At 45.6% G+C, this 72,089-nt stretch overlaps 1 protein-coding gene across 1 annotated transcript; it reads right to left on the reverse strand.

Moving 5' to 3' along the window:
* Window positions 1-31,929: 31,929 nt before the first annotated feature.
* Window positions 31,930-49,623, reverse strand: CORO2A (coronin 2A; the record flags this gene model as incomplete). Its single annotated transcript, XM_084277886.1, has 11 exons — window positions 31,930-32,061; window positions 33,241-33,512; window positions 33,805-33,895; window positions 35,223-35,335; window positions 37,170-37,266; window positions 37,598-37,702; window positions 39,083-39,199; window positions 39,861-40,040; window positions 40,548-40,697; window positions 44,294-44,410; window positions 49,423-49,623. 11 exons carry the CDS (start codon window positions 49,621-49,623, stop codon window positions 31,930-31,932), a joined length of 1,575 nt encoding a protein of 524 aa, XP_084134012.1.
* Window positions 49,624-72,089: the final 22,466 nt, after the last annotated feature.

Consider the following 72,089-nt stretch of genomic DNA (forward strand, 5'->3'; position numbering starts at 1 on the left):
TCCTCCCTACAGTTATTTTAGCACATCTGTAATCTTCACTTCAGGCAAGGGAAGAGTTCAGTTTGTCTTTTGCTGTCTGGACTGTCTGATGGCCTCTGGCCCATCACTATGTTGCCCCACTGATGGAACAGTGTGAGGAGAAAATGAGTTTTTTCAGGAACAATGACCATCTGTGACCTCTGTGCTTTGCTGATGTTTATTCTTCCCTATAGATCTAGTCTTAACTTGCAAGATTCCAGGGGAAAATGAAGAGCTGCATTCAGGTACAGAGCAGACAGACTTCTCACCTGAGCTGGGGTCAGCTGCAACACAGTGTGAAGTAGGGACAAACATTCTTTGTCAATATAGAGCAAACATGGAAGGAAAAGCCTTTGTCTTTTGGCCACAGGTAGGTCACAAATTGGAAAAATTTGCCTTACAAAGCCACAGAAGCCAAACTAACCCATCTGAAATACCAGATGCAGGATCAGGTTGTGACTGATGTTAGAGGAAGCAAACTGGCACCAACATCAGGAGGATGAAGCATTTCTAAAACTGACACTAGCTTCCATGTGAACTCAACTTCTGAGCTGGCCTAATAATTTTGTTCTGTCTATCTTGCTTGTCTTGGCTGCAGGAGACTGTGTACTTGGTTTGACTTTTTTATCATGCACCTGGGGTTAAAAGGTTGTGTATACCTTTTCTCAGGAATGTGAATAGACATCTGCCTGCAGATACTCTGCAATTTGAGAACACATGTACCCCATGTATTTGACAGAGGCAATGCCAGGCTGAGGTCCAAGAACTGGGGCTGGCTCCACTCCAGTAGAAATGTGTAAGAGTCCACACGGTGAGTTAGGAATAAGCAATGGGATGTTGACACCAGACCTGGGAAGAATTAAGACTCATCCCAACACAAAAAATCTCCTGCACTTAAGCAAAACTAGAGCTCCTGTTGCTGAGGAACATTCTTACACCCTTGCAATTTCAAAACTAATACACCCAGTTCAAAACCAGCAACTGTTTGAAAGAACTACACTGACCTGCAGATACCTGTCAACACTTCTGTTCAAATAAAGCTCAAATTCTTTCTTTTTTCCTAGTCCTTATAAAATTTTATACCTTTTTCCCTATTTTATACCAGAATTACTTCTGCATGAACCACTCAGTTGATAACCACAGAATATACAAATATCCATCACCTCCACAACATACAGAGAAAATTAATATTTTGCAAAGCACAGGGCTGAGCTCATAGAACATTTTTTCTTAGTAATGTACTTCAACATTCAGCCTTTAAACTACCTCTGGAGTATGAAAGCTGGGAAATGGTATACCTGGGAACTGTTCAGGGCCAAATGCTGCAGTCAGTCACTACAATGTAAAAGGTATGTGCAGATGACCTCTCCTAGGCTGATATAGCCCAGATCTCATCAGCATCCTTATTGTAGCAATATTTCATTGTCTCCAGAAGAACTGCTCTGCCACACAATGCTTCCAGCTGGCTTGCATGAGCTTTATGCAGAATGCATGCAGCAGATTTCTTTCCATAGTCTTTTTCCTTTTGGTCATGGGCGATGAAGTCAATAAACCTGCAGTGTCTTTCCTGAGCATTTCATAAAGACATAACACAGCATCACAGTTACAGTAACCAAGAAAAAAATTATGGTGCCTGTGCATATATTATATTGCCTACAACAGCCTCCAAAATGATTCGTTCCCTCCACTTTCTTTCGCTACCTCCACCTCCATCTCTTCATTAAGTCAGTGAGCTTCTTTTGACCCTTCCCACCCCTCTGCTATGAATAAATGGAAAACCACTTCAAAAGCTTGGTACTGACAGATTCTGCTTTCTCAAACACTAATGTGCGTGTAACCTGCTGGTCGATGTTTTGTAGAAATAATGATGAAATATTCATAGGAGCATGATGGCAACAAATAAATGGAGCAAAGAGAGACTACAAAGCAAGACAAGAGGTCATTTATCACATTATTCTAAGCCAAAAAAATGAAATAACAATGCAGTCTTCCGAAGCCTGCTGTGTGAAACATGAGCCTTCAGTTAGGCCTGTTGGCACCAGATTCCTTCCAGCAAATCAACCTGCTGGCCTCTGCTTGCTCCAGAGTGCGATAGCTACCACTGTAAAATCTCCTGGGTATACCAAAATGGATAGACCTTCCCTGTAGACAAGTGTCTGTCTAGATAAGGCTGAATGATATCATATATAACAGGACTGATAGCTCAAAACCAAAGCTAACATGAAAGGAAATACTGACATGGAAGTGACTCAGAAATTGGCATCACAGTTGCAGCACCTTTGGCAGAGGGGCTAGTTTTAGAAAGACCTTTACAGGTTTATTCACCAATACTTTTTTTCAGTCTCAGGAAAGAAAAAGAATTGCCAACAGGGTATTTCTTTTCTGGAAATTGCTAAAACTTCTCAGTTGCTAGAGACAAAGTGGGACTCCAATTTTTAAGTACTGATTTCCACTCACACAAAGTAGATTCAAAGCACTAAGCAATCATGATGGTAACACTTTTACAATGGCTTTGCAGAGGTGTAAATGAGTCTACGCAAAGAGCATGGCACCTGACGGGAAGACCACAGTTAGCTGCGAGGATATGAGAGCAGGTTGCCCTTGTCTTCACTACTGCAAAGTCACAGCGTTTTGATCACGGATTTGATTCATCCCATTTATTGCCTAAAATGATAAAATGTTTTAGTAAAGCAAAGACTGTGAAAATTCCATCTACTACTTAATCAGAGCTGTGCTTATGTGAAACCTTGAACTGCACTTAAAGAAAATGGTCTATTGTTCTCTGCTTCACAAAATCATAGAGCCACTTCCCAGAGCAGGGGGAGGCAGGAGACCCCTTGTTCAGCACCTACACAGAGCAGGAGTTCAACTCTCAGGGCAGGTCCTCCGGGGCTTGTCTGCCATCCCTAGGAGGGAAAAGGCACTTCATACATGTATCCATGCACTGGTGTAACGAGCTTGTCACTGACCCCCTCCACACAGGCACTGAGGCTCTCTCTGCTCCCGGCAGCTGAATCCACCCCAGTTCCACAGCCTTCGTTTTACCTGCAAACCTGATAGAGTGCCCCTTGTGACCTCCCCAGCTCACCACTGGAGATTATAACCAGGAGAAGCCCCAAAGCAGATCTGGTGGCACCCCATGGGGCACCCCATAGGGCACAGGCAGACATGGCTCAGTGCTTTGAGCTCAGCCACACAACCAGATATTTACCCACCTGATGGAACACCTGCCCAGCATCTTAATGTCTAATGTAGATTCAAGGACATTGTGGGAGACAGTTGGAAGTCTTGCCAAAGCAAATATAAATGTTATCCCCTGTTCTCTGCTTGTCCACAAACCTGATCATTTTATCACACAACGTAACCAGCTGGTTCAGGCATAAATTCACCCCTGGTCAATGCTGCTGGCCAGGTAATCCCTGACCCAACATTCATGCACTTGCTAGTTGTTCTCCCTGAAACCTCTCTGAGGAACCCATCAGTGAAGACTGAGACAAAGACAGTTGAACACCTTGGTTTCATCTGGGCCTCTTTACATGTAAACTGCCCACCTTATTCAGCCTGCATTTTCCTCATTTATCCTTTTACAGTTGATGCAGCAGCATGACTTAGAAGATTGAATTTTGATACTCATTTTGCCCAAGATGGGACAGAAATGACTGCTATAAAAATAAAGAATGACAATTGCATTGGTATTATGTGACAATGGCAAGTTTTAAATTATACCGACTCTATCACACACTTATATGACGCAACAAATACTATAGAAGTGTCTGTTCAAACCATTATTTAATGAACAAAGAATCCCTTTTTCCTATAGAGAAATTATTTCTACAGCTTTAAGGTTTATTTAATCAAAATCAGCTTTCCCATTTCCCTTCTTTTCCCTTATTTTCATTCCATCCAGCAGTTTTATCATATCATAGCTTTCTTTCAATTGAGATCCCTGGAGATACTTTACCAGGAGATTGCCATACTTAGACTTGATGTTCCTAGGAAAGCACATCAATGTAACATTTCTGAAAGGCCAAGTTGCTTCCTGTTGTCCCTTAGGAGACAATATCACTTCGTCCTATCGTTGTTTAAATGTACCGAGAGCTTTTTGGCACTGTGCCTGAACAGAGCTGTCAAGATTGTAAATTCAAGTTATAACCCAAGGAGCATTCACAATTTTATCTTATCCTGAGCTGCCTAACATCAAAAGAAATATTGAGAACACAACCAGCTCTCTGCATCCCTGAAACATGCAGCTGCAGAAGCCTCTAATTTAAAGCAGTCAAAGTATAGCAGCTGTTTTAGGGAAGGTTATAAATGAAACAGCTCCTTGCAGTCACTGTTTTGAGCCAAGTCCACATGGTAAGACTTTGTGTCAAGATGAGCCGCTGTAGGAGGCAGAAGTGGAGGTTTACACATAGAGAACGTGATCTGGCAGAGGACAATGTAGCACTCAGTCCCTTGTTGCTGCTGCCATTACAGGGGTATCTTTCATTCTTTTTAAGCATCAGTGGGCTGGAACCAATGTGACCCTATCAATGATGTCTGCAGTCCAAATTCATGGTGATGAAACTGGCACAAACACGTGGCAGACTGAACCCAAATTTCATCAAAACCTCAGCCAGCCCTCCAGAGTCCCAGGCTTGACCTCTTTCATGGAAAGAAACTTGATTCCTTTTTTGAGTAGTCATGTTTTGATGCTGTCACCTTGGACAGACCTTTTGGGATGTATAACTTAGTGTTCATCATTCCTCATAAAAATCCACTCTTTTATTTACAATTTTCATATCCTGAAGCCTTAGGACTACAGTAATGGAAAATCATTCCAAGACCATATAAAACATGAAGTAGGACTGACCCCTGGATAACAATTCCTTCCTGTGGCATAACTGTTTTGAAAGGGGATTTTGGTCGCTGATAGAAAAAGCCCACTCAAAATTTTCTTATAAACACAGAAATCTGTTAAAATGCAATATTTTTAAATTGGATTCTTAGGTTTTCCAATTGAAGTATGGGACTGGGGCCAAGCTTGGAAAAATCCCAGATGGAGGACTCTGCCTGAATTTTTCATGTCAGATAGCTCTGAATGAAACAGATGCGGGACATGAATACATTTCCTGCATCTCATATTTGCAATCCTACTGTGACTCTGTTGATAGGCAATGCTTCCTGATCTTTTTTCCTTCCTTGCCTTAACATGAAATAGTGCTCGTCAGTGAAATATGATTTGGCCATAGGAGTTGGACTTGATGATCCTTAGGGGTCCCTTCCAACTCAGCATATTCTATGATTCTGTGATTCTACCTGACTCTTCTACTGCTTGTGTATTATAATATGCAATATATATAGAGGAAACAAAGTAACTTTAGTGTATATGGACTTTTCAAACTCCATAATGGCAAAAGCACAGGCATATAAGCTAAATTATCCCTCATAAGTTCCATCTGTTCAAAAGCCATATGTGTATGTGCACCAGTTACTATGGTATGGAGGTTATTTCAGGTTTCCTTAAAGGTGTGATTTGAAGAAGAGTGTTGCCCTGAGTAACCTTGTGTAGATCCAGGTCTGGAGGCTGGTGGCCCTGCCTGTGGCAGGGGGGTTGGAACTCTATGATCCTTAGGGTCCTTTCCAACCCAGACCATTCTATGATTCTATGACACCTCCCTCTCACCCCTCCAGTGAGCACGACAGTATTCTCCATACAATGTACTAGAAGAAGTGTCCCAGCACCAGCGTTCCCAGGAGAAGACATAGATTCACTATAATATCTTCCAGGGCTTCAGCCTCTGCATTACAACCTATTGCTCATTGTTTTACAAAGAACCGGGATTTTGTGGCTACCCAGTACAGCATCATGTGTCCTACTGACCCCACAGCCCTACAAAGGGCTAATATGGGGCATGGGAGAGGACCTGCAAGCTGTGCAGAGCTAGGGACCATCTACTTGCTCCATCTGCAGTCCTGTGGTGCTGATTGCTCATCTCCAACAGCTGCAGAGCCTGGCCCGCTGCTGTCCCACAAAAGGGTCTTCAGACGTCAAAGTACATCTCTGCAAGGGATTTTCTTTTAAGGCTCCTGGTAAAGAGCTCACCTCCATTAACTGGAGTATTCAAACCAGTCCCTAATTTTTTGTTATGAGGAAGAGTTCATGAGCTACAATAGACATTGTTTCCAGTGGTATTGATTATTCCCATACTCGACTCCAAGAAAATTGGATGTTTAGTGGGTCTCTAATTAGAAATCAAAGCGTCCTTACAAATACTGGATTTAGGGTCCACAAGCAGCTATGCTTCTGGTTTCTTTCAGCTTCCTAAATTCTTTATTCCAGAAACTTCAGCATTTTCAAGATACAGCTTGAGGCCCTATTATATATTGCTGTCACATTTACAGCTTATATGACTTAATACATGATGGCTAGAAGGTAAGATATAAGCAGTTACGCTATTGATGAGCATGGTCTTGATACATGCTATGCTGCTTCTGTGTCATACTAAAACAAAAAAATAGTGAATGTTATATGACAACAGTTACAAGTAACTCTATGTTAATTTGTAGTGCCCAAATCTTTATTAATTGTGCTGTAAAACTTCATAAACCATTGAGAATATACTCTCAGCTTAAATAAAAAGAAAGTAGGGTTTTTTTAAATAATTATTAAGACTTTTGGCTTGTTTGGAACCAAATGTAAAAATGCACTAATCTTTAGGAACTGACCACACCACTGCTTCTGAGAGAGAGTATGTTTTGGCCTCTCTTTGGTTCAGTGATTTCATTTAGAGATGGAAAAGACAAAATTCAGCTCCAGGATGCTTAGTTCTTAGTGGAAGGTGTGCAGAACCGTAGCCATGTGTCAGATCTCTCTCTTGAGTCAGTTTCTTGTATTTCTGTTGAGTTTCTTGCTGTGTTGACAACAGGACTGTGATCCCAGCAAGGAAGTCTGCATAAAGCCAACACAGAACAATGGCAGCAGTGTATCTAAAAGGTAAAGCATGGCCTGAAGTTTTCTTAGTGGGGCACTCTGTCCCCCTCCCAGCAATTCCAGGAGGAATCCTGAACATACAAACAGGCAAGAAGCACATTTTAGAAAAGGTTGGGTGGCTTCATTGAGTTGGGTTTGGATGGCCAGTTTGTACAATTGAGTGCATAAATTGGATGAATTTGTCCCATTCCTTTCAGCCTGAAGTAAACCTCATGCTTAAAGAGTTTCTGTGTAAATGTATATTCTCTGGAAATAAAAACTCAAGATCCAAAATGGTATTAATTGTTCTTATGTAAAAATAAAGATGTAGTAGAAATACAATGCCACAAAATGGATCAGTTGCTCTAGAATACCCAAATTCTTGGTAGCTCTGAAAATACCAGGACAAAAACGTTGAAAATGGGATTACAGACAAAATGGTTAATTTCATGAAACTATCTTCTGATTGCATGTTGGAAATTTGACTATTCTAAATTACAGTGCTTCACATGGAACCTTTTCCCCTTAAATTCCAGAAATCAGATTAAAAAAAAAAAATGCATGGAGCAATGCAAATTAATGAATATATACCTCTGCTGCCAAACTGGTTGCCATAGAAACAAATGTCATTACATTCAGGAAAAGATTTAAATGGTCAGCAGAACCAACTTTTGCACATGTCAAAGCATGGAGAAGCATTATAAGGTAGCATGTTTCAAACATACCTCACCCTTTGACACAAGTAGCCTCTTCTGATGGGAAGATTATGGTCTGAACTTCATGTCAGTTCGGCTCATGGAGTTTCAGTGGGCAAAGCCAGCTGCTGTAATTGTTTCCAAAGTCCTATCAGCTGGAATTCCTTCAGATTAAGTAATTAATCAGAATCAGACTATAACGATGAGTCCTTCTCCAGTACCAAACTGCTGACTGGTGTCACTAGCTCAGCAGCACAGACCACACAAGGGGTCATGGAGCAACCCTTCTACACACACACCAAGACAGAGTACAAGCCACCCTGCCCAGGACTACTTGTGCCTAAACTCTTGCTCCCGTAAAACAGCAAAACTAGGTTACAACTCTATGATAATGCAGATATTCACAACCAGGTAATTCTTTGCATGCTTCAGTTATTTGGGAGAAAGCTAATCATAGATTTGTAGAATGTGTTGGGTTGTGATGGGAGGGACCTTAATAGGTCATCTAGTCCAATGTCCCACAACGAGGGACATCTTCAACTAGACCAGAGTGCTCAGAGCCCCATCCAACCTGCCCTGAATGTTTCCAGGGATGGGGCATCTACCACCTCTCTGGGAAATCTCTTCCAGTGTTCCACTACCCCCAGTGTAAAAAATTTCTTCCTTGTTACTGTTCTGAATCCACTTTCTTAATTTAAAACCATTACCCCTTGTCCTGTCACTACAGGCTGTAAGGGCCAAGCCCTGAGACAGGTACTGTTGTTAGGGGCAAGCCCCAAGTCACATACCCCAGGCAATACACCCAAGAGACAAAAAGGGGGTGTCATGGGGACGGGCCAGGTGTCAGTCTTCTGGATTTGTTCCTCAAGCACTCGTAGAGGTAGGGCAAATACACAGGGGAACTTCACAAGTAAGGGGACATGTTCTACACCAATTAGCCCAGTCAACAGGTCTGACACTGCTGGATCCACAACTGGTGATGTCTCTCTTTCTCTCTCTCCCTCTCCTTTTTTCTCTCTCTTCCTCCTTTCCTTCAAAGCTGCCTAATAACTCAAGGCCTACCATGGTTCCCCATAAAGCTGCATTGCTCAAATAGCTCTAATCGTGAGGATGTCAGTGTTAACAGTACATTCATTCTCTGTGTTCTTATTAATGTTTGTGTGCAAACCTTGAGCATTTTCTCACCTTAGCCCGTGTTGTCTGTTGGCTTGAATTCAGGACACAGTTGTTTGCATCTCCAACCTCCATATATTTTAGGGGTGTACAAACCAAAGGAGGTTGAAAACCACTGCTTTTCTGGCCCTGACTGTACTTCATAAGGAAGACTTAATTGACTGAAAAACCCTACACCATCAGAATCTTTGCTTTAGCTGGAGGACCTTTCATGTTCATGAAGTTTTAGTGTCTGTGCCTCTTCTGCCAACTGCATGTTGAACACACATGACACTCAGGTCTCTAATGATTGAAGAAAACTTCCTCCACAAGGTACCTGGACCTATCCCAGTTGGACTCCCTTGTAAGAAACCATGGTGGACCTGATCCTGGGAGGGACCTCATCAGGACAATATCTGTTTAAAGCCTTATTCTTCTTTGAAATTTTCCCTTTCTTTGCTCTGACTTCAGAGCAACACACAGAGACTTAAGTCCTCGAATGGATATCCCAACCCCTTCCCCAGTAATAGGAGTGACAGATCCAATCAATGGTCTGACCCATATCCTAGAACTGCAGCTATGTGGATTGGCCCTTGCCCATGCCACAGGTACACGTTTTGAGGGAAGGGGAATTTGAAATTATTAACTGACTGAGACCTGTGTGGTGTGTTGGCAATGTGCTCATTTAATGCACATCTTATAAAGCTCGTGTGCTCAATTGATAGTCACTGTAGGGAAACATGCACTTTCACTGTTCATGCTCTGCTGACACTGGAAATTCAGCGTTGTTAATTCATCTCACAGCTACTCAGCTTACACAGGGCCTGATCAGAAAGCAAACCAAAGTCTTGCCCTTGACTGCTGCAGACTTTCAGTTGGGCTGTTTCACTGCTCTGTTTGTGCTCCTGGACCAAACTGTCATGCAGCACCTTTCAGGCCAGAGTGAATGTTTTTATTGCAGTACTATATTCTCAGGAGGAACAAGCTTTATAATGAAAGCACTGACACTGACCCTTAACTAAAACACAGCTTTAGATGCTGCTACTGCTCTGCCTTAACAAGTCTCCTATCAGCTTCACAGCAATAAAGAAGAAAAAGCCAAGTCTCATGGTGCTGTCAGGGAGCATTTCAGTCATGTTCTGCAGATATTATTTTTATTCAACCTATCTTTGCCAAATTTTAAAGTCTATTTCACATCCTCTCCGAATACATCTGCTGTTGTCATGGCGCCACAACTCCACTTGCTCTTTAGATTTATGTCATCATTAATTTGCCTCTGTACATTCAGTTCATAGGCTGATTTATTGCTTTGAAACAATTTCTGGTCGTGGGCATCTAGGCCAATTCTATTCCAAACGCAAATGACAAAGAATTCTGGCTTTTCCCTCTGTCCTGGGTTCATGCCTATATGTGTATAAACACTGCAGAGCTCAGAGTGGCCAGGCTCTGAAGAGGCCTCACCTTCTCTACATCTGCCACAGACTCTGATACTGTGTGCACCTGAAAAGGAAAGAACCATGCAGATTTAGGCAAATTACCCCCGGTCAGGATCTCAAGGCTCAAGCCTATGATTCAAAAGACTGCCTGCGCTTGTCCATTATGCAGCAGGAATAAAGCATGACAGAGAAGGCAGGCTTTGAAAGCTCTGGATGTTTCAAGCATCTCCTGCCAGCCAGCCCTCATTGCTGATCCATCATTTCACAGATGAAGCACTGCAGAGAGCTGTCAGTATTGCTGTCACTATGATGAATGAGGCCACTAGCTACAACTTTCTCAAACAATATATTGAGCCCATCTATTGTCAGCATTTATAACACCCCTCTCCCAGGGTGCTCCTGGGCCGCTACCGCTTTACCAGTTGCTTGGTTTATTTGAACTTGCTGGAGGGGTTCTTAGAGTAAACACGTTATGAGAATCACAGGGAATGGCTTACAGGTAAGAAAGCAGACAGAAGAGTTTGTAGTGGTCATCCAGATACATGCAAGGTTGCTTAGAGAGCACATGCTCAGCGACTTTAGCCATTGCAAACTGCCTTTTAACTCTTTTACCTAGTAATCACATCTTTCATTACAAAACATGTTAGCCATAAAATTATATGCAGAGTGAGGATTTCTGAACTCGCTTTCCATTGTGGTTCTGTGATTTGATTGCCTTTGCAGTAGGACAGGCCTAAAGCCCTTCTGCTGGCTTATCACCCCCTGCTCTCCTGTGTCCACTTGGGGAACATTTAGTAAACTGGAAGAGAAAACTGATCCCAGTTCAAAAACAAGAGAGCCCCCAAGCTGAAAATAATTGGATACAGCAAATTTTCATGCATGTTTGCCCCATTTCTACTTTCTCCTACACATCAGGTTTTGATTACTACTGAAGACAGAACATGGCTTTAGAAAGACCTTTAGTCCAGTTCACCAAGACCATCTTCACTGTGTCTTCACAGTGAAGAAAACAGTCTGCACTTCCATACTGGCTTGTGAGGTATATATAAAAGTTTATAGAGTTTCATGGCATTACCAAATCACACACCAATGCACTGATAAAGTCATCACCATGGCTGAAATATTGACCAGTTTCAAGCTTATGTGAACAGACCATTTTATATTTTTTTAATAAGACCCTTATAAATTGAACTTCTGTATATGCTGGTCCCTGAATCTTTGTTACAAGATATTTTATTCAGGTAAGCACATATGTATTAGTTGTCTTTATAAATAGCTAGCTTCAGAAACAAAACTGAAATCATTTAATGACATAATTCCAAATACAGAATAATGTTTTGTTGCATAATCCTGGGAGCTCAATGGCAGATCTCCGGTCCCTTGACTCCACTGTAATGATTTCCCGCAGCTGCTTTCAAATGCAGCCGTTAATCAGCAAGCACAAAATGTTAAAAGATGTATTTTTTCTTTGCTGTGGTTAAATGGGAGACAGAAAAAGGGGAAACGGTTCAAGAGAAGGTTTGATTTTCCAGTTCTGAAGATAATACAATGACAAAAAATAGCAGTAGCCAGCCTTCATTACTGCTCACATTTGTTTTTTGAACAGAGATACATAAATCCACTGCTCCTCTCAATCACAGTACTGAGTACCTTGTTAGAAAACTTTTCTGAGCCTAGAGAGGAGACAAGAGGGTGACTGTAACCTAACTCACCCCTGCTCAGGCTCTTTTGAGACTCACCAGGCAGGCTCTTTTGAAAGAAAAAAACGTACAAAACTTCCTGTTGCTGCCTGCTTCAGCACCGAGGGAAACGTGCTCAGATCCACACTGAAAGCAGCCTACCATCAAAGTACCTCGGTACACTTCAGCAGTAGTGAGTGCTAGTGTGTGTGCACGTGCATATGCATGAGAGTATCCATATATGTATCTATATAGGCATATATTTGTATAGATTAGTCCCCCAACCGAGCGTCTATATTTCTCTGGTATTAAGGTGAGAAACCCTCGAGCTGTTTCACAGTAGAACAGTTCCCACTCATTGTACAACCCGCTGGACTGAGGCAGAATGAGAAGGTGGTAAGAGAACGGAGATGAGAAAAGAACAACTGACATAATACCTCACAACAGTCCTGCAGTCATCAGAGGGGCAGAACTACCCCTCAGAAAGGATCTCACGAAGGATAAAATTAACAGAGGACTAACACTCCTTACAAGAGAGTACAAGCCGATGTTGCATAGAGCGGTACCACTGATGCAGTGGCTCTGCCTTCCTTGAGGCAGAAACTGCAAGGAACTGGGCTGCTGGGAACTATCAGAGTAGTGCAGGACTGAGGGCAGTTGAGAAGGTCAGCAAGAGCACAGAGAGTTGAGATGGGCAGGTGGAAGTCACAGGACAAGTTACCAACCCTTGAAGAAGCATTCTGGCAAACAAGTCCTAGTCTGGTGTTAATGGCTCAGCTCCTGAGAGCATGGGAGTGTGTTAAGCAAGGAATAAAGAATCCCCTGAAGCAGGTAAGTGTGATAGCAGCAAAGTGCTGAACTGAAGTGCATGCTCAGTTCACTGGCACAACAGCTATTTAAGCATTTCCTTCCTTCTGTTGTACTGCATCATTACAAATTAGATTCCTGCCCCCCAAACTGCAACAATAAAAGCCTCTGCTTTGCAGTGTTATTCCAAAGAAGATGCAGAGAAATGGGTCATGACACCTTCAGCTGCAGAGCTAATCCATCATAATGCACTGTAGCTCCTACAAATTGTTGCCCCGGGCAGATAATGGCAAGCATTTCAAATCATCCCCAGATGGCTAATATGTGGCAATGGTTTGTAACCTGCATATGCTGGACCACCACAGCTGCTCCACTGTGCGATCATGCAATATTGATGGATGCTCTTTTTTGACCCAGAACATTGAACATGTTTAATAGAGAAGTATTGCCACCAAAATCATTCCCTTTTCCTCCTTTCCTCCATATCTCCAATTCAAAGGTCAGAAGTAAAATCAAGCTCTGTCAAAGCTGTCTGGTTTTCTCATTTTTGTGAGAGATATTTGTGCTTTCATCTGACAGCTCAGTTGAAATATTCTGTCCTACGTCAATGGAAAGGATGGGTCTGCACATTAACAAGCAGTGCACAAGTGAAATGACTCTTAAGACCCTTACCATGAAAGTGTATGGGTTCTCTTTTTGATGGGGTACACATCTGCTGCTTTCTCTGCCCTCAAACTTAAGATCTAGCTTTCATCTGAAATATGAAGATGACACACTTTTATTTTCTTTTTTTTTCTTTTAAAGGTTCATCTTAATCTAATCTTTAGGAAAGCCAGAACTGTAGAAAAAATAGCCAGCCATTATCACCACACTTGGTTGTCTGCGCTGTAACATCTTTCTCTCACAGGCTGAAGACTATCCCATTTTCAAGTTCTGCCAGATAATCCTTCAAAATCATTTAAAACACAACCAACTCACTTCAGTATGCATGTGCACATAAGTGCCTGTGTGTGTGGTGTGTGCACACTCTGTATGCACACTGGTGTATATACCTATGGTCACATATGAGATATGGACAGTTAAAGAACCCAGCCCATGGAGTTTTTAAATCTGCAGCAATCTTCCCTCTGACTGTACCAGACAAGGTTGAACCTTTATCTCATTGTTCATTTCCCCCCTTTTTAGAAGACATGGTGCCTACTAGTACTGTTTGCCCCACCTTCTATGTTCCATTTTAGCCTCCCCTACACATTACACAGGCCTTTGTACAGACTTGTTAGAAGTCTGTATTCTCACTGATGTTTTGCTCATTCAATGATTTTATGACTGAAGGGCCTTTTAAAGGGTTTGATCTGACCTCCTGCACGGCCCAGTCCATAAAGCTCACTCAGGTACTTTCACAATGAGCCCAGTGACTTGTATTTAGCTAAAATGTTATCCAATCTAGCTAGTATTTAGCTAAAATGTTATAATCTGACCATGTCACAAGACAAAGGATTCACCACCACCTTTTTGTGATAGTGTCCTTTGAATAGCAGTATTTTAAAATTGAAAAGGAAGACTTACTTCCATTTTGCTCTTTCCTACCTTCACTTTCTGTCAGCATGTTCTGATTTTTCTGTAACAGCTTTGCATATATGTAGTTTGTAATTAATCTTCTTTCTTATATGCAACTATGTGTAGTTCAGCACAACAGGAATACGTAAGGCTTTCTGCCTATAAGAAAAACTCAAGGAAGAGTCTCCTTATGGAGAAGAGATCCCACTCTATGGTGCCCTGTACTCAGAGAGATCATTCTTATCCTTCCTACCAGGGAACGAGATATCAAGACACTTAGCCATTTTATAAAGCGCAAGAGGAGAGAATGAAAGTAAAAGTTTGAGACAGGTGGGAGCTTGTCCAGCTCTAGGAATGGTGTTGAGTATGGTTGAGCAAGAATGACTGGACAACTCATTGATTTCCTCTAATAAACACACCTGAATTCCCAGCTATTGTAATGCACCATAGCACTTTCATCTTCAGGAAAAAAATACTCATCTGATAATTCCTGATGATACACTGATGAAGTCTAATGTCCTATACCTCCCTCCTCAGGCATATTTTTATTTCCAGCTGTTTAGAAAAATATTTATAACAAAAACATGTGAAATACTATGCATAGGCAGAAATCATCACCTGAAAAATATAAGGAGGAAAACACAAAGCATCTCTACAGGAAGGGAGCTCGGGATTACAGTGGATATATTGAGCGTGATTTTGCGCAGTTCTGTAGGAAAGCAAGGATCATACAGGCATTCAAAAACAGGGCTACATCCGAGACAGCTTGTGAATGCACCCTTGTCCTCTGGGAGTCTGTGTCCAGTGTTGCATCACAAGATTTGAACAGACCAATTTAAAAGGACTCAGAGGATCAGTGTGATGAAACCAGTGAGGAAGAACAGAATGAGCTCAGAGTAGCTTCACCTACAGAGGGACTTCAGTGGTCTTCAACAGGGCAAAGAGCTATTGGGGAATGGAAAAGAATAGTTTGCTTTACAGTTTCGCAAAGTAGGACAAAAAGTAACAGCCTTAGGTTACAGGAAGGAAGAGCCAGGTAAGACATCCGTGTAAATCCTGCTGAGGGTGAAGATGGAAAAGCATTGGCACAAATTGCCTGAGGAGGACACACACCTCCATCACTGGAGATTCTTAATAGGCTAGACAAACACCTGCCAGGAATGGCATGAGCACAGGGATGGACTGATGACCCCTTTTGTCTTCTTCAGCTCTGCTCTATATAGAACTGGAATAAAAAAAGATAATAAAGAAGACACATTGGAGTTGAATGCACTTTCTCTCCCCAGTGAGTTCCAGATCACATTTTCTTGGATTTTGCAAGTCTGAAATACATTTGTTTGCTTGTATAACAAAAATCTTTTATACAGATAACTTCTAAAGCATTTCACATCATGGCAAATTACAGCTGTAAATGCAAATACAAGTAATATGTGGAGAAAGATTATAATATAGCCTCAAGGTATCATCTGGAGTCCTATCTGCTTAGCTTATTGACAAAAGATGAGCTACACTAAACAGTCAGTGAAATGTCTTCCCATCTTACCTGCAAATTAAGCTATTTGGAATACTATTGTCAATCATTAAGATTCAAGTGCAGGAGTTTTAACTTGTGTTTTTTGGGTTTGGGGGTTTTTTTTATGATTTTCAGGGTCTTTTCACAGTCTTGCCACTGTGTCACTATTCCTAGGAAAAATGAAGAAATTAGTGGGAAGATATAAGGATTGATGAAGAGGAAGGTGAAAAAAAGGCAAAAACCCATACAAAATAGATATTTTTACTTAGAAAACACAGAAGGAGTGAGAACAAAACTATTAGATGTGTCCAAGCTTACTTTTTTTTCCCAGCCATGGACTGTAAAAACCAGTATAGCTGAACTGCAAATTGTGGTGTTGACATACAGCATCTGAAAATCTGTCCCACCTCTTTTATTTGGAGTTACCCAAGAAGTGCATTTAGCCTGTTGATGGTAAAAAAGAGGTCTCTGCATGGTGTCATCTCCCAGACAGACACACTTAAACACGTTTCATTGGTTTTGGGTTTTGTCAGCAAGATGAACTGGTGATAGCTATATGAAAAAGCAGAGAAGTCTTATATACAAAATAGCTGCCAGCATCAGGCAACAAATCAGCAGGGCTAGAGACAAAGCCACAAGGCTGTTTTTATTGCTCTGAATATATTATCTTGCTTTTTAGCATCAGCAATGAGAAGCCATTAATTGGAAGTGTATGGTAGTCCTCAGTTCTCCATTCAAACCTTTTCACAGCTGCTAGCTAGCTTCATTGTTCACAGTTCAGCAGATTTGCTTTCTTATACAAACTATTAGGGAAACCATATCTAGGACATACCGTCCACATATTGTCTTAAAAACAGCTAAAACAGCATTTGCTCCTATTCTCAATCCCAGACATTATAGCCAGTCCCAGGCTACAAACACGCTGACAGTACTTCGATGGCTTCGTGTTGTGCTTCACCTGTTACTCAGTGCTCATTTGCATGCTTCTATGCATGATGACAGGAACATGCAAAATACATCAAGATACCAATACCTCACTTAACATATAGGATAAAACCAGTGTAGCTAAAGATGGAAGCATACCATCATTGCTGAGCAGATGTAAGAAAGGAACCCCTTCTGCAGAGATAAATATTAACTACAAGAGCACTGTCTCTCTCAGCATATATTTAAAGAACTGAATACAATACTTAAAAAAATCACAACCAATAAACCATTCTTAAAGAAACTAAGGCATTTATACCACCCAAGTTGTTTGTAAACAAGTTTTAAGTAGCAGAATGTTCACTTAAAGGTATTATTGTGGGAAGAGAAACACTCCTCCTTTCTCATCTCTGGCAATGGTTTATAGCAGAAAGCTGCAAATGAAAGGATTCATTTTTTAATAGGGCATTTATTGTTCTCAAGAAAGGCTTAGGCATTGAATAGAAAATCAAATTTAACCCAGGTATGTTACCAAAGTAACCTCATTAACACAATTTATTTCACACGCCAGAAAACAAATAGGATCTCAGGTGTTCCTGTTCTATGATAAACAGTTCCATTTAATCTACATATTTTTATATAAACCATCAATGGAAGTATTTTTCTAAAAGCAAAGGTAGATGGAATTTGTACTCTGATCTTTTGTTTTGTTAAAATCTCTGAATAGCTCAGTTTTCACACCTCATCTTTTATTATTATTAGATAAGCCCATTTTCGTCTTTACCATAGATGTGTGAATGTTTTCTAAACCAGTTGCTTGGACTTGCCATATGTGAAGCAATAGTCTCCTCTTCTGGACTAAGGTAGCGTTGCACTCATTGCAGAGGAACTGCAGAATTGAATTCCTATTAATGTTTACTGAGAGTTTGGGGTTTTTTCCCTAATTAAACAACCTTACAGTAACAAGAAAAGCCTTAAGGTCTCTACACAAAGAAGTCAAGCACATAAAGAAAGAGAGATAAAGAAATCTATAAAGTATTGGATTGCGGTTTTAGCATTCGATTTCAGCTGAAGGCACTGACAGCAACAACAGCTGTAAATAAGCATCTGTCGCCATTTCAGTGGTGAAACAAGAATTCTCTGGAATGCATTGACTCCCAGATTCTCAGTGTTTAAAAAAAAAAAAAACCTGTTCAAATCACTGAACTGGAAGGAGAATTTTATTTTAAACAAGGGTTTAATTCAAGTTCTTGCGCTTTTGGACCTGAGCATGGATTATATAACTAAAGGCCAGTGAGAGAATAAACGCTCCATGAAGTACTGAAGAAAAATCTGAAGGGCCCAAATGTACACAAAAAAATGGCCCCTCAAAGACACCAGTCCTCATCTCCACCTTGAGTAAAGCATTAGAAAACAAATTTGCAAAGGAACACAAGCACCTGAAACTAACCCCTGTTCTTGCCTGAATTCCAGACTTTTGTTAATGAACCCAGAAGGCTAACATATACAGTATGGAAGAGCTGAAGTACCCAAGGGACATGCAGCTGAACAGCAGCTACAGTCAATCTTCAAACGGACGATACTCCAGAACAACACCTGCAGAGGGTTTCACATTGCAAGCCTCACTTTGCAGACTCCCACAATTCCCACCTTGGCTGGCAAGGAGAGTACAGGAAATCTGATGGCCTTCATGGAGGTCTCCTTGTACCCCAAGAACAGCAGAGGATGGGATGGCATGAGGGGTACCACCACAGCTGTCATGCAGCCTTGCCTCAGTCAGCTTTCCTCTGAGGAGTCACAAAGGGAATGGCTCTCTGATGGGGCCCTCCAAGTGGAGATGCCAAGCAGTTGGACCCCAGGAAAGAGGCCAGACAGATGCCCCTGTGTACCGAGAAGACTGTGCAGACCTTTTCCCTGGCAGCCATGCCCCCACAGCAGCCACACCCCCTTCACCCCACAGGCTGTTTGCCCCACCTCCTGCCCAGAGCGCCCATACTGTGTCCCAGGAAGGTGAACTGGTGAGCCAGATCATGCCCCATTGACTCCTTCACCTCTGCCTGGGGGCTGAGGTGTCAGCGGCACAGCAGGCACTCTTTCCACACTCTACAGCCAGCCTTGAAGTCCTGGGTATCTCTGAGAGGGACCTTCCACAGGCAGGAATGCCAATGCTGCCCTTTACCCCGGACTGGTGGCACCTGCCAGCTGTCACACCACAGCAACACTCCTCCACTTTCCACCCGTGCCCATGCAGACAGTAAGGAGCAGCAGCTACAGACCTCACTGAAGCAAGGGAACTCTGTTTGGACCACAGCAAGTGTTACACTTGGTAAAACATCCCTGAAATGAGATTGTTTAAAACAGCCTGTCAGGTAAGCATCCTCCGTTTCAAACAAAAGTGCCCCATTGAAAGGAAAGATCCACACGGACCTGGGGAGAGTGAAAGCTATAAAACCAAGTCCAACTCTAGAGCCTACAATACAGCAAGCCAGAGCCTTTGGTAAGTACCAGAAAGTTTTGTTCAAGACCCTGTGAACTCTGAATGTTCTGAGCATATTAGAAAACCTGCCCAGAGCCCAGACAGAATCTGGTATGTTTTAGCTAGGCAGGAAGAAAGTCAGATACACTTGTCTTCCATTTTTTCTGTGCTTGATTGGTTTAATAAAAGGCTGAAAAAAACCCACAGTAAACCTTACCAAGGAGCTGGGCTGTGGAACTTTTCTGCTCTGAGATCTAAATGATAGTGCTCCAAGAGACACATACTGTCAAAATTAGTAACCCAAAAAGCTCATGTCCACATATACAAAGGAGCCTGGGGCTACAAAAGCCCTGTGAGAGGAATATCAACATGGTCACCTCAAGCTACGTTAAGAAAAAGGGCTCAGTAATTGAGACAGTGAGCTGCTCCATTCCAGTCTTGAATGAAAATAGATAGCCAAACATGTCTACCACAGTTGGCTTCCAATGGGGAGAGAAGCAGATGTTTGAGCAAGGTGTTTCTTTTTATGAAAGAATCTCAGACACCTGTTCTGTCACTACGAGATGAACCAGACTGAAGACAATGATTTTGCTCCTTTTCAGTGACCACAGGAATTCAAACTTGACATTTCTGCATCCTGTATTACTGGCATTTCCACTGACTGCATGTCATTTTCCAAGTGGTTTTCTAATTATTTTTTTAAGCCTGTCATCCCTTTTTAAGTCCATTTCCAGAGACTTGAAAGCTCCCCAAAGACTCGTGACATTCCTCTTCCCACAAGGGCCAGGTCAAAAGTGCAGTCAATCCCTGGATATGAGCTGCCATGATCCACTTCCATGGCCCTAAAAACAACTAAATCCCTTCTCATCATGATGAAAGGCAGGTATTCTCATCTGACCCTCACTTTTTCAGGGTGCTACACCCCTTTGAAAGAGAGCCCTGTATTTGCCCTGAGAAAAACTGCACATTTCACCACCACCAAAAGCAGTTGTGGGCTTATGGACAGCCAAAATTTATAGCTGCAAAGAATGGTGTGACACACCTGTCCTGGTTTTGGTCAGGATGGAGTTAACTTCATTTGTAGCAGCGGATGGAATGCTGTGTTTGAGAGTTAAAATGAAAGCAGTGCTGATAACACCCTGATGGTTTTAGTTGCTGTCAGAGGGTCAAGGACTTTCTCTGCTCTTCATGAGAAAGGAGGGGTGAAGCCAGGACAGGTGACCCAACTGCCCAAAGAGAGTATTCCATGCCAGTTACGTCCTGCCCAGGATATCGGGGGCTGACGGGAGGAAGAACAGGGGCGGCTCCGGGACGTGCGGTTCTTGGGGGACAGTCGGGTTCCGGGACGGCTCTGGGTGGCACAGCCTGAGTTGTGGGTTCAGTGAGCAACTGCATCGTGTATCAACAGCTTCATATATTTTTGCTCTAACGTCCTGTTAGCATTGTTATATTTTATCTATCTCTTATCTTAGTAAACTATCCTTATCCCAACTCACAGGCCTTTTAGTTTCTTGGGTTTGGGGTTATTTGCCCCTTCCTTTTCCCTTCCCTTACCTCTTCCCCTCCCCCCCCCCTCCCCCCCTCCTTCCCTGTTCCCCTGCTCTTTTCCTTTAAGGAGCAGGCAGCTGCGTGGATCTTGGCCCTCAGCCGGGGTGAAACCACGACAGTCTTTTTGGTGCCCAATGTGGGGCCTGAAAGGTTGGGATAACGGTAGATCTGACCCTGACCTGATTGTAATTAAGAGAAAGTTGTGATAAGCACTTTGGTTTAAGCAGTCTCTGGTCACGATGCTCTGGTATTTAGTGATATCAATGACCATGAACTTGTGCTGGTACTTGTATGAGATTTTGCTGCCCTGCCTATTCTTTGGACAGGGAGGGGTTAAGAACGGCAGCTGGTATGGTAGAAGTACAGAAAGAAATATCTACTCTGTTTTCTCTTCCTTTGGGCGAAATACAACAGCTCTGGTAACAGTTTTTGAAGATTTCCAATATCCCTGGGATATTCAAACTAGCATTGTGCTGTTGGTAGGTTTGGTGCACATGGTTCTGCTTTTGTTAAATATTAAGCAAAGGTTCATGAATACCACTCCAGAGTTTTCTGCAAGGCCAGATAATCACAAGTGGCAGGGGATGTGGCAGAGTATGGGCAACTACCTAGGCACTTTCTCACGCCCAATGGTTTGGAGTTTCACTCCTGAACAATTACAGGACCCTGATAAAGTGACTGCATGTCTGAAAAGAAATTGCTGTAAGATTCACAGAGATGCATAGCTTACTGCACTGTGCTGGGCCCTGGCCACTATTTACCAAACACTGCTTGATAGCAGGCAGCACTGTCAGTACTGGCAGCACTGTCAGAGGGAAAGGAAGGAAGACAGACCAGCAGAGACTGTAGCTGCTGCAACCCCTATGACTGGCACTGCAGCTACTGTAACCACTGTGACTAGCACTGAGGCCACTGTAACTTCTGTGACTGGCACTGTGGCTACTGCAACCCCTGTGACAGGAAATGTGGCTATTGCAACCTGTCCAACCGATGCTGCAGCTACTGCTGCCCCTACAGCAGACACTGCCGACAAAACAAAAAATCAACCCACATCAGTGTCTGTTGCTCCCGTACAAAAGAGGAAACACACAAAGAAAGTTGTTCCTGTAGTGAAGGAGGATGAGGATGAAAGTGAATCGGGGCCATCTGATGAATGTCAGGATAAGGCAGGGCCATCTCAACCATCTCAGGATACGGCAGAACCAGAAGTTGTTGTCACACAATCCCTGACCCTGAGTGAGCTGCGTGAGGTTCGAAAAGATTTCAGCCGCCGCCCAGGTGAGCACATCATCACTTGGTTGCCCAATGGGATGCTGGGATCACGGGGCCAGTAGTCTGGAATTAGATGTCAGGGAGGCCAAGCAGTTGGGATCCCTAGCTGGAGAAGGAGGCATTGATAAGGCAATTGGGGAAAAGTCGGAAATCCTCAGCCTCTGGAGGCGACTACTGTCAAGTGTGAAGGAAAGGTATCCCGTAAAGGAATACATTACATGTCAATCACCCAAGTGTAACAACATTGAGGCAGTTATCCAGCACCTGAGAGAATTAGCTGTACGGGAGATAATTTATTATGATCTGGACAACCCACAGTTTCCCTCTGATCCTGATGAGGTCCTATGCACTCCAGATATGTGGCGTAAGGTTGTACGAAGTGCACCAGCAGGGCACACCAATTCATTGGCAACAATGGACTGGGATGATGCAGATCCACCAACTGTGTATGAGGTGTCCTGCCAACTCCGGAGATATCAGGACAATGTTTCTCTCTCTGTCATCACAGCGGTAGAGAAACTGGTCCAACGACTTGACAACAGTGTGTCCAACTCCCAACCCGTATGGAGCAATGTTGCAGCTATTGGGAGAAAGCGTCCATCGTCCCAGAAGGACGCTTTTACAGTAGGTACGCACACTGTGGTTTTACCTGCGTGACCATGGTGAGGACATGGTGAGGACATGAGTAAGTGGGGTATGCAGCCCACCTCAGCCCTTCAAGCACGAGTAAATGAGCTGCGAGGCAAAAGAATCGCACAACGCGGTTCTGCCAGGAAGAACGCTGCACCAGTGAACAGCCAACACAGTCAGGAACAATAGAGGTGCCCTGCCTCCAGCCAGGTAGAGGAGAGGGATAACCTTGTTTATTGGACCGTGTGGATCCGATGGCCTGGCACGTCAGACCCACAAGAGTACAAGGCTCTGGTGGATACTGGTGCCCAGTGTACGATAATGCCATCGAATCATGTTGGGACAGAACCTGTCAGCATTTCCAGAGTGACAGGGGGATCCCAACAATTGACTGTGTTAGAGGCTGAAGTGAGCTTAACTGGGAAGTACTGGGAGAAACACCCAATTGTGACTGGACCAGAAGCTCTGTGCATTTTAGGTATAGATTACCTCTGTAGAGGGTATTTTAAAGACCCAAAAGGGTACCGATGGGCTTTTGGAATAGCTGCTTTGGAGACAGAAGAAACTGAACAATTGTGTGCCTTGCCTGGACTCTCAGAGGATCCTTCTGTTGTGGGGTTGTTGAAGGTCGAAGAACAGCAAGTGCCAATTGCTACGATGATGGTGCACAGAAGACAATATCGTACTAACCGAGATTCCCTGATCCCCATCCATAAGCTGATTCATCAACTGGAGAGTCAAGGAGTGATCAGCCGAACCCGCTCACCCTTTAACAGTCCCATATGGCCAGTGCGGAAGTCCAATGGAGAGTGGAGGCTGACAGTAGATTATCGTGGCCTAAATGAAGTGACTCCAGGTATGAGTGCTGCTGTACCGGACATGCTGGAACTGCAGTGTGAACTGGAATCAAAGGCAGCCAAGTGATATGCCACAATCCGGGGGAAGCTCACCACCGAGGTCACTCACAGGGTGCGTGTTACCCTAAGCCCCGCCTCGGGGAAGGTCAGAGTGTGACCAAGCCTTAGGAACACCAGTGCTTTCAGAGTTCCTCCCCTGAATCTATTTTCAAGTCATTTCAGCAGTAACAGAATTCATGGTCCAGCCCCTGGCAAGAAAAAGCTTCTTTCAACAAGCAGGTTAGATCAGAATTCTCCAGCTTTATGCACACATGCTACACCTGCTGCTGAAATGTACCTAAACATTGTGCTTCACAAAATGCACAGAAATTCACGCAGAAATTCAGCTTTCCAGGCTGCATTAAGTCAAAGTAGCTGATGGGCTCTGTAAAGGCTATCAGTCAGAAGTAAGGTTTGATTCAAAACACATTACCTTCACTTTTAGGTGATTTTACCCTACAGACTAGCTATCACATGTACACACCTGTGTTTCCTGTTCCTAACTCATTTGATCATGTGTCCATTTGTGTGCCAACTCCTGCTGAGATAGAGAATCGGTGCAAAGATCTGACTTAGGCAAGTAAAACGCATTGACCTGGAGCTGAGCTAAGGCATTGCTGGTATTTTCCCACAGACCTTGCAAGATCTGACCAAATATATTCATGTGGGTAAGATGGTGAAAGTGTAGTAGGTCAAATTAAACACAAAGCAGAAGAACTCAGTACCCAGGACAGTTACCCACTATAATCCAGGCGAGTGCAGGGGATGGGGAAGAGGTGTTAACAGGCAAAACTTAAAGCAGATGATGGCCCAAGCTCTGTCCTGTTAAAGGAAATAAAAGTTATGCTGACTCGAGCCACCTCTAATGCCTCTCACTCATGCCTTCCACATCTGATAGCTGAGTGCTAGGGATGATGCAAAACATGGGTAACTCTTGGTGCTGTTAAGCCCTTTCCTCATGGATCCTCAGGGGTGTTTGTGGTTGGGTCAGAAGTTATTGGATGTGCAAATTTCTGCTCAAGGAACAACACGCAAAAACAAGAGGAGAAAAAGTCAGAAGAAACCACCCTGGCATGCACACACTCATTTTAAGAACTCAAACAGGTACCTGTGCATCATTCTGTTCCAAATAAGGTTTGAAAAGAACAGAAAGCAGTGTTATAAGCCATGTTGCAATGCTGAAAAAATGAAAAACTTGCTGAAATTGAGAAACTTCTCTACTTCTATAGAAGGAGTCTACTCAGGAGAGCTTTCTTTTCTGACAGAGGCAGCCATTCAAACAGTGCTTCTTCCAAGCCCAGAATCGGTGCATCCCTTTGAGTAAGAAATCTGGAAAGAGAGGCAGAAGACCTGTGTGGATGAGCAAGGAGCTAATGAGTAAACTGAAAGGGAAGCAGAAGGTCTATGAATTGTGGAAAAAGGGTCTGAGCACCTGGGAAGAATATAGGAATGTTGTCAAGGCCTGTAGGGATGCCACTAGGAAGACTAAAGCCCACCTGGAATTGAAACTGGCAAAGGACATAAAGGATAATAAAAAGGGGGGTTTAGATATGTGAATAGTAAGAGGATGACCAGGGATAATGTGGGTCCCCTGCTGAACGAGGAGGGTGTCCTGGTAACAGGGGATGCTGAGAAGGTGGAGACACTGAATGCCGCCTTTGCTTCGGTCTTCACTTCAAAGGCTCCTCGGGACCCACAGACACTGGATGAAAGTGAGAGAGTTTGGGAAATGAAGAGCTTCCCTCTGGTTGAGGTGGGGGTGCTCCAGGAGCGTCTCAAAGGGATTAACACACATAAATCCATGGGCCCGGATGGGATGCATACACGTGTGCTGAGGGAGCTGGTGGAAGTGATTGCTGAGCCGCTCTCTATCATCTTCAACAGGTCTTGGAGAACAGGAGAAGTGCCTGGAGACTGGAGGATAGCCAGTGTCACTCCAGTCTTTAAAAAGGGCAAGAAAGAGGATCCCAACAACTATAGGCCAGTCAGCCTCACTTCTGTCCCTGGAAAGGTGATGGAACAGCTTGTTCTGGATGCCACCTCCAAGCAATTGGATGAGAAGAAGGTCATGAGGAGTAGTCATCATGGATTCACCAAGGGGAGATCGTGCTTGACCAATCTCATAGCCTTCTATGATCTCATCACCGGCTGGGTGGATGGAGGGAGAGCAGTGGATGTCATCTACCTTGACTTCAGCAAGGCTTTCCATACTGTCTCCCATGACATCCTGATAGCAAAGCTGAGAGAGCATGGGAAGGATGAGTGGACAGAGTGGTGGGTTGAGAATTGGCAGTTGGACCGAGCTCAGAGAGTGGTGATCAGTGGAGCAGAATCTGACTGGAGACCTGTGACTAGTGGTGTTCCCCAGGGCTCGGTGTTGGGTCCAGTCCTGTTTAATATCTTCATTGACGACCTTGATGAGGGAATAGCATCCACCCTCAGCAAGTACACCGATGATACACAGCTGGGAGGAGTGGCTGACACGCAGGAACACTGTGCTGCCATCCAGAGAGACCTGGACAGGCTGGAGAGTTGGGCAGGGAGAAACCAGATGAGGTTCAACAAAAGCAAGTGTAGAGTCTTGCACCTGGGAAGGAATGACTGCTTGTATCAGTACAGGCTGGGGGATGACCTGCTGGAGAAGAGCTCTGTGGAGAAGGACCTGGGGGTCCTGGTGGATGACAGGTTGGCCATGAGCCAGCAGTGTGCCCTGGTGGCTAAGAGAGCCAATGGGATCCTGGGGTGCATCAGGAGGAGTGTGGCCAGCAGGCTGAAGGAGGTGATCCTCCCCCTCTACTCTGCCCTGGTCAGGCCCCACCTGGACTATTGTGTCCAGTTCTGGGCTCCCTGGTAGAAAAGAGACAGGGATCTCCTGGAGAGAGTCCAGAGAAGGGCTACGAAGATGATTAAGGGCCTGGAGCATCTCCCCTGTGAGCAAAGGCTGAGTGAGCTGGGACTGTTCAGCCTGGAGAAAAGAAGACTAAGGGGGGACCTTATTAATGTTTATAAATATCTGAAGCATGGGATGCAGGGGGAAATGTCCAGCCCCTTTTCAGTGGTCTGTGGAGACAGGACAAGGGGCAATGGCTGCGAGTTGGAGCACAGGAGGTTCCACATCAACGTGCGGAAGAACTTTTTCCCCATGAGGGTGACAGAGCCCTGGGACAGGCTGCCCAGGGAGGTGGTGGAGTCTCCTTCTCTGGAGATATTCAAGACCCATCTGGACGCCTATCTGAGTGATATGTCCTAGGGAGCTGCTTTGGCAGGGGGGTTGGACCCGATGATCTCTCAAGTTCCCTTCCAACCCCTGTGATTCTGTGATTCTGTGATTCTATGATTGTCATCAGTTTGGAGGAGCAGGTTTTAAAGCATGGTAGCTCTAGCCATGTGGCCTTGGTCACAGCCTTGTCAGGGACAACAAAATGGGTTTCTTGGGTGCACATGAGCCACTCAGGACCCCTAGAGGTGACAAATGATAGTTAGAGGAGACTACTGTCCCCTACAGGGGTCAGAAGTCCCATATATGTGCAACAGATTTATCATGTAGGGAAGTTTGCTGCTTACCTGTGCCTCTCATTCAGGATGCTATGCAGAAGCTTCAAAGGGTCATCTGGCTCTCTACAGTTCTGCCTTTTCATGTACACACCAAAGGTACTGCCAGGGGTGACCTGAGTAGGATCAAGTGTGACTAGCAGGTTCCAGGGGCACTGCTTAAGGTCATGGGCACAAGCCAGTTGTGGACAGACCAGAATGACCTGAGGCTCCGAGATCCTGCTCCAAATGGTGCTGCAACTTGCCCAAGGTGCAGCTGATGGCACTGGGGTTTGCTCTAGTGCCCCGTGTAGCTTGCAGCCACCCCACTGCCATGGATGGAGCCATGGCCAAGTGGCCAACAAGAGTGACCTGCTGCTTCTCCCTGCAAACAAAGGCATGTCAGCCCCACGCTGCCTTCTGCTCATCGCTCCCTTGAGCACTCCAACGGTACAGACCTCCGGGGTGGGACTATGACAACTATTATGTAGGGTTCAGTGGATTTTGTTTTGTTGGCAGCTGTCCTGGATAGAGGGTGAAGACGTGATGTGTTGTGGTCCTAAATCCATCAGGCAAGTAACACTACAGGGCTGTGTTTCACTCTCTCTTTGTGATTCACTGGCCATGACCCCAGGACAGCAAAGGTGCTGGAGGCTATTCTTCTGTCTCCCGCTCTGGCCTGCTGCTGCTGCCTTTCCCTAAGCTTTTCTCAGAGCAGTGAGCCTCTATCAGTGACCAAGGAGGGACACAGTGCCCTGGGACTCATCCTAAGGCAGTGCCTGGCCAGCTGCCCTCCCCAAAACAAAGTTCCATATGAGACAGGGAAGTCAGGATGTCACTGTGCATGGGTGGTACACAAAACTCCCAGTACTGCCTTTCTCCTGCAGTTTCCTCCTTTTTTTTTTTTATTTTTGCTTTTCTGACACTGGCCTAAAATACTTTTTATCAAACAAAATTTACATCCTGAGTGCAGTTGTGAATATTTCCATGCCAAGAACTGCAACTGATCAACAAAGCCTGGAAGTAGGCTCAGAGGAGATGGGCACAGGTGATGTAGTTTTGATGCTCAGGGAAGAATACAAGGAGCAACCTCACCTGTTGTAAAGAAAACTAAACTTTTCTCAATGGAAAAGGGACCAGAAGGTGCTTTTGCTTCAGATTAATTGCCATATCAGTTGAATGATCAAACCATTGTGTAGGTGTCCTGCGTTAATCACAAAATGTGAATGTTTTCCTGAGCCAGCCAGAACGGTGGGGGGTTCAGCCTAACATAAGCATAAAAACTGACCAGCCCACAAAAAGAACTCTGAAGACAGCTACAGGATTGAGCTGGCTTCAACTCAGGTGTTTCTTCCTGGTGACTGGAGATTCCCAGCGTCAGGACAGTGAGCACTCAGAGATCAGTAACAGGGATTTTGTTTGCACTGTAATCCAACTGAATGTTGCAAAAGCTACATTGTGCTTGTATTGTGATTGCTGCTTCACTCTGCTAAACCAAAATTTCTGTCTAAGCTCAAATGCCCTCAAACAAGCATATCTGGCAACAACACATTAAGCCCTTCTCATGTGGAATGTTCAAGGGTTTGAGCAGACTGTGCTGGAGAAGAGAAGCTGGTGACCGCAAGGCAGCGTGGTCAGGAAACACCTCAGCTCTAGGAGTGGTTTACTCAAGACACCACACACACGGCAGTGTAACGCTGAGCAGTTTGAAATGGCCACCCCTTTGCAGCACCAAGGACAGGCAGGGAAGATGTGAGGAGATAGGCCCGTGTGCCCAACCTGCCTACTAACCTGAGGCCACAACTTGAGGCAAGCAAAACAGACTGCTGGTGATGCTGATTTCTGACCTCGATCCAGCTTAATTTTTAGTCACTTTGACAGTTCAATAAGAAACCAACAACCTTGCATGTATCAAAAAGTAAAACTCTAAATATATTTATTATTCAGTTACATTTGCTTTTCATTGCACAAATTTGGTTTTTATCCCCATGTTTTACAGTTCTTTACAAAGCTGTTAGGAGTTTTAGAAACTGTTAAAATTATCACTTAAGTCTATTTAGGCACAGTTCATTAACGCATAACTCCATTTCCTCCACTTTTTTTTCTCTGTGTGAAAGATTTATGGTTGCATTTAAGCTCCAAATTGAAATACATTTCACAGTCTACACTTTTACGGGCATACTGTCTAAAAAAGAAGTTTTGATTAAATAGTCTTGCCTTATCAAATGTTTCCTGCAAAGCCTAAATGAAACTAACTTCTTTTCCAGAAATGCTGAAATCAACACAACCTTAAGATAAGAACTATGGGGGCTGATCATTTTCTATGCTAACCAGTCATGGGATAACAAAGAAACAGTCCTTAGGATTTAAAAATCCCTCGGAAGAATTACATTAACTTGGAAATAATTTAAATAATTTATTCTGTATGAAAAATAAGCAAAAAAAATTCCAGCAAACAAAACACATATGGTGACAAGGAAATTGTCGTATCCCCTGGACTGCTGAGGCTGTGTCAAGTGCTCTCCCTTCTGATAATGACAGCTTAATAACCAGAGTGTCATATCCCTGGGGCTACCCTCTTTGAAAATGGCTTTGAAGTCTGAAGCTGTCAGGCCTGTTTGACATGGCTGAAAAACGGTGAGCTTCTCGATTTTTTGCGTAGCTCTTCTCTTTGGTGAGAAAGCCTGACCACTCCTGGTGTGAGATTCGTGTGTTTGGATTAAAGCTGTACCCGGGGCGAGCTGCTTTTGCATCTAACTGTGTACTGGAGACTGTTCCCAGGGCACGGGAAAGTCTGTTCTGAAGTGTCTGAAATGAGCTGAATTTTGTTTCAACAACTTTGTTATGCTAATTTTTCATGAAAAGAGTAGTGTTGAATAAGTGACAGATTTTAAAGGACTCTTCCTGAAGAACAAGTATCCCTCTCTGTAATGCTGCAGAGACAACAATATGTGTGACTTTAGCACCGATATCTGTTGTTGCTATTTAGAAATGAATGAATTATTTTTGAAAGCTGAGTAAAGTCTTTGCAGCAGAGAAAAAGGGATACAGAAATCTTTGTGTGATTCTCTTAAGAGTTTTTGGTGCCTGTGAGGTCCCTGCTGGCTGTTGCTTCCAGGGGTAACCAGAGGAGCATCTCACACGAGCACAGGCAGCACACAGCCTTTAGGCCCCCTTGCTAAGGAGTTTGTGGGAATTTCTGAGATTTTTTTTTTTTAACCATTATTTTTTCTTTTTATACTTTGGGAAATTATTAGGGCTTCAGGGAACTAGCAAGGCATGGTGTTCACTTCCACATGTGTCACAACAGAGGTGCACGGTTACAGGTTAAACAGTGGTCACTTGCGCTGCTTGGAATTAAGACATCTCCATGAGCTCTGTATTTGGGGCAAGGAAAAACATTTACCCTCTGGTGCTGTGTCTGTGCTCAGACCCTGGGAACAACTGGCAGAGTGGTCTCTCACCCCACACACAGAGGGAACAAATGAGAGGAGAGCCTCAGGCACCAATGTGGCAGGCAGGTCTGTGCACTCCCTCCATGCTGCTGCTGACCCAGCTCTGCACACCCTGGGCACACTGCTGTGTGAAGGGGGTCACAGGTGCCAGTCCTGAAACCAAGGATGGGACCTGCATCCTGCAGCTGCTCGTCCCCTAAACAAAGGGCCAGTGAAGGCAGCATGTTAGAGCTGGTGCTGAAGGGCACAGGTGAGCATGGCTGCAGGGCTTGGGGAGCTGCTGCAGCCCTGGAGGACACGATGGTGAGCACATCTAGGAAGAGGGAGCCTGCAGCTGTAGGTGACCACAGACATGGGCGAGGCGCGGGCACCTGGGAGCTAAAGCAGCTGCTGTGGGCACAGGGACAAGCACTATTCCAGCAAACAGGGAGGGCTGTTCGTGACCAGCACGGTACTGTGATCCTCCTGTCACTGACAGCACACTTCTAGCACCATTGCTCAAAGGGCTGAAGTGGGTTGGGGGTCCAACTCTCCTTTTAATCCCTCCTGGCAAACTCCTGATGCCAGCTCATTGGCAATTCATTTGGCTGAAGAACCATGGCCCCGGGTGACTGCAGCTGGTCTTTGGCAAGAAGAGGGAAAGGCAGCCACTGACTCAAAGGACCCAGAAGCATCTGCCACACCTGCAGCTTCTCTGGTGAGAACCAGCCCACACTATCACCCCTTTAAAGCAGGACCTCCAAACACCAGTTCTCCTCTAACTATCACGGAAGTGCTGGCCCTTGGTAGCCCCAGTGCAGCCTCCCACTCGGAGCAGGACTATCCCCAGCACCAGGTCAGGGCAGCCGTGGCTCTGCCCAGCCACCTGGCTGCAGGGCCGAGCTGTGAAGTGAGAGGGGTGCATGAAGATCACTTCGGAGCTAGAGGTGCCTCTGAAGCTCAGCTGCAGAGTGGTCTCCCAGCACAGGAGGACAGCAGCCACAGGAGCCGCGTTGCTGGGTCCGGGGGTGGGAAAAGAAGCTGGCAGCTGCCTTCAGCCTCCCACCCACGTCATGTGGAGCAACAGCAAAACAGGCTGTTTCTAGATCTTAACAGGTGGCTTCTCCAGGACTAGAAGAGCAAGATTTTCCAAAGTGTGTCGCTATCATTAATGCACGAGCTTCTGACATGAATGAGCAGGCAAGCAAGGGGAGCCTGAAGAAGTGCAGCAAGTCCATCAATAACTGTCTGGTGTTGATTAGGGAAATGTGACCACCACAAGCCAGAGAAGTCCATGCTGCCTGAAGCATCAATTTTTGTCTCCCAGCTAAAAACCTAGGAGAAGTCATCTGCAGGAACTGGAGTCTGCTCCAGCTACCAGGGGTGCAAAGAGCTGCAGGCCAGCACCCTCAGTAACTGCCTGCGCCCGTGCAGAGGTTTCTGAGCTCCAGCTCCAGCTGTTTAATTTGGACATCCCTCTGGTTTACCAGCTCACGTAGTCTACGGATTTCTTCCTGTTGCCGGTAAAACATCTGCAAGAGCTGTAAGAAAAGTCACATTTTACTTCCTTTACACTAAGAAAACACAAACTAATCTGTCAAATACCACCAGCCATGAGAGAAACAGTATCTAAGAAGGAGATCTTCAACCAACAGATTGAACATCAGCAGTGCTCCTGCTGTCCACTTGCCCAGGTTACGAGTGCAGGTATTTTTCAGCACCACTTAATAATGCTATGTCTGCTTAATTCAGTGGAAAAAATTGCTTCTGTAACTTTGGGGCACCAGCTCAGAGACATGCAGAATATCCATTTGCACACCACAGGAAAATTCAGCTGTGGAAATTCCTGCCCCATCAAGCTACAGACACTAAAGTCTTTCAGAGCCAAAAAAGGGACCTAAGCACAGCTGTGGGAAGGAAATCCTTCCAGGAATTCCTTTTAGGATTCCTTTTAGGAATCCTTTCAGGGTTCCTAAAAGCAAACAACCTGCATGTACTTGAAAATGTCACTGAGCTGGCAATGATGGGGGACTTGCAAATCACCACAGAGATCTACCACTGCACAAGCTGTGGTTACTATGCAGTAGGGGGTTGGCTATGGCTAAAGACAGCTCATGGAGCTGCCAGAACCTCTTCTGGAGCTATTCCCACTGGCAGGCTGTGACCAGCAGCCAGACTCAATGGCACTGCACTGCCAAGTTGCCCCCAGCTGTGAGCTGTGAGCTGTCAAGGCAGAGGCAGAGCCATCCTCCTTTCCACATACAGTTGGATGCACTATGGGCCAAGGGACTGATGTCTTTGGCAAGAAGTGACACCTTCCTCAGGTGTCCCTACTACCCCACCAGGCTCCGAGTGCAGCTCTCATAGAAGGGTTACACTGAACAAAAACCCCTTGTCTTCTCCAGAACCTGGGGGTCACAAGGACCATCTTGTCCCCAGCCAGCCACCAGGCAGGCCTGTGCCACAAGAATGCAGAAACAGTCTGCTCCCTCCTTTCCAGACCTCCTCAGCTGGGGTTCTGCTGGGATGCATTTCTCCCTCCCTTATGCTAACCAGGGCATGCATAGCTTCTGATCCCACAAAGATCAAAGAGCTCACCCTGACCAAGGTCTGCAAAATAAACCCTCCTTGGATTCTGTCCCACTCTCAGCAGCATCCTTCTACCAGCTGACTCTGGGCTTCCCCACCCAACCCCAACTCTTCCCCCCTGCCATTCACACCTCATTTTCAGTTTTCGGTGGTGGACACTCAAATATGTCAAAGCCATTGGAGAGGCGCATTTGCTCATTTTTCAGCAATTTCTCCTCCACTTTCAGCTGTTTCCTGCTGTCTTCAATCTCACGTGGCTTCTGCACATCCTCCAGTGGGATCCTTCCTCCCCGACCCTGCTGCTGGCTTAGGTCGGTAGATTTCGTGAGTGGCTGTGGCTCAAGAAACTGTGGTATGGAATTCATAGCTCCAGAACCTGGTCTCAATGATACCAAGACAGGCCCTAAAGAGGGAGGCAAGTGATGGATTAGCACTCACAAACCACACTTAGAGATCAGCTGTAAGCAATTCAAACAACCCGCAGGGATAAATACAGAAGCACTTGACTGGAGTGGCTTCCAGAGTTCACAGCAGTGAATTTTCAGTGAACTCAAATTATTTTATCTTAGAGCCACATTCATTATGTCTCTCCTTCTCCTCCCTTCCTCTTTGTCCAGCACTTAGGCCAGAGACTCAGGTAGCTTACCCAAGCCCTGGGGAGCTGCAGGGCTGGGGAGCTCTCCATGTGTGCTGACCTTTATTAACTCCGTTCAGCCACTCCTGTGCTGTCAGTGCTGGCTGGGATCCTGTGGTCAAGGGGTAGATGTCTTCCTGGTATGACTCCGACTGCAAGCAAACAAAAGTCCAGAGTCACCATGACAGTCAGGTTTTGGCTTGGAGTGACCATACTGGATTGTGGTGGTGAAAGAAGTTTGTTCCACCACAGCATAGGAAGTGTCAAGAACACTTACTGCTATGTCCCAAGCTGTCCCCAACCTTCACTACCCTAATGAGCCTATACTTGTTGGTTAGAACAAGATCCAGTACCCACCCTCCCTTTGTAGGTTCCTGCACCATCTGTAGCAGGAAATTATCTTCTACACACTGCAGAAATTGTCTAGATTGCATGCAACTGGCCCTGTTGCTTGCCCAGCAAATATCTGGGTAATTGAAGTCCCCCATAAGGACCAGGGCCTGGGATCTCGAGGCTACTTCTAGCTGCTTGTAGAATGCACTATCAACTCGCTCCTCCTCATCAGGGGGCCTGTAGTACACACCCACAACGGTGTCACTCACACTTGCCTCCCCTTGATTCTCACCCACAAGCTCTCAACTGATGGATCATCCTCTCCCAGGTGGAGTTCAATACATTCCAGCTGCTCTTTCTCATAAAGAGCAACTCCTCCACCTCACCTCCCTAGCCTGTCTTTCCTGAAAAGCACACAGCCACCCATGACAGCGTGCCAGTCATCCAGGCCGTCCCACCACGTCTCTGTGATTGCAGTGAGATCGTGGCCTTGTGACTGCACAAAGATCTCAAACTCTTCCTGTTTATTTCCCATGCTGTGTGCATTAGTACACAGGGAGGCACCAGATGCAGGTATCCCTAACAGGACACAGGAAGATTTCAGGCAGGGGATGGGCAATGGTGCCTCCTCTCAGGAGTCTTCACAAGGTCCTACAGGAAGGGTCTCTCAGTGCAGTCACCCACTCCACAGCCCTTCACCTCAGCAACTGCTGCAGAACGTATCTGCACCTACTGGGTACAGAACTGGGAAACCAGTGTTCACTTTTTTTCCCAGGGAGATGCTTCTTCCTTCCACAAGGAGATTTTCATGTCATCCAACACCACCCCTAACCCCTCCCTCTGTCATTATGCCAAAAAGATGACACTAACTGCTGGTTTACAGCCAGGTAGTTGACTTGACCAAGCAGATCAGTGAGCGTGTCTCAGAAAGTTGGCCATTCCACAGAGACCTAACTCTTGAGTTACTCAGGCAGGGTTTGTTGGCAGGGCTGGCCCACAAGCTGACCAGCTTTTTCTACACACCAGATGAGAGAAAATCTCTTCTTCTACCCACTGTCCTGCCCCTCAGAGTCACAGAGAGGGGACACTGCCCTCTTTTTCACTGATATTTGACACTGACATGTACACAACCTGAGATTAACCTACCCGTCGAGGCACAATCATGGAGATGGGTTCAATCAGGCTTTTAGTTGGGATCAGTTTGTAGAAACGGAAAATCTCACAAGCTGACACTTCAAGTCCTCTCTTTGGCATCATTCCTGGTGGGATAGCATGAAAGAGATATGAAAGATATAAATATCCCAAGGAACATTAATTGCATATGCCTTGGAAAAGGGTCACCAAAGTTGCAGCATCAGCTCCACAGCAGAATGGTCTGAAATCTGCACCCAAAACTGCCTCAATGGCACAAATTACAAGACTGAATAATTATTTTTTTCTGTCACGCCAGAGATACACACAGGGTCTGTGGTTCTTGTGCTAAGCCTCCTGCTCCTTACTCGTTCTCATGTGCTGCCAATACATTTACCAGGACTGAGCAGAATTTGCAGGTGATGCTGCAGGATTTGACTCTCAGAACCAGCAGGAAGGGATTTCAGGACACCTAAACAAGACCAGGGTCAGGTAGAAAGCCCTGCCAGCCCAATATCCTCCCCCCAACACTATCTATCCCAAAGCAGAATGGAGTATGAGAAGAGTGTCAACATCTACTCTGTCAGACAGCACCATTTGGAAGAGTACAAGTGTCTTTAAAAGGCCTGCATGAACCAAATCCACCCCACTAAGCTTATCTTTCTGGTGATCAAAAATACAATTACAGTTACTGCATGATAGCTTCATTCCCAATATTGCCAAAACAAAATACAATGTAGAGAAGTGGAGTTCAGATTTGCATTTAGATGAATCTATAATGTAAGGAGAAACAGTCCTTCACAGAGAATCTACTAATTTGGTATTAGTTGAAAACACAGCTTTCGTGGGACACCATGAAGTAAGGTCTCCAAGGAGAGGCAATGTCCTTTGTTTAGGGAATTTACATGGTTATAGGCTTTGGACTGTACAGACCCACAGGAGAGAAATACACTGTGGTTACCAAGTATTTAGAGACCTTGTGTGGCTTAGCCAATCTCTCAACAGTGGTGCTGTCGATTCAATGATGCTGGCATTAAAATCAGGATGCTGTACATTGGAGGGATTACAAAAGCTGAATAGTGGAGAGATCTTAGCACAAGAACCACAGACACCGTGTGTAACTCTGGCCTAACAGGAAAAAAAAATTCAGATATCCCAGTTAAATTTTAAGTGATTTATTCCTTTTGAAGGAAGGAGACTTGCAGGCATAAAATCTAGTGGTGCTAAATATCTGTTCCAATGTCCTGGAAGAATGGGAGTGTTCACAGCTAGTGTGGAGGGGTGGCAAATGGGACTAAAAACATGTCAGTCTATAGGTGAATATGGCTTACAGGATCAACCGGAAAAGGTTAAAGAAACAGGGTCTAAGGGCTGAGAGTCAGATTCTGTGGTCTGAATGGGTCAAACAGTGGGTAGTATGCAGATAGGTTAATAAGCAAGGGTCTCCAGTGGAGGAGAGATGACCTAATCCCAGCAGGTCTGTCTCTAAACACTAGTACAGCAGAAGGTAGGCAAGCAATAAGAGTGAAGGCATTAAGATGTGGAGCACCCACTACCAGAGAACGCCCAGAGTGGAAACAATGTCAACAGAGTTCAATGCCAAAGATCTTGCAGCATGCTGACAAAAGACAAGGAGCATCCTCCACCTTTAAATCCAGACTATCCTCCCTTCCACCTTGACCAGGTGTGTGAAAACAGATGCAGCAATGTCTGGTAAAGCTGCCTGGCCCATGGTCTGCGGGTCAAAAGGAACACCTGCAAGCTGTGACCCTGTAATACCACCCGTGATGTACAGGTCAGCTGGACCAAGCTGAAAGTGGTGCACCTGTAAATCTGTGCGGAGACTGGAATTTCACCCACTGTCTTTTCTAAATGATATTTTGGATAGTCCTGGACACTGACGGCCTCTAAAACAAAGAAGCCACCACCCTCTTGTAATGTTAAGCATATGATGCCACTCACCAATTCCCTTCTGTGGTAAATGAGAACGATACTCCATCAGGTAGTTCAGGTATGGTTTCTCAGGGCTTATCTCATAGTACCGTATATTTCCATCACCCTAAAGGCAAAGAAAATTAACATAAGCCACACTTTGCAGTTCACCATGAGGGTCTGAGAAGAATGCCCAGCCCCAGAAACCACAGAAGGCCAAGAATGAACCTAATATTTACCCCAAGGGTAGGGCACTGCAGTGTACCTCCCCACAGTAAACATGGTATGTATGCAGTGGAAAATGAGTCCTGATGCTGCAGTGCCCTCAGGCACCTTCCCATCATCCCATATCCTGAGGTTAACATACTTCAGAAGCATCTCTGACTTCAACCTGATGCTAACACATGCCAGGAGAACAATCAGACAGGCCAGCATTTGCTGATGTGGAAAGCACTTACCTTTCCCACAACATAAAGCATGTGTGTGTCTGAGTCATAGAAGGGAAACAGGAGTCCTGAGGAGCCATCCAGATCCTCCTCCAGTAAAGGCACAGAAAGGTCATTCTGGGCAGGGCACAAGAAAAAGAGACAGCCATCATCACCTGTCAGTCACCTCAATTTCAGGGGCACCTGACCTGAACTCCCCCTGACAGCAGCCCTAAGCAGAAGGCGATGCACAGTCATGTCCCTGGCTCCTCACAGTCTCCACAGTGTGTGGTGGGAAGGTGCCCACTGCAAGGGAAAAGCTCCTGCCAGCCTTCTGCAGGTAAGGCAGGTAGGAGGACGCAGTACATCACTCCGTACACAAGGCTGGCAGGTCTCACACAAAGCTCTCCCAGCACAACTGATGGGAGCAGTGTCTGGAGGACCAACAGGGCAATGTGGCATGCAATGGCTGCCACTGTGGCTGTGGCACATTTAGCACAGCGTTAATAGGGTTGTCCTGAAGAACAGCCTAGCTGCAGTCTCCATAAAGGCAGAGCTTCTGTGTAGATGCAGTGATGACGTGGGTGGATGCTGGCCTCAGAAAGATGCCGGCTGGGCAGGTCCTGTGCCAGTGCCTACCCTGCACACACCTGGCCTCACAGGCCTTCCCACTGTGTTCTCCAACTTCGTGTGGTCAGCTTCCCCAGCAACTCTAAAGGCAGTGACGTCCTGATGTGAGACCCATGGTATGTCAGAGCACTGCTCAGCCTTGTGGAAAGCCTTTGGACAGCAGCATAGTGCTTTGCCTCTCTCATGTGCAAAGAAGCCATGTCCAAACAGCTAAATGGCAAATCATAGACCTGGCCTACCAGCTTTGTCTGGTACAAAAGGTGACAGCACAACAAAGAGCCCGAGTGTGCTGCACAGTGGTTGACACGGAGGGACAAAGTGAGATGCTGACAAAGAAAAGCATCACACTACATACGAGAGGGCTAGAGGAGAGCTGGGGTTTCTTAAGGCTAGCAGCCATCATGATCAGCTGTCATGTCTTGGAAGTGACCAATAAATGCTACCTCTACTGTCAGGAACCCTCAGAAATCAAAACCAGCTCACATCATTTTCTCCACTGAGGGCTTCACATGAGTACACTGCATCTGAAACTGATTTCTCTTTCCAGTACCAGTAACAAATTGCCAGTAAGATGAGTAAGAGTGGCTTTTAAGTCAGAGCTACACTGAGCACCCAAAAGTCCTCAGAATTATTTCTTCATGTAACAGGCACAGCATTTTCTTTGTTCTGGTGGATTTCTATGCTGAAAACTTTCAGAGCTTCTTCAGAAACTCATACTCTGTTAACTGTCATAGCAGTAAGATCTACCACCCATTGAGAATTTGAAAGACGACTGCTGAATTGCTATTATAAACCAGTTCTTGGGTATTTGGCAGGTGGAAAAGTTAAAGTGACAGCAAAAGAGAGAAAACTGAAGCTGGTGAGGTTAGGACTGCTGGTTCAACTCACTTGATCCCATAATGCAATCTGCCTATTATTCCACCGAGATGTTCCAGTAGAGAATAGCTTTTTCACATTTCCAAGGAACAAGACTTTATTGACTCTGTGAGACTTGTAGCTGGCTTCCTATAGGAAGAGAAAGGACACTGCATGAGTAAGAGACACCACCTGTTGCATTGCTGCATTTCATGTTACCGGAGACCCCTGATTCAGTCACATCTGAAAGATTTGCTTGGCGTGGCTGACTTAACAGTAAGCAGAATTTTATGGGGATCTAAGAAAGTTTGCCTAAACTCTTCAGGACCATTCCCAAAAGGAATTGGATCTCTCGAACTATTGATTTGCAAGAGGGGAATCCCTAATAGTTGTAGGCAGGTCTTTCTGTGAACACAAATCTGTGCAAATGCTTCCAAAATGCAGCCTGCTTCACCTTACAAAAAGTACAGGCAGTAACAGTGGCAAATGTACACTTGCCTCCACCTGTCCACCTGATTTATACAAGCCCTCCCAACATGTCCCATGGAGGACTGCAGGGGCACAGTCCCTCAGCTATGAAAACAGCACACTTCAAGAAGAGTTTCAGGGACCAAGTAGCACAGCAACAAGATGGAGAAACCCTGTTTTCAATAATGACAAGTGTTGCACGAAAAGTAGAAGGCAATAGCACCATCTGGTGCTCTGGGCAATGTGGTGCACAGACGTGTCTAGTGGCAGTGAATCTACCAAGAAGAGAAAACATTCCGAAGGGTGAGATCAGCTGGACCACAAACCTCTGAACCCAACCTACTTGCAGGACTGTTCCGGCACGAGGGTCTATCAGACGTATCTTTCTGTCCCTGCAGGCTGTGGCAAGGAGACTGCCATCTGTGTTGAATGACATGGAGAGGACCACATCTTTGTGAGCATCAAGGACCTTCACCGGGTTCGAGATGACAGCGTCACTGGTGTCAAGGTTCCAGATCATTATCTGGGGCAAAAGAACAAACAAATCAGACACTTTCTGCCTGGCCAGTTAGGAACTTAGTGTACCCTGTTAATTTATTTCTCTCTTCTCTACATGTTCTCCAGCATTTAAAATAATTCCTGGTACACAGAGCATAAGTGTCTGCTCAGAGTGTCTAATATTCTAATTTCCCTTGCAACCACATTTTTTACATAAAAATAGCCAGCATGAGTGCAGACATTTAAGGCAGCACAACAATGAAGCAACACAAGAGTGCATGGCATTCTATATTGTACTCCATCCAGTAAAGAAGGGCCGAGTAGACTGAAGCTCATCAGAAGGGTGGAAAATTAGCAAGTCCATTGGAATTTGTAGCAATGTCCTTTGCCTTTGTGATTACCATGTAATTTCCCCTCAAAGAAGGCTGTTGATCTCTTTAGTATATCTTATAGCTTGAAATTAAAGCAAATTTTAAAACACCCTACCAAACACTGTGTCCCATGAGGAAAGCTCCACAGAGAACATACCCACCTTGTAGTCATAGCCAGAGCTGAAGAGGATGTTATTAGCAGTGGGATGCCATTCAATGAGGCCCACTCTTCGAGCATGCCCAAGAAGTTCCTTCTTAGGAATGGTAATGTTTCTTGTTAGCAAGTGCTTGGGGATGTCCCAGATTTTAACCTGAAAGGCACAGGATGAGTCTTTGTGAGATTGCTAAGAACTTGCCACTAACTATTATTCCCTTGGTAGTAAATATGAATGCTCAATTCTCCTGGCTTTATTGAATGCCAGTCCTTAAATGAGCATCTGTACTCTTATGTGGGCCTGAAGACTCCTCTTTACCCTCTATCTTTAGCCAGAAGTTCTACCAATTTGTTTTAACTTGGCAATCCAAACAAAACACCTAGCACAACTGTCAGCACAACTATGAAGTTATTCCCACAGATGCTGCAGACCTTGCGTCCAGGGCAGAAACAAGCAAATCTGAAATAAACTTCAGCAAAGGGTCCCAGAAGATATTATAGCAGTGATGTGACTGGTCCAAGCAGTCACCCACTCAACACTACCTGCTAAAAGAACAGAGTACTCCCCTGGTCAGGTGACATCTGTACTACTGTTTGTCCCATAAAGAACTGCGCCAGTGCTGAACACTTTGCAAATGACACAGCCCCTTGTCAAAGTACACAGAAGCCCAGCCAGGTGGCCACTCAGCAGATGCTCTGAGTAGCTCTCTGCTCAGATATATGCTTTAATATATATATATTTATTATATATATGTTTATATTTATATATATAAAGCGCCTATCACCGCATGAATAAACATTCTTTGGAATCACTCTGATGGCAGAGGTAAGAACAGGAGTCTGTCACTCAGCCACTCTCTAGTGACCAGCACTGGCACACTGAAATCATTCAACACTGGGAGTGTGCTACCTGCAGCCTTGTGTTCTAGAAGTATGCTGCATGAACACAAAAATCCTGTGTCCTCCTGAGGTAGAATAAGACAGTAGAGGAAACCATCCAAAGGGGCTGAACCTAGGCAGGTAAAATGAGTCTTTCTCACACTAGCCCTAGAAGCACAAGTATTTAGGATAGTAACAGGTGATTAAATCTTCAGCTCAAGGAAAATTACTGTGCTTGTCATAATTTTTCTAGGACTTAGCCTGAAGCAAAAGGGAAGTACATACTCTTTGAAGTACAAACTTCATGGCTATTAACCACACCTGCCCAAGTCTCCCACTGGCTGATGAGGATCATGCCTTTCTAAGCCAAAGAAGAAGCACTAACTCTGAGACCTGCTGAAAAATATAACAACCACTTTCTCAATGGTGTTTTTCCCACTGAGGAACTAGGCCCGTCAGAAATCTAAGGACTGTGGGGTCCAGTGGACTCCAGATGAATTTCTACAGTGGTAAGGGAAAGCACCATGCTCTACAGCTTCATCAGCTATCACTAAGGGAATGGGGCTGAGAAAGTAGGAAAGAAAGGAATTTGTTCAGCACAGGAGTAAGAAGTAAAAGGTGAGCTCTTCTGACTGCCCTTCAACTAGGCAAACAGACTCTTTGGCCGTGCACAAGGAAAGCACCAAAAGTTATGGGCACAAATGGCAATATGGGCACTCCCAGGACCAGAGGAGCCCTGTTTTCCTCAGAAGAGTGCTCAACCCCTCAAAGAAAGGCCCAGTGAGGCCATGGGACCTGTAGCTTCAGATCTTTTCAACTCATCTGGACAAGGCTTTAACTGGTCTGCCTTGAGCAGGGCTTCAACTAAGTGGCCTCTACAGGTCTAGCTATCAAGTACCAGGAACAACAGTCACAGTAAGAAACACAGTCTGCTGTCCTCACTATTTAGGAGGCAGTGAAGAGGTGCCCTTACACTGTGTCACTGTGCAGGGAACCTGAAGATCCCATTTCCTGATGCCACGATGATGATGGGAGGGTAGGACCAAAAAGGAGTTTCAAACAGTCACAAACAGCAAGACTTATTGGAACAGATTTTGGTGCTGCAACCAGCAACAAACTCAGTGTTTCCATCCTTTAGCCTGGAAAACGATCCAGTGCCAAGTTTCAGTAGGAAACTAGAAAAGAAAGCTGACAGAGAACAGCCCATCTGCATAGGCCTGGGGGTCCTGGTGGACAACAGAATAACTACAGCCCAGCAGTATGCCCTGGCAGGGACGAAAGCTAGCAACATCCTGGTCTGGAACAACACGAAAATAGACACTAGATCAAGGGAAGCAATTTTCCCCTTTACTCAGCAATCATTAAACAACAGCTGGAATACTGTATCCATTTTTGCACCTCCCAGTGCAAGAAAGATACTGATACGCTTAAATGAGTCCAGAGGAGGCTATCAGGATGCTCAGGAGGCTGCAGCACTTGCCCTGTGAGGAGGAGCTGACCCTGAGGGATGACCCTGATCAGCTTGGAAAAGAAACAAGTTTCACAGCAAACTGACAGACACCTTCAGCACTCACAGGATTACTGAGAAAATAAAGCCAGGCTCTGTCTTGAAGTGCAGAGTGGGACCACGGGATAAAACAATCACTAACTACACCTGCATATAAGGAAAAAAACATTCCCAGCACAAATGTTTTTGTGATTCTGTAACTACAGCAGGAAGCTTCAAATATTGTGCTCAGAGGGTGGTGGTGCCTTCCTTTCTGCATCCTTTCTGAGGCAGCATGAAAACCTGGCACATGGGCTGGAAAACAAAGTAAAACCCTCAAAAGACTTCAAAAAAGGACATGACTATCCAAAGAAGCAAAGGCAAGTCACTAAAGAGGAAGGACAACTCAAAGAGCCTAGATTTCCAATTCAGGACTGATTCTGGTACAGTTGAAATGGCAGAGGATGTGCACCAAGCCAGGGCTGGAGGAAATGACAGGAGAAACCTCCCTGATGCTGTATGGCAGAGGGGGAAAATACCCAGTGGGAAAAAAACTACAGGCAATCCCTGGAAGAAAGCACAGTGGTTAGTCAGGTGTCCTCATTATCACAGAAGCCAACATCACACCTTTGACAGGACATGGAAAGCAACTTTTCAGTGGGTAGCTATGGGCTAAACTGTCCCTTCCAAATGTGAATTGAATCTTTCAATTTCTATTAACTAGTCTGCATTTCCCCTAAAGTCAAATATGTGACTGCATCTTAATGATACTAACTTCAGCCAAACCTCTTACTGCCTAAAATTTACTGCCTAAAACTTAAGCCTAATGTGATGTATTCAGCATCTTTTTATAGGTTTGCATTAGCATGAACCTTTGCATCTCTGGAGTCTTTCTTGATTTCAGTAGGAAAATGCTCATTTCATTTATGCCTTTTGCAGACACAAATTCCTTGGTTACCCCACAACTGATCCAGCGTGACTTTACAGAGTAAATGACTGTAGGAATAAGATCAAATTTGCTCTGCAGGGAATTAATCTGTAATAGCTGTTCCAGATTAGGTATTGAAGCTTTTATTCTAAAGTAAAGGAAGAGTTTCATAGCAATTAAATTTGAATAGTCATGTCATTTTAAACCCTTGTTCTGTTTTTCTTATGCAAATACACACAAAAAATGCAAGCCCCCACAAAACAGGTCTTCCTCTTCACAATGATTTTGGTGTATCACCGGGAAGGTATCACAGATATCTAATCTCAAAAGGAAGACAGGAACCTTACTCTTACCTAACTTTTCACATCTCATCCATGGGCCTTTTGATTTCTGTTTTATTTCTTTCCCAAAAAAGCACGTTAGTCAGGTAATAACACAGAGTACAAGCATGCAAACTTACTGTGGCATCTTCTGAACACGAAGCTATTACAAAGTCATTGAAGGGGTTCCACTTGATGTCGAGAACATTCCCTTTGTGCCCGCAGATTTTGGGATAATGTGGGTCAAGCTTGCCTGTCTGGAAAGAAACAAATGTCATCACACCTGGGGTGAGCCACAGAATCACAGGACTTTTTCAAGGAAGACCCAAGCCAGCTCCCGTAAGAAACCTCTTTCTGCTTTCTATGCTCCGAACACCCTGGGTGTTATCTATCTGTTGAAAACAGATTTTTGCTGTCCCTGCAAGTCAAGTTCTGGTGACACCAGTGAAGAGAGGAAAGAAGTGCTCAGGCCTTCCTAAGTACACACTGCTATGAAGAAATCTGTGTGCATGCAGCAGTCGAGACTGCTGAATTTGGAAGACAGTGTTGGGTTCAGACACCAGAATAGCACTTAGAGGGGAAACATTTATGAATGAGCTGAATCTTCCACATTTTTTTTAAAGATCTGTGGGAAAAAAAGAAGTCAGAATATCTTTCAGAACATATTTCATATATGCAGGAGGGAAAAATGTTTTAGCTGTTTTTTTTAGCCTTACCAGCTAGATTTTTTTTTTCTTTTAGCAAAGAAATTTGTGGCACAAATTACAGCTGCAGTTTTTCTTCCAGTAAACTATCCTCTTCTCTCCGAGAGTGTCCAAATACAGCCATTCACCAGATTCAATCTGATTCCAAACTCGCACAAACGCTGCCGCGTCTGGGCAGGGTCTCCCCCGGCAGGTACCCCCAGCGAGCACACCCAGAACACCCGCGGGCCTGGCGCCACACGGGAGCTGTGTTGAGTCAGGATGACCCATGCTGCAGGCAGTCTCCACTACCAACTCAAGTGGGCGTACTTATTACGTGCTAGGAAGGGTGCCGTGGAGTCTGTTAACGTCGGAGCAGGTCTTGCTTCTCCCTGCCACAGTGGCAAGCTGGCAACACTTACCTGCCTGCTTTTATCTCACCTGGAAGAACTGTAAGGAAGAACAAATGCAAATGCATGCTCTCCTGGGAAGCAGACACTGCTGTCAGTGCACTCCCACACCTCCAGAGGTGGGTCTTAAGGCAGCACAGCAGCAGGGAATCGGTGCTAGCTAGCCCTAACCGGGATGGATGTGGCTAGGGTGTCATTTTCCCAGCCTTGAAAATCTGTACGGTTCTGAATGCAGAGCAGGACATGATGTGTAACTATTCTGGCTTTACTGGAAAGTTTGTCACATAGACTGGGACTAACCTGCTTTAAACTGAACACCCATAGTGCTTTGAAATGTAAAAGACTGTGCTTTTTTAGACTATAGTCTAAAACAATTCCCTTTTATAACAATGACAATACAAAGTGACTTGGGAAGGCAGAAGAGAGATAAAAGGCCTTTAATACACAGCGTTTTCCCACCCACAGTGTCCTTTTGCAGGCTTCAGGGCTTGGTTTCAAGCTGGCAACTCACTGAGCTGGGCAGTCTGCTCTACGGGGACAACTTAATCCCTATGGGAACTCCATTCCCTTCCAGAGGTGGCTACCTATCTGCTCCCCACTCCATTTGGGAGACTCCAGGGCTGCCCTGGACCAATCTTCCTGCCCTGTCATGCAAGGCTCTCCTACCCCCACATCCTCAGCAGGCTCAACTGGCCTGGAAAAGGAGACCTTGCTCTCCTGACCACCAGTCCCACCTGCACCAAAGCAACACCTCAGTCCTGGGATAGCAGGACCCGCAATACATGAAGCCCAGGCTGCCAACAAACATATATGGCACATAGGGCTGCTGGTCTCCAATGGACATCTGCATGTGGAAGTACAGCTTTTCATGTGGGAGGCAAATTTCATTCCACAGATCAAAAAAACTATCTCAGTAACTCATACAGAGACACCCGACTTTCACAAAAGAGCAGAGCTTGAAAATTAGTAATTTTTCAAACACTCATTTTCTCAACTCCCAGCATTTTTGTAAAGTTGCCAAACTCAGAGTTCTTTAATGAAAACAGCTTCCAGCAGGACAGCTATTAAAACTCCACCAGCGGATTAGTACAGGGTTGATAACGGCGACATGAGCCAGACCCACATCTCAGGTGTTCTCCAAAAGGCACTAACACACCTTGTCAACACACTGCAGCTCAGGTCTCACATAGGGTCAGTTGGGTAAGGCCTGAGGAGTCATCAGAGCTTTAATTTCATAGTTGTTGTCCTCAGAGAGAAGGGAGCAGGGTTAGTGTCTAGGAGGTCCACACAACCATAGATGTCCTCCCTTTCACACCCGGTGCTGGCCCATTCACAGACTGGAGACTGCAAAGACTTGGACACAAATGTAACCCTGTCTCTTGAACCTTAGTTGTCCTTTTGCTACCCCTTCACTTTTGAAGAGAGGGATGCAGTGACTCTTCTCGTTAGAGAGAGAAAAATACAGGCCTTTGTCTTTCAAAGGAAGGCCACAAAAGTTGCCCTCCATGCCAAGGTACTTCCTGGGCATTTCTCCAGCAAATCTGCGTAAGATGCCAAGTTACAGCCACCAAGCCCATGTCTCTTCCAAGTTGCAAGATTTACAAGGTCTGTTCTGGGCATCAGGCAGCTGCTGTGGGCACAGCCACTTCCCTTCCTGGGGGCATGCGCTGCCGTTTCAACCAGCTGGCTTCCATGGCACATCTTTATGAGGACCTAACTGATACATTGTGCAACAGAAGAACATCCTCCAAGTGGTAGCAAATATTCAACCAATTCCTCTCCAGGTTGAATGCAAAGGCCCGCTGAAAAGAGGGTATCTATGGCAAGGAGCTCTTTCCCTGTACAACCCCTGCTGCACCAAACCCTACCTCACTCCTAGGCTCTCAGGGACAAAAAATGGTGCAGAAGGCAAGGAGTGCTGTTTACTCAAGAAGAGATGAGTGATCTTGGTGTCCATGACTCAGCAGGAGAGGAGCACAACAAAGCAAGGAGGCATGGTTAAACGGAGTGAGGTTGAGCCTCCATTCGAGTACATCCTGAGGTAGGCATCCTCTCTGACTGCACACACATAACGAACACAAAAGAGGGAGGGATAAGAGCTGCTCCCCAAGGAGGTTGTTCATCTTCCCCATGAAGTGTAGCCTTCCCTGTCCTGGCTACCATCTCCCACTTTGGCTAAACATGATGTCTTGGCTCTTGGGCTTTTCCTCCACATCGTGGATTGTTTGGGATGTGGCTGCCTGTGAATCCAGTCAAAAGTAACCACAGATCAGCTGTCCATCATGAGAGAGCAATATTGTCTTAAGCACATGTTGCCAGCACAGACTGCCTTTTTTGCCCAGGCAGCTGGGGGCACAAGCCAAGAGACCTCTGTACTGTCTACTATGAGTAGACACAGGTGGAGGTGGCAGTCACAAATAACCACCACCAGAAGCTCAAGTCACAAGCTGCTGCTTTTCACCAGGTGGCACCGGTTTGGAGGCACCTCATAAGAAAATGTAACTGGTATTGCAGGCCCCAGACTCAAGGAATTCCTTTCTGTGGGTGGCAGAGGCTGCCATGACTCAGGAACAGGTATTCGGAGAACAGCTATACAAAGCGCAGCACATACAGATCCTTTCCCTGATCCATAACCAAAGGTCAACCCTCAAGGGACTTCTTGAACTAGGGGACCTCCATCTGAACAAATACAGTTCCTAAACCAACTCCTATCCATAACTCCATCTTATTTTGAACCTTTTAATTCTTCCAGGCTCATCAGCATCTGGAGCAGTGAGCTCCACATCTGAACTGCAGAGGCATACACATCTGCTGCTAATGGTCTGCAGGATACCATCTACCATGCAAATCAAGAATTGTTCCTTATGCTTCTTCCCAACCCTCTTCATAGTTTTATGTATCTTTCTCTTTTGTCTTTTTTTCCTGGACTGATTGGGGCCCAACCCACAAAGTCTTTCCTCACGTGAAAGCAATTTCACATTTTCACTGAAGTACCCGAATACAAGCAGTATTTCAGACCTGGACAGATTATCTGAGCAAGTGTTAAGAATGGAAGAGTGTCTACTAAAGACTAGCCAAGTCAGGAGGAAGTGAGAAGACAGAAGAATTAGTAGTAAGTAGTGCAAGCACCCTCAGCTCATTTTGCCCACACTTTGAGAGCTGGGTCCCGCCCCACATCCCACAGTCACCAGCTGCCTGCTTATAGATGCAGTTCAGTGATAAAGACAAGTTCTTCAGCCTCAACAGAACATGGTCAAAAGGGCAAAAGTGACTCAGTCAAGAAAAACAGGGTAGTGGTTAAGTTTAGGACTGTCTCTGAACAGCACCAGCAGTGGAGGAGTAAACAGAGTCTCGGAAGGCCAGGAACTGTGCTAGGTTCTTCAAGCATAGCCAGTTCACTTTCATCCTTAGAAAATATAGACTGAAAAATTGGCATTGCAATAACACCATCAATTAACTTTTAATTAAAGGCTGAAAATTTGTCTTTCATCTGCTCTGCCCTGATTCCAGAGAGCTCATAATCTCATATTGAAGCTAATCCACATTATGCATGCCTAATTTTTTCTGAAGCAATAAACATCAGACAGACAGCTTCTCCCTCTCATCAGATCCCGAAGTCATCAAAACCCACAAACATGGGATTTGATTCTGAAAGGGAAGCTTTTCCAGCATCAGTGCTTGAAGGTTAAGAGCTTCATTGCCTGATAACCATGTCTCCATTCCTTCACAAAGGAAACATTCCATATTCTCCTTTGGCCACAGCTGAAGCAGTGACGCTAAAACACTTTCCACTTTTTACCCTCTGTATCTACTAACTGCTTCCTTATTTGCAATTTCTCCTAAGAGACAAATACCTGGGCAGCACAGATCCCATTGATTATACAAGAAAGGCAAATGAGATATGAAATGAAGGAAGGTTTAAAAAAACTGCAAGCAGCAATGTAAGACACACACATCCCAGGAATCACCTGTCAGGGCATCTGTGGCCCTTTCTATCATTTTGAAATTCAGGCAACAGCACTAACTGAATATCCTGTGTGGCCCAGCTCCCTAGAAAGCCCATCTCTTCTCCATCCACTTGTCTCTTAAGCTACATCTATATCACTCCACTCAGCATTATTAGGTGTCATTGAATCACGCTCAATGAATTAGGCAGCTCACCTGGGCAGAACTTACCTGGTGGATGGGAATGACGAGGAAGGCCCCCCCACCCGCACATTCGGTGACCACTGCAATGAAGTGGGGGTTCACAGCGCAGAAGTGGTTGTCGTGCACGTTACGGGTGATGGGCACGCAGTCGTAGCACTTCTCCTTGCTGGCTGCTTTGCCATACACATGGCGGAACTTGGAGCTGCGGTACTGGGGGTGCCACGACATCTGCAAGAGGAGAAACACAACACCCCATTACATAAGGACTGGCAGTCCTGGCAAGGCTTGCAGGCCCTCTCCCCAGGACCAGCTCACCCTCCCCATATAGGCTTCTCACAGCAACCCTCAAGCCAGCAGCTGGCAGTGCTGTTTTCCTCTGCAGGTCTTCACCCCTTTGCCTCTGCACCCATTGCACATCTCTGAGGGAGAGAGGAGAAAGCTCTTTCCACGACCAGCCAGCTGGCCTGTGCATGCACCAGCAGCCCCTATCACTGGGGCAGGTCCACATGGCAGCAAATTGAAGAGGAGATGAATCCTGGTAGCACAGAGCTCAGGAAGCATCAGCATCCTGAGTGAGGAAAGCCTGAAATATGGTGAGTGAATGAGCCAGTCTGGATGCATGCTTCGTTTAGCCCTCAGGTGATTTCGAATAATAAAAAAAAAACCAAACCTCAATTCTGCTCACATGAAGGAAAAAAAAAAAAAAAAGAGATTTGACACATGGTAGGAACAGTTAGTCACCTGTTGGGGTTTTTTTTCCCCACTGACAATGATGTTCTTCATGTCTGCTTTATAACTGCACAACAGTCTTCTGACAGACAGCATTTTAAACAGCATTTAAATGAGATACATAAAGCATGCTAAACACAAGAATCTCTTCCCACAGAGAGCAGTGAAGGTTAATGGAACTGATGTCAAATAGGAAACTACCAGTGCTGGGCAGAAAAGGCAATTCATGCTGTTTAACACCTGGTCTAGCTCTAGACAGTAAAAGGCACATGGCAGGGACAGGGAAAAGATCCCTGTTGCAGTTTTGCATGGCTGGGTTCTAATGGAGAAGAGAGGGCTGCAGGGATGGCTTCTGCAGGAAGCAGACAGAAGCTCTCTGCAGGGCCCAGAGAGTAAACATCGGAGTCGTTGCTGACCAAGGCTGAGCCCATCAGCAATGGTCACAGCAACTCTGGGAATCACATTTAAGAAGACAAAAAATGGAAGCAGCTGCATTTTACCATGAGAGCCGTGAGTGAGAAGATGTAAGAAACTGCAGGCACCAAGGTCAGTGAAGAAAGGGGAGAAGAATGAGGCGCTTCAGGTGCTGGAGAGAGAGATTCCCCTGCAGCCCATGGAGAAGACCATGGTGGAGCGGGTGTCCCCCTGCAGCCCATGGATAAGGACAAGGAGCAGACACCATCTACAGCCTTTGGAGAGACTGATCCATGCCAGAGCAGGTTGGCTGGGGGACTTGTGGTTCTGTGGGAGACCAGGCTGGAGCAGTCCTGTTCCATTGGCTGCCTCCTCCCAATCTACTGGCACAGCTCAGAGCCAACCCCACCTTGGACAAATACATATGCCTGTAAAAAATCAGTCCTGGCAGCTCACCAGTTGCTTTCACAGTCATTTTTGCTCACTTTTACCTTGGCATGTTTTACCTATGTTAGCCCTGCATGTGGCCATATTCTTAGCTGATTAAATTTCTTGTGCAGAAAACATTAGGTGCAAAGGATGTCTGATGCAGTGAGGGCTACCTATCCCAAACAAAACCAAAGAAATGCAAATTACTTGAAAATGAAAGCAGCAGTCCTGGGGAGCTAATCTTGGAAGAAGGCATGTTCAGAAACAGAAAGAAACCTCAGGTCACATGCAACTGGCTAGCTCCTCAAGCAGACCCAGAGGTGCAGCGTTCTGAAACAAATTCACACTCATTACAGCTTTAGTGGTTAGGTTTACTCACACAGGGGAACAAAAAAATTGGTGTATTGCAGTGGATGGTGGATGCCACAGTTCCTTCTTACAGCAGGAAGATTACCTTTCAAAAAAGGAAATTAATTGCCTGGCTCCAAGGAACTTCTAGCTAAACTGCTCTTGAAGTAGGAGAGTATGTGGTCTGGAGGTTCAAAGCTTCTCTGCAGAAAGGATTCTCCATGCACAAGCAAGAACTGAATTATTGTGGTATCATTCCTATGGACAGCAAGAGCACTCAGCAAGATACTGACATTCCATGCAAACTACCTGTAACATGTTAATGGCAAATAAAGACTAAAGGAAATAAAAGGAATTAAATGCCAGTGTTTGGACAGTGTTTAGGAAAGAGAGCACTCTCCTATTTCAATTTGTAGAATTAAGGTTCAGCTGCCACAGGAATGGACTTCAAAACACTCTAAAGAAAGCAGAAAGCAGGGAACATAATAAACTTGGTAAAATCAATCCCAGTGGAACAGTATCCCTCTTTACACAATTGCAGTCACAGCAAAAGGTCACCATTAAAGGAAACAGCTCTTGGATAAAATATGGTAAGAAACAGTCTGAATAGGTGCAGAATCAACAGAGTATGTCTGGTACAGTGGAAGACACTGATCCCAAATAAACCAGATGTATGGACATTATGAAAAAAGTTGTTTGGAAGGAGTGTGTAGGAGTGCTCTGCCCTAAGAGTTGCTGGAGTGATGATACATCTCCATCCCTGGAAATCCATTTATGACTTGATTAGAAAAAGCCATATCCTCCTTGATCTAATATTCCTAACGGTCCTGCTCCTAACAGGAGGCTGAACTAGAGAAAACTAAGGGCATAGTGCCACCAAATCAACCTTACAATTTACAATTTTAAAAGTTCACATCTTCACTAAGTAAAATAAATGCCTGTGTGTACATCCTGTCTGCTACAAGCCATGCAGAGGACAAGACATGCTTCCTCAGCAAGGGACAATCTTCCAGCAGGGACAATCTTCCAGCAGGCTGCTGATGAGACCAGCACAGCCAGGGCTCAGGCAGATCTCAGCTGTTGCTGCAAACTATGGTGCCTAGAAGATCCTTGCAGAGGAAAGAATTGCTGTTACTAGAAGCTCTCCATCAGAACTCTCAACACACCAAATGCTGTGCTACGTGCATTTATGCAGGCCAAATACTGAATGCATAGGTGGGTGTATAGGTACCAAAAGAACTACAGAGACTCTTATCCCTGAAGTGGGTGCACAGCTTGCCCAGATGTACCCTTTTTGCTGCTGTCCGGACAGTGTAGGAACCAGTCACAGGCCCCTGGTAGCCTTTTCCACTATCGGTCCTGCCCCAGCCTCTTTTGCTCAGCCTCTGTGCTTGATTGGCAGGGCAGAAGGGGCCTCATGCACAAGTCTCTTCCTTGTTTTTTTTTTTCTTAAAGCAGCAGGTTTTCCAGTCACTTTTCCTCTTCCTTCTACCTTCCTGGAAGGAAGGGGTTGGCTTATTCAATCCTCATCTGGGACTTCAACCATCTGACCACTCCTTGTTCTGCCAGATGCAATGCTTATTTGTTCCTGGGAGAGACAGTGTGACTGCATGCTATAACTCCAGGGCTGAAGGTGGCACAGGGGGATGAGAAGCATCTCTGCTCCTTCTGCTTACCAAGAGGAGCAGAAAGCACCACAACGAAGGCAGAGATGGGTGAAAAACACTCATGGCCAGACAGGGGGGAGAAGCATGGGTTTTTACAGCATCTCCCATCCAGGGTTCACAGAACCTGTACTGGTGCAGTTGGCAAAAAGCTGGACTTACAGAGGTGTCAGAGAAGGCAGCTCTGCAAATACCATGTGGGAGACGCTGTCTCCTCAGTTTACAAGCAGAGAAGATGAAAGTTTATGGCAGCAGCCCAGATGGAGAAGCTGTGAAGAGCTGGGTTGGGCAAAACACTTCTCTACAGGGCTGTACCTGAGCACCTCCCCAGTGCCTGTTTTGGAACAACACCACAATATTATCTGCTGCAGTACCAGGAAGAGATAACTGGTCTTTCAACTTTTATTCTCCATCCCTGCAAGATTATAATTTACTCAAAACAGGTTCCTGGCAGTGAACAGAGATGGCCACTTGGGCCACCAGCAGGAGATGGTCATCTGACAGGAGACGTGGAGGGCAACAAGGTAGGTTCCTACAGGTACCACAGCAATAAAAACACAACTAGGGAAAATGTGGACCTGCTGCAGAAGGGGACAGGAGTCCTTGTGACAAAGGACAGAGGACTGGAGGGCAGGCCCCAGTGTATGGAGAGCCTCTCCTTGTACAGCCATGTCTGAACAGGGCAAGCCAGCATGGGCAGAGCCCAAGGCCCTGAAAATCCTGGTTGTGCAGCACTAGATAAGGCCTGGAGCCACAGTTCAGGGATTCCCTAGCTCACCCCACCTGCTTGTGAGACAGTGAGGATCCAGGATACACATGGCCAGGGCTTGCAGGCCATCCCTGCACACTAGGCAGTGCCCCTGGGCAGCATATCTCCATCGTGAGAGGCAGCTGGAGCTGAGGTCTGGATTCTCTCATCTTATCAAGGAGGTAGGAGACCCTGATCACTTGCTGCTCAGAACTTTGGTGCCACTATCACAGCACAGAGGCTGATGCTGAATTGACAAAAGGATTAGAAGATCTGATGAAGGAACAAAGGGTCCTCTGCCAGCATGGAACAGAGGCCTTTGCATCCTGGAGAAAGGAGGAAGGCAGCATAACCTCCTGCATTTCCTCCTCATTCCTGACCTAATTCCCTGTATCAACAGGCTTTCTATAGAGAGGGAGAACTGGGATGAAGATTGTGCTAGTGTCTGTATGTTTCTAATGACAGGGCTGATGCAAAAAATGTGTTTAGCACTGTCGTCCCCACATCCATCCCTCAAAAGCCACGTCCTGGGACCTTGTAGTTGTCACTCCCACCTCTTCCAATGAAGAACATTAAGGAGATTTTTCTCTGAAGCTGCTAAGAGGCCCTCGAGTAGGATACAGAGAATCCTGCAAGCACTGGTCAGATCTCTGCTTACCAGGTTGTGTCAAGGAATCAGCATGTGCTTGTTCAGGCTGGACAAGGTTTCCTAGTCAGCTGCTGACCATTGAGATGTGCAACCCTAGTACTGGGACCACTATCATCTCAGGAAAGAATAAATGCGTCCATTTGCTTTATGGTTCCTCACTGCTGGCATAAACAGAGGAAGCAGCCTCTCTAAGCAGGATAATGCAACTGCAGGAGACACAGCAAGGACATACACATAATTTTAAATCCATTTTCTGAAGCCTCTCACAACAGGCATTTCTGGGTGCTTGGCTGTGAGCTGAAAGAAGGCAGCCATAACATGGACTAACCTGTGATACAGACCTGATTGTGTGGATAGCCCCAACTACAAAACAGAGGAACCTTCATGCAACCTGGTCTCAAAATAAAATCATCCTCATCTCTTATCCAAGGTCAAGAGTACAGCAGAAGGAGGCAGAGAAAGTTAGGTCATGGCTGCAATATCTCCCGCCTGCTGAGAACAGGGGCCTTGCCAGAATCCAAGCTCTCTGTGAAAACTTTGTCTGGTCCAGCCCCTTGCAAGCAGTATGAATGGAGACAACCAGCCCAGTGTAATGGAGGGTAAGGAAAGAAACCTCTGGAGATGGCTTCAGTGTGCAGCACAGGGTGAAGGCCTCACTGAAAAATGGGCCTGCGACTAGCCCTATTGTGCATGCACAGGTTAAATCACAAGTGCACAGTCCGCAGTGGCTCATGCAAGGAAGACCAGAAGGGAATCAACTTAAAATTGATCTGTAAGTTTGCTGGTTGCAAGAATTTTTGCTCCTTTTTTTTTTTTTTTTTAAGACACAGTCATGTTGTACTTGTCCCAGCAGTTAAGTGTGGTTTTTGTAAGATAAAACAGCAAAGCAGTGGCAACTCTCAGCTCAGTGCTTAGAACAGGTGGGAAAAGGTGCCCAGAAAACCACTGGGGTACTTTGATACCCTCAAGCACTGCCTACTCCCTGCTTTTGTACTTACCAGAAATGAATGTGGAATTGCTTTTGTGACCTCTAAAGAACAGACAGTTAAAGATGGAGAATCAAGGTCCACCACGACACAGCAGCACTGAAGGAACTTTGCTCTGCTTTAGCTCTGACTCTTTTATGAGGCTGTTTATGGTAAGTGAGCTTTTCATGACTTACCCGTGAAACCTGACTGCTAAGGTCCTAGCTCCTTACCGAAGGTGTGAGCTCTTAAAAGGGCTGTGAAGTCTAGCAATGTCAGCAGCATGCAAAAGCAGCCTTTGGAAACCTGTGGTATATTTACTACTTTCCAGGAAATGTCAGGCAAAACAAGTAGGAATATGCACATCCAATTGACTGGAGATCACCATAGGCCAGAATGTTCCTTCCTATCCCATTGCATTCCACTAACCCTAGGATTACAGGTTTGCCTGTACTGTGCATGGATTTTCTGAATCCTGGGTTAATTTCTTTTACTCCTGAACATAAAAAACACATGGAAAAAGTGAAGTATGTTTGAGGAAACCCAGGCATATGGTAGCCTAATCCAGACCTAATGAGACCACTTCCTCCTCTGATGCACAGTATTTTATGAAAGAGTTACAGCAGCCAGGTCAGCCTTAATAGTCGGGAAACTCAAGACGTCAGCAGCACTTCACCTTGCCTTTTACCATCTTTGGCATCAACACTGCCGGGAGCTGGAGGGCATATAGACCAGGAAGTTATTCTCCTTATACACTGAGGAAGGCCTGAAAGCAGATTGATAGGCACCTTATCTCCTGGATATACCAGCTCTTGGGTGCGGCACAACACAGTGGTATGGGCTGACCTCTCCAGCAGACTCACACTTCTAATCTGTTTGTGTTCTGGCACACTCAGTCTAGACTAGATGATCTCCAGATGTACCTTCCAACCCCTGCCATTCTGTCATCCTGTGAGCTATGAGCTTCTTTCTCTCGGTCAAAGAGCTGAAATTTTACCCAGGGGGTGGGGCACGTGAGTTTAAAAAAAAAAAAAACAAAAAACAGCAAAAAACTAATGAACCAAAAAAGTAAAAAAAGGGTGCTTGAGCAGAATTGCGTTAGAAGAAGTATCTGATGTGGGTTAAACTGAGAACAAATGGATGGTGATCATATCACAGCTGGAAGCAAAGGGAACTGGAGTAACTTTGGCAGCACTGAGATCCCCTCAGATCACCCATGGAACAGCTGCCAGGTGTTGTGATGGTGCCACTCCTCGAAGAGAGGAGTAGCTGCCAACCAGATCTTGCCTCGTTCCCTTGTGAATAAGCATGCAATGGCTGGACACACATCGTAGGCTGTACCGTGCCCAGTTGGAGCAAGGAGGAATTTGGACTACATCAAGGTCAGATGGGAGATGGGTTTGTAACCTGACCAAGAAGTTTGGGGGCAGGAAATCCCACTTAGTATGCCCAGATCCTACACTGCATCCTCCAGTGTGTGCTCTTTCCTAGTCCTCAGGGACCAGCCAACACCAAAGGACACAACATCTGTCACCCAGCATTTCCATCATGCTACACACACAAAATGTAACACAGGATCCCCACTGTGGGGGAGAATAGTGACACCAGACGTCATGGGAGGCAGGACCTCCATACACCCCACTGCTAGCTGCCAGGAAGGGCACTTATTTTCTAATTTCCAGGTGCACTGTGCTGGTTTAGCCCACCAAAGTCGCTCCATCACTTCCCTTTTCAGCTGGACAGAGGAGAAAATATACATTGAGAGGCTTAGGAGTCAAGATAAGGACAGGGAGAGGTCATTCCACAATCAGTGTCGTGCCAAAACAGACTCAACACAGAAGAAAGAAAAGAAAATTCTCTCATTTATTACACTACACCACACACCCAGTGACACCAGAGTCAGATAAAGTGTGACCAGATCTTAAAGTCCCTTCCCCCACCCCTCCCTTCTTAGCAGACTTCCGTTTTAGTCATGATTTCGCTCCCTTCTTCCCCCACACTGTGGCACAGGGAGGGGCAGGGAATGGGGCAATAGGAGTTTCAGTCCTCACGAGTTGTCTTCCTTCTTAACATTGAGGGGCATTCATTCCTCACACTCTCCCCCTGCTGCACAGTGGGCTTCCACCCACGGGAGACAGTGGGTCTGGACTTCTCCAAAGTGAGTCCCTTCCCATGGGGCTTCAGCTCTACACCAGCTGCCCCAGCATCAGTCACTTCTATGTGGCGCAGTCACAAAACACAGAATGTCTCTCAGTCTCTCAGGCTCAGACTGCTCCAGCCTGGTCCTCCATGGAGTCACAAGCCCCCTGCCCCCAACAAACCTGCTCTGGCATGGATCTCTCTCTCTCTCCCTTGCTCATCTCTGTCTCTGTCTCTCTCCACTGCAGGTGCTGGCAGGGGCTTGCTGTAATGTGTGTCAAAGCACCTTCTGTATGTGTCCACCTGCTCCAGCGTGGGGCCTCTCCACAGGCTGCAGGTGGGGTCTCGGCCTTTCCCATGGGCTGCAGGGGACACCCGCTCCACCATGGGTCTCTCCACGGGCTGCAGGGGCATCTTTCTCTCCAGCACCTGGGTTGCCTCCTCTTCCCTCTCTTCACTGACCTTGGTCCCTGCACAGTTTCTTACATCTTTGATTTCGGCCTTGAGCTGGCTGGTGTTTACTCTGTGGGGCCTGCAGAGAGTTCTGGCTGCTTCTTGCAGAAGCCACCCCTGAGCCCCCCTGCTCCGCCAGAACCCAACCATGTAGAACTACAACATGGACAGAGCAGTCTACCAGGCCATCTGCCAAATGGACAGCATGACTCTGGAGCCAAGAGTTTCTACTGCCACACATCCTGATTCAACAACTGGCTTAGCATCAGTGACGATTTTCCAATGATTTGGAAGTGGAAAGGCTGCGCATTTACCATGATGTTCTCTCTGTATTTCCTTTCCCTCCAGACATGTTCCCTGCTCTGAAAATACAAGCAAGGAATGAGGTAGACTGGCTCTGTGCTGAAATACGTAACCATAGCATAAGCTGTCTGTATTGCCAGGACTATGACGACACACAAGAGTGCAGAGAGGATGACGATGGTGCATCACTCTGCATGACTGGATTGGCATTTCATTTCAGCTTGCGTTTCCCACCATCAGCAACATGAACACCAGACACACGACTTCAGCTCTGGGCACTCCTCGTAGGAAAGCTAGCAGACAACTGGGGAATTCAGTGGAGAGTGGTAGACTAGAGATCAAAATTGTGTGACCTGCTTAGAAATCCTAAAAGCATCAGGGTGGAGATGATGGAGGGAAGCCATGACAGTAGGCTTCAATCATGGAAAAAGTTGCTACAAAGAGGATACAAATAGTTATTTTCCAAAGTCTAGGGGAGACAGAGAATCAAAAAACGTGTTTTAACCACATCAGAGAAGTCTCCAAGTAGGCAGCAGTAAAACTGTCTTAACAGTCACAGGATTGGGAGAGGAAAAAGCATGAATCTCCATCAGCCGTGTTTCCCAGGCAGACTTGATAAAAGCCTAGCAATGACAACAGAGCTGTGACCAACCCTGATTTGGACAGGAGACAGACTCATAGAGCTGGAACTGAGAAATCACATAATACAGTGATTCTATGAGCAGTAAGGCTGCTATGTCTGGACCGTGTCAGGGCTGCACCCGCTCACAGTGGCGGCACTAACCCCCTCAGCAGGACACCCAGCATCTCCGCTTTAAGCATTTTTCAATTGCAATGCAACTGTCAGAACTGCAATCCTTAACATCCAGAGAAAAACAACTGAATCAGATATAGCTACCACAGGACATCTGTTTTGTTATAGTACCAAAAGCCATGCTGCAAGCCAAGCTCTTTAGAAATAACCATTTTAACAGGTCAGAGTAGCTCCTTTTTAGTGTATCACTGTTCTGGGGCACTATCAAGAGTGGTATAATGATGGACGAAAGCCAAAAGTTTAATTTGAGTTTGTTTGTTTGACACTGAAACCATCTCTGCTGCCCTTGTGACAACAATCAGGCCCTATTTCCCTGAGCTTAACCTCAATAACTGTGTTGGACTGAAAAAAGGATGCATCGAGGGAAGAAGCCATCCCATTCAGATGCAGAGCTGAAGATGATGGTGAGCAAAAGGTGTGGGACCTTCAGACGGCATCATGGAAAAGGAACTGAGGCACAAAAGCATTCAAAGTGGCACTAAACAGCATCTGCAAAACTCACAGGAGTTGAACAAGTCCAGTGGGCACAAGAAACTTCTTCAGAGAAGAAGAGCTCCTTCAGAAGATGTCTGAGGTCTCTAATTACAGAAAGTTTTTCAAGCTAACCAGGCTGCAAACATCCTCCCTGTTCGCAGAGAGATGGCTCTCCACCCCCAAAGCTGCCTGACAGCCATCCCAGCACCCACCTCCTGTGGGGACAGGCTCCAGACAAGAACTACACCCCTCTCTACATCTTCAGCACAGCACATACAGGGGCCTGGCGGGGCCCAGCATGCATCCCCCCCCAACGTGCATCCATCAAGATACAGTCCTTCACCTTTCCTGTCCCCGTGTCAACACATACTAACATCTCACTGACTCAAGGCTGTAGAGGGAGGAAGCGTGCTACTGATTCCAGTGGTACAAATGGGCATCCCACTCCACCAGCTATAATAACACTTTTATTCAAAGTGTTTTTTACTAGTTTCATCCAAACTAAGGCTGTGCAAGCACAAGATCACTGCATGCCATAACATTAGGAGAAAGGTCTCTCACAAGAGTGTATTGCAATCCTGGTATAGAAGCAGGGCACATAAAGGCTGCATAGGTTGCTGAACCGGGACTCAATTCAGACAGTGAAGACTTTCTAGGCTGAATAACAGTTTGCTAACAGAAAGCTCTGCAGCTCTGCCTGCCTTCAGGTAAGCAAGGGGAGAAAAGACTGTCTGTCTCTGCCCTGATCTCAGGACTACTGCAGTGATCAAAGGACAGCCAGAGCTCTAATCTGACACAGCATGTCATGAAGGGACAGTCTCCCCGTCAAACACACACACTGAGATGCTCACACTCATCCAACAATTGTTTTCTGTTTTCTTGGGCTGCTAACCTGCAAGCAAGTTGCAAATACATGCCAGTGAGCTAATAATGATTATATTTGCTTCATGCTCCCCCAGTTTTGTACAAGAAGCCTCTCTTCTCCTTGAAACTTGTGCTCTGCATGACCTACGTTGGAGTATTGTGTGAAAGCTGCCCTGGCATCAAGAGACATGGGCTGAAATCCAGACATACCCCTGGAGACCTTGCCCCACTGCACCCCCAGGGAAAGCATGTAACATAAAAATCTTAAATAAAAAAAAAACCCTTTCAAGTACTGTTTTCTATTGTTCATAAGCAGGTTTCCAAATTCAGCCTGTACTGCACCTGCAACTCTGAAAAACACGTCAGATGTTCAGGTGATCCATCCTGGCAAGTTGAATTCACTTCCTCTCCTGTCCTTATTGGGAGGGAATCAAGAGAACTTGTAGTTCTGAAGGATTTTTATTGAGTTCCCAGTCTCATGCAAGTTAGTGATAATTTGAAAAGCAGAGGGACCAACAGGGAAAAAATTTACTCTTCATTGCTTCTCTTGCATGCAGGGTCAAAAAGAGGTAAAAAGAGGAGAAAGAAAGGAATGTAAATGTCAATAAGGGGTATTTTTAAAGTTGCAATGAAAATTTCAATCTGAAATGCCATGAAAACTTTCAATTTCTCTTTTGGAATACTAAGCTTGTATTGCATAGGTAATGCCTTTTTCCCTTCAACCTCATTATTTTTAGGTGATGTTTCTACAGCCAAAAAACCCATAGGGCAGCCTTGCTAGTCTCTTGAGAGCACTGTTTGCAAGTATCCAAGGAGAGTGTCATGAGAGATTCAAACTTCCAACTCCATGCAAATAAGCAGACTGAAACTGGCACACGGATATGCAACTAGAAGGCTCCAGAGACACACATCCTCGTCTCAGTCCTGATCAGCTACCCATGAAATAAAATCTTTGCATGCACTCAGATTCAAGTAAGAAAATAAAACAAAACCAAGAATCACTATCCTTTTCAGGATCTGCCTAGGTCCATGATTTTCTCTGTCCCCTTCTCCCCTACTGTCTTCAACTCAGTTTCAATCTTACACTTACCCGCTCCTGCCAAATCCTCTCTCCTCTCCTCCCCTCCCCATCTCTTTCTTCCACACCGCTGATTCTCTCCAAATTCAGCCCTTCTCATCCAAAAATAAATAATGTAACTTGCTGTCAGAAGACAAGAGTCACTCTGGGAGACTTGAAAAGCCCTTTCAGCTCTCCTCCCTCTGCCAATGGCATTTAGATAATGCTTAGAGCCACATGATGAGAGCAAGATGTACATGAAGCTTCACCACTGCCCTACATTGAACACCAGTCTGTGCATGAGAAATCAGAGAGACATTTCCATTCCCAGTACCCCAGGACTTGCAGAAAGGAAGCAGTTGAACACATGATTTTAAATAAGGCAATTAATATATCATGAAATACTCCTGGTTTTCTGCCTGAGAGCCAGCTACATGCACTGTAAATTTCATGACATTCCTCCATACAGAGCAGATTTTACAAGAGAGTTCCATAAATAGCACTCCCCTTCTCCTCACTTGCTGTCCCTGCAATAGATTTATGCTGAACAGAAAGACATCTGCTACCTGCTCCCAAACCAGGCTTGTGCAGTCTTCACACAGGCACAAGATCTTGGCTTGTGTCTCCATTTTGTAGAAGCCATTGGCCCCTCTTCTGATCAGAGAGGCATGCTTCTTGCATTCTCAGGCTGCTCCAAAACTTCCTGCTCTCACCTAGCAACATGAGGGCCCAGCTGGGGAGCGGTGTAATACATACCTCAGGTCAGCAAGGTCAATATTTCTTACACCTCCTGCAGAGGACATCTGTCACCTGGATGTGGCACACCAGCAAGGTTCACATATAACTACATTTCACTGGGAAAAATGCTGCTCGTAGCAGCTGACTAGTCAACCAAGACAACAAAGTCCCAGGTCCACCCAGCTAGACTGGGACAGTTTTGGCAACGACAAATACATCACATCATTATATTTACTCTGAACAATACTTCTCCTGCTGGGCAAAGATCTTTCTCCCTGAGACCCAGTACTGCAGGCCACATACTCCAGAACACCCTGCATCTGCAGTTAAACAGGAGCATCCAAAGTGACAGGTATGAAAAAAAAGTGTGCAGAGGAACTTCCAGATGGCTTTAAAACTTCCAACCTCACATCACTCCACCCTTTCTTCTTGCCTTATGCAGAGAAAAGGCTGTTGGCTGCAACCATGACAGGAGCAGAGTGACCACAAAACAAGCAAGCAGCAAGAAAAGGTCTCTGCTTGTGCCAGTCTGCAGGTGCCACTCTCTAGTACCAACCAGGGCTGGGCTGTCCCTGTAAGAACACATGGGATAGAAAGTTGAAACCCAGCACTGGTTGCTACTGGTTTGCCACCAGCTTTCAGGGCAACGACAAGGGCTTTGTTAGAAATGCAGAGTGGGCAAACATGTTCAGAGTCACAGAATCACAAGGTTGGAAAAGACCTTTAAAATCATCGAGTCCAACCATTCACGTCCTCTACTAAACCGTATCACTGAGTACCTGATCTGTGCATCTTCTAAACACATCCACGGATGGTGACTCAACCACCTCCCTGGGCAGCCTGTTCCACATCCCAACAACTCTTTCAGCAAAGATATTTTTCCTAACATCTAATCTGACCCTGCCCTGGTGCAGCTCTGTGCCATTTCCCCTTGTCCTATCTCCTGTCACCTGGCTGAAGAGATGATCGCCCACCTCTCTACAACCTCCTGTCAGGTAATTGTAGGTGGTGAAAAGGTCTCCCCTCTGCCTCCTCTTCTCCAGACTAGAAGTTCCTCTTGCTAAATCATGTATTGTAATAATTACAATTATGCATACAAGTAGCATGCACTCATCCTGGAGGGGGTTTGGAAGACTGGACAGGCTCTTTCATGAGAGATTTATTGACCAGACTTGGGCATGAGCAGTCAGTCCACTACAGCAAGGTCTGGTCTAGCCAACATTCATTCTGCCCCACATAAACACAATTCCCTGGTGATTTCACCAGAGCAGTCAACTCTACACATCTCACCCTGATCCCACCCTTCTCTTTCCTGTTTCAACAGGAGTTGTAAGGGACTGCTTTATCACAGATGTCAGTGATAGTCCTTTGGCTCAGAGCAAGTCTACACTCAGCTGCAGCTTTCTGCAGCTATGCCCTGCAAACTTCCAGGAGGGAGACCCCCTTCATTCTCCTCATGCCATCTTTAGGTTAACACACCCCTGGAGACTTCTGCTCTCTGCACATGCATGGCCTGAAGAACCAGAAGAGCTGGGAGTACTTTCAGAGACACCCACCTGCTGCTCCCAAAGAGGACTCACCAGCAGCCTGAGGGACGCCTGCTGGGTTGAACTTGTAAGTCTCTTAACGAGGGGGTCACTAATGCTATGGGTGTACTCATAAACACAAAGTGCTATGAACCACCAGGGAAGATGAAAAGGAGTCCCTGGTTTGTGGCCTGTGCAGAAACCAGAGGAGACCCCATGGAACACCAAGGGAATAACTGCACTGTTAGACTGTTGCAAGAGAATGTGAAAGCTTTACCAAGACCATCCATCCGTTGGTTTGGAACCATCCTCAATTCATCCTATTAGCAGCTCTTGCTTCACCATGACAAAGGTCTTTACCACAAAGGCAAATACTCTTCTCCCCTGTCCTCTCCTGCTCAGAGACACCTCATTGGTAACAAGCTCATCCCACAGAGTATACATCCATAAATCAAAACCGAACCCTTTACAGCCATCCAAACACTATGTTGAAAGGGTCATGCTGTCCCTTCTCGTTTTAAGCATTCCTTGGTCTTAAGGTGTGAAAGTTTTTTGGTAAGGCTGTATGAAAGATACTGCTGTCACTGTGGAGGAAATACTGCTAAGAACTGATAGTGGAGATGAACATTTAACAGATTGTCTTGCCCCAACAACCACCACAGCCCACAGTGGTACTGCACAAGCCATCTTCAAGACCCCTGGTACCTAGGAGACTGCTCACTGGCACACCAGGAAGACACAGGTGTCATAACATATCTCCAGCATTCAGCTCCTTTCTTGAAGGAAATGTAAGCTTTTTCTTTTGCCCAGAGAAGGCAGAATGCCCAAACAACTGCAGCTGTCTTTTGGCTCAGGAAGTAGTTCCAGGCACAAATAAAGAAGCTTTTTGCAAAGGAGCAACAGAAAAAGCAGTTAAAATAGTTAAGTCCTTGTAGGTGGCTTGGAAATATTCAAGAGCAGTATACTGGGAAAAGTTGTAGTCAAATGAAGTGAATAGAAAGAGGTTTGTAAGTTTACACATTTTTAATATTAAAAAGCAGAACTAAGGGGGTGAGGAAGGATTTCAAATTGCACAAAAGATGGTAAATTCTTTCACAAGCCCAGCCTCACCAGTATTTTCAAGGTTCAACTCCTCCAAGTTCATAATGGTCATCCTCAAAATGCAAGAAAACAAAGGAAGGCAGAATGAGACCTGCATGGATAAACCATGTCATCCTCACAGAATGCAGCCATAACAAGGGGACACGCAGGAGGTGGAAGCAGAGACAAGTGTCCTGGGAGGAATATAGAGACACTGTCCAAAGATCCAGGGCTGGGCGAAGCTGAAGTCTATCTGGAGTTGAATCTGGTGAGGGATGTGAAGGGTAACAAGTAAGGTTTGTGCAGGTACATCATCAACAAAAGGACGACTAGGGAAAATGCGGATCTGCTAAGGAATGGGAACAGGAACTTGGTGAGAAAGGCATAAGGCATTGAATACTGCCTCCTCCTCAGTCTTTACTGCTAAGACCAGCCTACAGGTTATCCCAGGTTCCTGAAACCTGTGAAAAAGTCCAAGGCAAGATTTACCCTTTGTAGAGGAGGACAAGGTCAGGAAACATTTAAATAGACTGGACATGGCAAGGTCCCGATGGAATGCACCCACAGGAGCTAGGGAAGCTGGCCCATGTTGTTGAAATGTGAGTCATGGTTTTCTCTGAAAGGACTTGGTAATCAGGGGGATGTTCCTAAAGATGCAAATGTCACCCTTGTCTTCAAAAAGGGGTGAGAGAGAGGATCTGGCAAACCACAGGCCCTTCAGCCTGATCTTTATCAGACTGTTAAACATAAGAAGAAACTTTTTTACTGTGAGGGTGGTTGAACACTCGCATGGGTTGCTGAGAGAGGCTGTGGGAGCTCCATCCTTAGAGATTCTCAAAACCCAAGCAAGCAATGCTCTGTGCAACTTGATGTAGTTGAACCTGCTTTCTGACCAAGTACATTGAATGAAGATCAGAACTTTCCTTAGGCATTCATCATGAAGGAGATGGGAGAAGTTCTGTTACACAACACTGCCTGACAGGGACTCATCAGACAGGCCATGCTCAGGGGAAGAAAAACGAGCTGCAATTCAATCAGCTGACTTAAAGCAACAAAAATAGCTGGCCTACAGTGTGCAGTCTCTCATTTAAATCCAACCGTATGAGGAAAGCAAGAAAGCAATGTTAGAAGGTTTTCAGGGGACACTGGGGAAAGGAAAATGACACCAAAGAAGTAAAAAGTAGAACAAAGTTAGCAGATAGTCAGGTAAAAGTGAGATAGGTGGAGAGTCAGCACAGCTTTTGTAAAACCTTGCCAGGCCTCACAGGCCAAACTGCACTAGCAAAAGCCAAAATCTCTATGACAGTGTACTCAGTTTCCAATATTAGCATGGTTCCTCACCACAGTGATAAGGCACCATGAGGTTAGAGAGAAGGCCCTCAAATGGGTAAGTGGTTTGTGGAAAATGCGAAATATCTACTGCTTGAGTGCTGCAGGCTTAAGTTCAAAATAGACTCTCACCACCCTATCTATATGCCTACATGGCTCCCAGGAAGTATAAATTTGTGGAATGCAGGGAGGTTATCACAGGTCTTGGGAGTCCCTCTTTTTCCCTATTCTCCTCATTCATTTCTCTACCTCGTTCCCTAAGGATCTTTTTCTAAATTTCTCCAGCAATGGACAGACCATCATCTTCCTCTGAAACTTACCCCAGCACTCAGTTACCTTTCAAAGCTTTTCTCCAGTTTTTACCTCGTTCTCCTGCTGTCACCCACATTTTCTCAACAGCTGATTAATTTGTCTTCCTCCCTTCCACGCACTTTGGCTGGTCTGTATTTTTCCAGAGCACTTGCACCTAAAACTGGCATACAGCTGTTTTGCTAACAGGGATAAGCAGATTCTTCCTTTATCGTTTACCAGATACTCTCGTGTTCATATTTACTATTTGGTCACTACACCATGTCAGGGGGTCATGCTCAACCTGAATGAACTGCAGCCCCTGGTCACTGTTCTGCAGAACTGCCCTGGGCCTGGTGCTGCCTCATCTGAAGACGTCAATCTCTCACCGCTGAGCTGCCTCCTGGTTTTCCCATGTCGTTTCTTCAGCTCCTCAAGGCAATGTCAAACCAGAGCCCTGTCCTTACGCAGACTTCCTGCTCCTTCTGGTTTCCTGTTTATTATTTATTCTTTTGTCATAATTACTAACAAAAACAGCATCAGATGGCAGGAAAAATCCTGAAAAACTCTTCTCAACAAATCCTCACAGTTCGATAATTATCCAGCTCGTAAACTCTCGTCTATAGTTCTCTCACCAGATTTACATGTACCCTACCATAGATATATAGGCGTATCTAGTGCATATTCCCTTATCTTAATTGTGTGGGACAGCACTGAACATTTTCCTAAAGCCAAGATAAATGACATCTGCCTCTCCACACCCACCAGGCTCACCACCCTTTGCAAGAGGAAATCGGAGTGTGTTGACATAATTGCTTGTTCTGCCTCTTTCATCTCATTGTTTCTCCCACGTGTTCAGCTTCTTCTTGATCTGATATTCTCCATGTGGAGAAGCTCACGCTTCCCTGTGTCTAGAGCTTAGGAATCTCCACCCTTTACAGAGTCCTCAAAGAAAACTTGCTAACTGCTAAGAGTTAATTTCAGACAGTTCTTCCTGTGTCCCACAGACCACACTGACTGAGGTCCCCACATGCCACCTAACCTCACCTACCCCACTCTAGCCCAAATCATTGTTCATCCCCTCCTGCTGTTGCAGAGGAATTCAGCCAGGTTTGGGAAGAGCTCTGCCTTTGTCTCTCTAAGAAAGTCAATATGGTTGAAATCTGTGAGCCCTGCCAGCCACGACTGTGCTGCTGGGGTGATCACAGGGCATGCCCAGCCTGCTAGCTGGCAACTCATTGGCTCAGCACCCAGTGCCCCACTGGGGTCCATGAACTGTACTGCATGTGGGACAGAAAACAGCCTACCAGGGGTGCAAGTTCGTCAGGATTTCCAAGCTTTTGTTCTCATGGGGATTTGGAAACAGGTTTTTCCAATACAGGAGACCAAGCTCCAGATCCAGCATACCAAGTATTTGTATTGTCAGCAGGTCACAGTCTCATCTGCAGCAGGAGGCGAGCTCCTGTCTCACCTCTGACTGGAAATTTAGAGCAACACCCAGGAATCCAAATTCAAAACCAGTGAGCCAGGACACTTCCTGTCACTGTACACCACAGGCTGCACAAAGTTTTGCTGTTGCTACTGTGAAAGGCTTGCAACACTGCGTGTCCTGGTTGCTTTCTGCAGGACAAGCTGTCTCACACCCCTGACTGCACTGGGTTTTGCTCAGCATACCAACAAATGCCCCTGTGCAGACATGCTTATCTTCAAGAAAGATGGGAATAAAGCATGTCTTCACCTTTTCCCCAGTGAGGAGTACCCCTTTTGGATTAGTTTCTGCATACTAAGTAAGGTAGATGAGCAACACTGGTTTGATTTTGTTAATATAATTACAGGCTTCTTCTACCGAAAATGTATTCCACAAAAATAGGAGTATAAAGCCCAGCGAAAGTAACAGAGTAAGTAAAGGTGTCTGTGCTTTGCAATACATGGAAAGCAAGGGCTCTAGAAATTCAGAGAGCAATCACAGTTCACGCTTCACAGCTCAGTGGATAACTCTATCAGTCCCATTTTCTTTTCTTCTTCTTTTTATTCCAGCCCTAGTGCTTTAATTTCAAAACAGAATTTGTGGTTTCCTGTACAGAAAAGGTGTAGGGGATAGCTCCTAGAGAATTCTTTCCTTGGAAAGTGTTTGCTGTCATTGGTGCTTTCTTAGGAGCACCTCTCCTCCAAAGACAGGTTGAGAGAGTTGGGCTGGTTCAGTCTGGAAAAGGGTCCAGGGAGACCTTAAAGCAGCCTTCTAGTACCTAATGGGGACCTACAGAAAAGCTGGGGAGGGGTGGTTTGTTAAAGGCATGTAGTGACAGGACAAGGGACAATGGTTTTAAATTAGGTCTAGGTGATCATAGAATCACAGGATCACAGACTGGTTTGGGGTGAAAGCAACCTCAGAGATCATCTTGTTCCAAGCCCCCTGCCATGGGCAGGGACACACTCTACTAGACCAGGGTGCCCAAAGCCCCATCCAACTTGGCCTTGAGCACTGCCAGGGAGGGGGCAGCCACAGCTTCCCTGGGCAGCCTGTGCCAGGGCCTCACCACCCTCACAGGAAAAAATTTCTTCCTTATATCTAATCTAAATCTACCCTCTTCCAGTTTATACCCATTACCCCTCCTTCTATCATTAGATGCCTCTGTAAAAAGTCCCTCCCCAGCTTTCCCACAGGCCCCTTCAGGTACTGGAAGGCCACTACAAGGTCTGACCAGAGCCTTCTCATTTAACAAGCCCAAATCTCAGCCTATCCTTGTAGGCGTGCTCCAGCCCTCTCACCATCTTCATGGCCCTCCTCTGGACCTGCTACAACATCTCAATGTTCTTCTAATGTTGAGGGCCCCAGAACTAGATGCAGTACTGCAGGTGGGGTGTTGAGAGAGCAGAGTCAATGGGCAGAATTACTGCCTTCGACCTGCTGGCCACACTTCTCTTGAGGCAGCCCAGGATCCAGTTTGCCTTTTGGGTGGCAAGCACACATTGCCAGTTCATGTTGAGTATCTCATCAACAGACACCCCAGATCCTTCTCTTCAGGGCTGCTCTCAAGCCATTCTCCAGCCAGCCTGGAATTGTGCTGACCTAGCTGCATTAGGAAGAAGCTCTTTTCTATGAGGATGGTGAAACACTGGAACAGGTTTCCCAGAGAGATGGTGGAGGCTCCATCCCTGGAGATACTCAAGGTCAGACTTGATGGGGATCTGAGGAACATGATCTAGTTAAAGATGTCCCTTCTCACTGCAGAGGCTTGGTGACCTTTAAAGGTCCCTTCCAACCTAACGCATTCTGTGACTGTATGAAAATGTATGCCTTCCTGCCAACCAGACTGCTTTGGCAAGAGATCTCTATGGTCCAGCACACCTGGCTGTTGCCCATTGCCAGCCTCTTCCCAGCAGCCAGCAGCACGGTCAGGGCATGGGGAGATGCACGGAGCGGCTGTGCCACACGGCCCCAGTGCGTGGATTCGCCACAGCCACGTTACAGGCTCTCACGCTGCCTCCAACCTTCATCCAGGCAACATTTCTCACTAATTTGAGTATCTCTGTTTTACATTTCTGAGTTTGCAATTTAAAAAACCCATAAAAATAACCAAACCTGCCCCCCCCCCCCCCCGCCTCAACCCACCACCCTCACGCTTCCGATCTCAAAGCTTCAAAAATGCAAGACAAGTACGTCCTCAAAAAGGCAACCCCGAAGGCAAACAGAGGAATGTCAGTGTTACCTACAGCTTGTGGTAACACACACATATGAACAAGCTCCAGCCTTTTACAGATGTTTTGTCATGGTTTGTGTTGAACTACCACTTCAAGGCAAAACCAGAGCCCTCAGAACTTCATCCCTAGCCATCGGCCTCCTGCGCTGGATGCCAAACAAGCACAGATCATTTTGTTTCTAGCCTAGCTTCTCTCAAGCCTGCCACACCAAATGGTTTATGAGCCTCAGAGCTGGGCTCCCCTCCAAGTCATGCACGGCCTCCTGGGCACACCTGCAAGAGAGCAGGTCACGCACTCCTGGGCACACCTTGCTGTCCAAATTCCACTTCTGCTGTGTAATAACACTATAAAGGAGAAATTATCAGTAATAAACTCCTTTGGATCCAAAGTTGACCAAACAACATGATTATGCGGTAACCCAGAGCTTTAAATACCATTTATACATGTCATTGAGATTACATGTATAAATATACTATACTACAAGCTCAGAGACTACAGATTTATTGTTATGAAAGTAATAAACAGTACAGATATGGTGGTTTTCACCTCTTGGTTCACAGCTTGGTTCCGGTTAAGACACTGCCTCTTCCTCAACTGTAGACTGAGAAGCAAAATGCTGCTTACAAGGTGTTGCCTTGGAGGTGAAGTTTGTCAGTTCAGAGTCCTTCAATAGACAGCCTGACTGCTGGACCATGGCGCTGACCATGCCACTTGACAGCCAGTTGCTAAAGGACAGTGAGGGGAGCTACAGAAAGAGATGTGTTCCCAGGCTGGCTTTCCATGCATTCAGCCCACAGATTAGTGCAACTACAGTCAGTGGCCACAACTGGGAAACAAAGCTGCCTTGATGAGTCCAGTAAGGTTTTCTCCCCAACGGATAGGATGCAAGCCGGAAAATGCTCTCCCATCTCCAATTCTGAGGTCTGCAGTATAATTTACAGCTGTTTCTGCAGGAAGCACACGCTGCTGGGCGTCAGTAGCTCAGAAGGGGATCTCTGGGATCAAGCAGTCCAGGCAAGCGGCCCAGGCACAAGCACACATGCCACACTTGTGCTTGTTCCCGCACAAAGAGGAAGCATGACACCCTGAACCTTGTGTGAGGTCCTCCTACCACAACCAGCATATACTGGTGGTGGGTGTCCCAGCAACTATGTTCAGCAGCGGGAACCTTAGTGGCTGAGACCACTGAATATGCGTGAATGGAGAATCCAGCGTGGGGCACTGTCACTGCCCATGCTGTTTTCAAAGGGGTTGCTAGCACACATGCCGTACCTCAAGACGGCACTGCAGCAGTTGAAGTTGGTGCCACAAGAAAACTGAGTTACTGGTGAAGTCTCACAAACAAGACCAGTCCATCAAGCAGTTTTGTGTGAATAATGCATTAAAAAAAAAAAAAAAAAAGCAGGGATTAGTTTGTAAACAAGAAAGGTGGAGAGCCATTAGCTAAGTGATCTCACATTCCTCAATTTGCTTTATCAATCTCAGTATTCAGAAAAAAAAAAAAGCAAAAAAAAAAAAAGCTTAAGAGCAGCCCAGGCTCTCCAATGAATCAACAAAACCACACAAAGGACTGTACCACTTCTCACAGCCTCCAGGCTGTGCATTAGCTTTTAGCAAAGGTATCTACCACATGAATAATGCAGCACGTCTTCCAGAGCATCTGTACTCTAATCAATCTACAGTAGCGAATAAAAACCTTTCAGCACGCCTTTCTATCAGGCAGCAGGACCTTTTTACAGCTGCTCAGAGGCATATCCTTGGAAAAACAACCCTATCTGCTACCAGAGCTGAAAGCCTTTTAAATCACCCAGCTGGGAACCAGCCCTTTAAATCAGCCATCCTGCGATGGGCCTTGATTTTATCAATTGCCTTTGTCTTTTGTTCCTAAAGGATCCACACCCACCGTTATGGGACTCAGATTACCAGAGCTCAGACTAAGTTTTCTGTCCATTTTGGGAAATGGACACATGCTGCCCTCCAA

The sequence above is a fragment of the Gallinula chloropus genome, assembly GCF_964237585.1.
Source record: "Gallinula chloropus genome assembly, chromosome: Z".
Taxonomy (NCBI): domain Eukaryota; kingdom Metazoa; phylum Chordata; class Aves; order Gruiformes; family Rallidae; genus Gallinula; species Gallinula chloropus.